At 36.0% G+C, this 72,089-nt stretch overlaps 3 protein-coding genes and 1 long non-coding RNA gene across 5 annotated transcripts; 2 read left to right on the forward strand and 2 right to left on the reverse strand.

The window, feature by feature from the left end:
* The first annotated feature begins 18,381 nt into the window (after positions 1-18,381).
* Positions 18,382-22,189, forward strand: LOC110937910 (protein NRT1/ PTR FAMILY 5.6). The gene is made up of 4 exons (XM_022180373.2): positions 18,382-18,616; positions 19,923-20,140; positions 20,468-21,012; positions 21,140-22,189. Exons 1-4 carry the CDS (start codon positions 18,481-18,483, stop codon positions 22,014-22,016), a joined length of 1,776 nt encoding a protein of 591 aa, XP_022036065.1. The 5' UTR covers positions 18,382-18,480; the 3' UTR covers positions 22,017-22,189.
* A 108-nt stretch (positions 22,190-22,297) lies between these two features.
* LOC110937912 (mitochondrial substrate carrier family protein B) lies at positions 22,298-27,349 on the reverse strand. Of its 2 annotated transcripts, XM_022180375.2 has the most exons (8): positions 27,051-27,349; positions 25,229-25,405; positions 24,982-25,131; positions 23,416-23,517; positions 23,200-23,270; positions 23,037-23,104; positions 22,640-22,924; positions 22,298-22,551 (listed from the first exon to the last, which is right to left on the reverse strand). In XM_022180375.2, exons 1-7 carry the CDS (start codon positions 27,264-27,266, stop codon positions 22,686-22,688), a joined length of 1,023 nt encoding a protein of 340 aa, XP_022036067.1. In that variant the 5' UTR covers positions 27,267-27,349; the 3' UTR covers positions 22,298-22,551; positions 22,640-22,685. The 2 variants fall into 2 exon arrangements, with proteins under 2 accessions (XP_022036067.1, XP_022036066.1); XM_022180374.2 differs by having other exon boundaries at positions 22,298-22,924.
* Positions 27,350-42,430: 15,081 nt separating this feature from the next.
* LOC110937914 lies at positions 42,431-44,515 on the reverse strand. Its single transcript, XR_002591116.2, has 3 exons — positions 43,176-44,515; positions 42,912-43,052; positions 42,431-42,821 (listed from the first exon to the last, which is right to left on the reverse strand). It is a non-coding gene; the product is annotated as an uncharacterized LOC110937914 (long non-coding RNA).
* An 8,700-nt stretch (positions 44,516-53,215) lies between these two features.
* On the forward strand, positions 53,216-54,217 carry LOC110935273 (protein MIZU-KUSSEI 1). Its single transcript, XM_022177732.2, has one exon. It carries the CDS (start codon positions 53,299-53,301, stop codon positions 54,052-54,054), a length of 756 nt encoding a protein of 251 aa, XP_022033424.2. The 5' UTR covers positions 53,216-53,298; the 3' UTR covers positions 54,055-54,217.
* The last annotated feature ends 17,872 nt before the right edge of the window (positions 54,218-72,089 follow it).

Below are 72,089 nucleotides of genomic sequence, written 5' to 3' on the forward strand. Positions count from 1 at the left end.
CGCACGGTGAGGATATCCTAATAAGATATTAAGCCGGGGTTTAAACAAAATATTATGCATATGGAAAAAAAGTTAAGGGTTATTGGATTTTTTCACCCCCTAACTATTGGCCATTGGTCGCGGCCACCCCCAACTATCACTTTGACGCTCGTCACCCTCAACTTAACACTTAGTATGTTCTGTCACAACGTCGTTAACTGATCACTAACTTTTGATCTTGGTACTATACTTTTGGGGGTGTCATAGGGATCTTAGGAAGGTTTTAGGAATCTTAGGACACCCCAAAAGTATAGTAACAAGATCAAAAGTTAGTGATTAGTTAACGACGTGGTGACAAAACACACTAAGTGTTAAGTTGGGGGTGACAGACGTCAAAGTGATAGTTGAGGGTGTCAGCGGTCAATAGCCAATAGTTGAGGGTGATAAAATCCAATAACCCAAAAGTTAAAGAACCAAAGCAAAAAATAAATAAATTCTAAAGGATTAAAACATATAAACTCTAGACCAAAACAAAGGAAAATTATACAAAACACATACTTAAAATTGAGACACTGCACCTTGTAGAATGCATAATTGCATATAGATAAGGAATTGAAGTTAGATGTGTCTAGGATTAAAGTTGTACTGTGATGTTTTACTTTATTAAGATCGTTTTCCCAATAAAAGGATAGATATAAGCCTTGTATGATTATAAACTTTTGGAAACATATCAGCTTTATCATTCTTTTTAAGTAATGATTAATCCAAATGAGATAAATTTTAGGGAAAATTACCAAAATAGCCGCTTGACCAGCCATTTTACCAAAATAGCCATTTGACCGGGCTTAATGGACCTTCCCATCGAAGTGAACTCCCATTTTTATGCACCTTCAATCCAGCCACAAACAAGCGGACACGTGTCCCTCTTACCTGACCAGGCTTTATGCACCTTCAATGTCAGCCGAGCCGCTACAAGTACAAGCCGAGCCGCTTCATGGCCAAGCCGAGCCGCTTTGCCCCATTCCAAGCCGCTACACCCTGGATCTAAGCCTCTTCAGCATGCCACCTACCCCCAAGCCTTTACATTTGAATTTATGAGCTTTCAACCCATGCCCAAGCCGCTACACCCTGGATCTAAGCCGCTTCAGCATGCCACCTACCCCCAAGCCGTTTCATTTGAATTTATGGGCTTTCAACACATGCCCAAGCCTTTACATGTGTTTTTTTATGTATAATTTCGTAAGTATATATAACATCTGGATTTTGCACACATGTGTTTTTTGTCTTCTCGTTATCTTTGTTTGAATACATACTTTGGTCACGTTTAGTTTAATTTTTTTTTCTTTTTTTTTTCGAACAATTACTTTAAAAAAAATATGCACACATCCATAAGACTATATATATTTCGAAACAAATAAAAAAATATTTATTTTCAAACCTATGAATATTAATTTTAACTTACGAACAAGACATTACATTTTTATAAAAAAATAATAGTTTTACATCTTGTGCAGGTTATATTATAAAAAAGTGAGTTTTTTTTATAATTTTAACCTATGAATAAAAAAATAATAGTTTTTTTATAATTTTAATAAAGTGTATATCAAGACATTCAGGAAAAAAAACTAAAAAATATCGTTTATATAATTTTTTAAATAACTAATCATGATATATATCGGTAATTTATATCGGAAATTTATATATATTTTTATCGGTAATTTATGTATATTTTTTAAAATATTATCTAACTTACATATAAATGTACAGGTTATATTAAAAGTCACCGAACTTATTTGTTGTCTACCATTTTTTGAACCTTTGCATATACACTAACATAACTTATACATATATAGCAATCAAATTGATCTGTTCACATATTTCTTTATTTTGATAAGAGATGAATTAGATACAATAAACATTATACTTATATCAATATTACACAAAATGGTCTTATAAATCCTAAAAATATTACAATATTAAATAATTTTGATACCTGCAAATTAATAAAAAGATAAGTAATTTTGAGTAATGTTTATTTGGCCTGAAAACAATAAAAAAATATGGCTAGAAAAAGAAACATTGTCCACATCAATATTTAAAAACGATATTTCTTAGTTAAAAGATATAAGCTAGTATGTGTATAAATTTTTTTATATTTTTCTTAGACGGCCTTCATAAAAAAAAATGGAGAAAAGAGTATTTTGATATTTTTTTGATGTATTTTGATATTTTTTTGATGTTTTTTGAAATTTAAAAAAAATACTACTGAAGCGGCTCGGCTTGTACTTGTAGCGGCTCGGCTTGTACTTGTGGGGCAGGGGGCGAAGCGGCTCGGCTTGTACTTGTAGCGGCTTGGCTGACATTGAAGGTGCATAAAGCCTGGTCAGGTAAGAGGGACACGTGTCCGCTTGTTTGTGGCTGGATTGAAGGTGCATAAAAATGGGAGTTCACTTCGATGGGAAGGTCCATTAAGCCCGGTCAAATGGCTATTTTCGTAAAATGGCTGGTCAAGCGGCTAGTCTGGTAATTTTCCCTAAATTTTATCTGCTTAGTTAATGTATTGATAGGTATTATCTTTTCAATTTATCAAATCTTTCTTTACCATTTTCGCACAATTATTGTATTTTAACCATCAATTTTAGAAATGATATACCACTTTTGATTTTATCAATTAGGGGTGTTCATGGTTTGGTTTAAAACCATGAAACCATCCAAATCAGCCATTAGATTAGTTTCACAATTGTTTTTTTATTACTTTTCGGTTGGTTTTCAAAATTTTCAAACTATAAAGAACAGTTTGGTTTACGATTTCAAAATTATCAAACCGTATAAAACCATAGCAGACTGTAAGATTAAAGCATATATTTTATTTCTTTAAATATTTTATTCTACATAAATTCGATTTAATATTTTTTATATGGTTTGGATGGTTTTACATAACAACCGTTAAAATCAAACTGTAAACACCCTGACAAAGAACAAAATTACAAAGACAATATTTGTTTCTAGTTTCCTATTTTATTTTATTATATTCAATTCACATGCAAATGAATTGTTGTACCATCAAGAAAGGGACAACATAAACATTTCAAACATGAGTGCAAACAATTTCATTTTATTCTAAGAATATTATAACATCATAGTAGTTGTCTTTTAACTATGGTACTTTACGCCTTAATAGTTGTAACATGGTCTTATGGTATTTTAAACTATTCGTTAGAGGACCAATAGTAATCACACCATTGGCGTTACAAAGTTTCCGAGTTTTCCCCTTTGTTCCTTTTAGGTTTTTGGACCATTCATTACGTCTTCTTCTATTTTCCCAAATGAAAAAAAAAAAAAAAAAACCCTTAATCATATGTAAAATATTAAATAACTTTAAGGATAATTATTGCAATTCGACGTGGTTTTCAAATACTAGGGAGTTATTTTTATTATTTTGAGTTATTTTGCATATTAATAAAGTTAAGTTAACGCATTCAAGTAAAAAGGTAGAGTAAACCTCAATTTACAATCATGTGGTATGGGCAAAAATCACTATAGATTCCCTTAAGCAACTTATTATCATCTACAACCTCAACGTTTGAAAAGTACTACAGTTTACAACCCTCTGGTAGTTGAGCGTCATGTTGACCGTTACCAAGTGGGTGAAATGATGTAGATTGCCCTTCTTCTTTTATAATCTACCCAATTAATACCCGCTGCACTAATTTCTTCCCCAAATCGATGTTCTGGTCTTCGAGCATCATCAACCTATTCTCTGATTTGATCGATTGAAGTGAAATAGACCCCGCATTGATACGTAATTTAGTCACAATGTCATAACATTCATCATCATCATCATCATCATCATCATCATCGTTATCATCATCCAGTCCACAGAGGTACGAAGCAACCAGTATAATTTGCAGCAAGTGTGGTGGAGTTACATGCTATCGAACATCAAAAACTGATGCTAATCCAAGTCGCCGATTCTTGTGCTATGTAAGTCTTGCATTTTGTTAAATTAGATACTTGTGATTAAATTTCTGAATTCATGTTATTGTTGACTATATGAATCTGTTTTAGTGAGTATGTTGTGATTAAATGAGACAAGTGTGACATAATTTATAGCAGGGGCATAATTTAAAGAATGGCGGTTATGGATTTCTACGGTGGGCTGATATTCCTACATGCTCCGGGTTTTACAATTTGACACCTACTTTGTTATGGAGTACCGACAACCATGAACAATTGGCCAAGAGGCAATCTAACGAAGAGTTGAAATGGAAGATTGTGTTAGGGATTAGTTGCTTTTTGTTGCTTGTTTATGTAATTTACCAAAAGTTATGTAATTTGTCTGTTTGTTTGTATATGATGACTTCTAATTGATCTGATGGTTATAATCTTAATGTGGAAAAACTGTAAGGCATCTAATGTTAACGTAATGATTGCCATAGTTGTTATTCGTTCCTGTTTATTTGGTAATGTAATTTTGTTGATAACGTATTGTTCCTGTAACTTATATATTCTTGTGTATTTGGTAGCAATGTTGTGAACATGCTGAAGAAGCTGTTCAGGAAGAGGTTGTGCATGAAGATGAGGTTCAGAAAGCAGATGTGCAGGTAAAGGCTGTTCAGAAAGAGGTTTGTGCATGAAGATAAGGTTCAGAGAGTAGTTGTGCATGTACAGGCTGTTTAGAAAGAGGTTGTTCAGGTAAATGAGGTTCAAGAACGCAATGGCGAATAATATTATGAAGATCCAGAGTTGGACTATGACCCGGAAGTATTGAAAACGACTTGGGATTGTACTATAGACGAGGAGGAAGACTAGTACCATAATCCATATGAAGGGGAGCATGATTTGGATTCAGAATGGTCGAATGATGATTGTCATTGGAAATGAGGGGCCTTTAGAATTAGAATGCAATTTGTAGTGTTTGCCTTTTGTGTTGGCTTATTATCTGTACAATGTATTTGCAATAGTTTATGCTATGCAAGTATTATCTTTTGACTTTTTTGTATATGCAAGTATTCTATGTTAAGTGATTGTACAGTTTGGTTTTCATTAATCAAACTGCAAATTGTATGTGTTAGCATAAAACATCACAAACAGGTTCATTTACCAACAAACATAAACATGTTCATTAGAAAAGTCAGGCCAAACTCAGTCATACATTGACTTTTACCATACATCACAAACATAAAAGATTACCATTGTCTTAACATGACCACATATAACACATAATTAGTCTTAACATAAAACATGAAAACATCATGAACACAGCAGAAAGCATTCTGACTTGGGTTTGGAGCACCACCTTGTGCCACATTCGGAGACTGTTGTGTTGCAGCAACATTTGAACCCCCTTCACCATCTTGCCCTTTGCAGTTCCTTTGATTGTGACCCTTATTGCCACATTTGTCACAGGTAGTAGTGTTACCTTTTGTTGTCATTTTTCCTCCTTTACCAAAGACCTTCTCCATATCATCCTCACCAAATGTCTTTCTTCTCTTCTTTTTTTGGCCTTCCAACCTACAAACACATTGAATTTCATGAGTCAACCACGTGCAACTAACACCAATGACCTTTATAAGTCAAACACATATGCAAATCTGACATGTTTATGATGTTTAGGTGGGGTAAGTGATGTAGGACACTGGAAGGGTCTCCACGTCTCTGGCCCTAGGATTGGTTCAATTATATCCATGTATACTTTTTTCCATGTACCTAACCAGTACACTTCAGAGACCCATTCCTCAGGTAGGCCGGTTGCTACATCATTGTTGGCCATGTTCCATATGGCTGCTACAACATGTTTACATGGCATGGCTGTTAATTCCCATTTCTTACAGAAACATGTTCTTTCCTTTACATTCACTACACTCCTGGACCTTTCACTACTTACCTATGCACATATAATCTAGTTTAAGCATATTGTAGCATCAACATATAACACCTTAACTATTAAAAAAGGAAGTTTTACCTCATATTTTTTAGCATCCACCATCATAACATTCAATTAAGATGCATGTTCTTATATGGTATTGAAGATCTCTGTAGCATGTGGTGTTAATGGACCTGTTCCCTTTGCTTGCGGCTTTTTTCACATTGACAATCACTTTTGTCATGTCTTCTCTTATGAACTCCAAAAATGTTATCACATCCTTATCCCTTGCTCTAATCAGGTGTCTGTTAAAGACCTCACAAATGTTGTTAAAAAACATGCCCGTCCTATTAAATGGGCTCTTGACCAGCTTTTGTACAAGATTAACTTTAGCCATTCATATAAACCGGTCTCTTTTTCCTTAATCTCATCATAGCTCTTTCAAAGTAAGGAATAGATGTTTTTTAAGTTGCTCCCCACAACATGCTCTTGTAGACATCTCCATGCCATTGCTTCTTCATGTTTTCATGAATGTGCCTTAAACAATATATGTGTTCAGCTTTAGGGAAAATCTTTGTCAAAGCTAGTATGAGCCCCCACATTAATGCACAAAATTATGGTAAGTATTTGAACAAAAACAACATGGTTGTATCACATAAAAATTCACAGATGAGTTGCTTTTTTCCTGTCATAAATAAAAGTGAAATCAACATTGATAAGTAAATTAAGATCATCTCTAATTAGTTCCATGAACCATTTCCAAGATTGATAGGTTTCAGCCTCCACAAGTGCATATGCCAATGGATATATATCATCATTACCATCTACACCCACTACACTCGGAATCTGTCAAGGAAATGGACATTTCCTAAAACAACCATCTAAACCTAGAAATTCTCAACCACATAACTAAAATCCTCTCTTCATAGCTATAAAACAAAAATAACCCCTTCTGAATTGCCTAGTAGGACTACTAGGGTTAGAACAAGGTTCCACGTCTATCTTAGTTGTGCTTCCAGGATTTGCTCTCTGCAGTGCTTTACAGTAAGATCTAAGCAAACGATATTGCTCGTTATAATCACCAATTATCTTTGAGTTGCCAATCTCTTAGTTCTAAAACATTTTTGAAGTGAAATATGGACCTGGTGCTTCTTTTAGATTGAATCTTGAATAGCCAGAACATGCATGTCTGGGTTGATTTCAATCAGTGGTTGGATCTCCTTTGCTATGGCGCTCATAGTGTAGAGAGTTATCTCTCGAGTTTGCAGACATTGAAATTCTTCTTTAACAGTCTTCACACACCACAATCTTAAATGGACGACCTTGAGATATGAACTGACCACGGGCATGTAGGTTTACATTGATTCTTCCTAAGTTTTCTTTCTTGCCCCTTCACTTTCCCCTTGAGAACCTTCACTAAATTCAAAAGTTGGATTTATTCCCTTGCCACTTTCTAATGTTTATTAGCACCCAAACAAACTACCCTATATCTTAAAAGCTCTCTGCGGTGATTGTGGTGGTTGATGGTGATGGTGGTAATTGTAGTGGTTGATGGAGATGGTAGTGAGATTATTATTGGCCAACAAACAACAGGTGAGATTATTAATCCTACGTCATTGCCCAATCAGCATCCACGTCATTAAAAAACTAACGACGTTAGATTTTTTTAACGGAGGTCCAGTGAGAAAAAAATAGTCTGAAAGGTGGGACTGTTGGCTGGGATATTATCAGGTGCGGTTATTATTGGCCAACAAACAAAATGTGGGATTACTAAAATCCAATTTCCCTTTTTTTAAAATGCTTGCGCAATTTTATAAAAAAAAATTGCAATATTTTAACAAGTTTCACAATTTCTAAAAACTTTTTCGCAACTTATTAGAGTTTTCTCAATTTTTTTTTTGAAAATTTTCGAAACCATTTTTAAATTTTTTCTCAACTATTATTTTAAACTTTTCCCAATTTTTAAAAAACATTTTACTTCTTTTTAATCCATCTTGGTATTATTAACCCATGCATCATATAATAAAAATAATAAAAACTAAAAAATGCCATGCATGCTTAGTGACCTGTTATTCAGGTAAAATATATTGGATTTAAAAATTTTATAGACTTCAATGACCTGTTTGAACAATTTTTTTTTATAAATGACTTGATTCCTAAAATTTGATTACTATTTCGTGAAATATTCCCTGCTTAAAAAATACACGTACCTCTATAACAAAAAAGATTAATATAAATAACAAATCCTATATCAAACTGATAACTTTTACTCACGCGATGTCACAGAGGAAATGTACACCACAAAATAAAACATAATATATATATATATGTCTTAGGATCCTGTAAAAAGGACATTTTTCGTGAGAAATATGAGAAGACATAAAAATTCATATTTAGACATCATGTTTTGGACTTGGACTTAATGTTTTGGGTTGTTTTGGCAAGAAAAACAACAAACGTATTTAAGACACAATGCAATGAATTCTAGGCTTAAAACCTAAAACACCATGCCAAGAACGTTAAGTAATGTGTTTTAAGTGTTAAGCAGCGTGTTTTAAATTCCACGCCTATAATATGTTGCTTTGTTTTTTAAATTGTTATGTTTGGTGTTTTTCTTGCAAAAACAATCCAAAACATCATGACTAAGTTCAAAACGTGATGTCTACATGTCAATTTCTATGCCTTCTCACACTTCTCACGAAAAAGATCTTTTTCACAAAAATCTCACCCTATATAGTCTTATATAGCAGTATATATTAGATTTTATTACACATATGACACCCCGTGTAACCAAACATAAAACTTAAAAATGAAGTCGTGATATATTCAAAAGGTTATCGATACGCGTTTTACATCGATTAAGAACATAAAAACAAATATCGATATGGGTCCTGATAATACTGGTACTAAACCTAATAATACCAATACCGGTGTCCCGATATTCGATTGGTATTGATTCAGTTTGTTATCGGTATAGTAAAAAAAGGATATTAACACACGTTTACATCGATCGGAAGTGCGAAACCATAAAAATTAATATCGATTTCGGTTCCATTAACGTCGTTTCTCATCCTTTCGCTGACGGACTGTGTGCGTCCATTCCAAGTTCCACACATTTTTAGCACACCTTCATTGCCTTTTAGCGTCGGTTATTTAAGACCTCATAAATTACAACAAAAAAAAGGAACATAAATGAAATAAAATAAAGACTAAATCATTATATAACCGCTAAATCAATACCAACCACTAACTTGATACAGTATTATACACAGGAGGTCTCTGAGAATTCATGTACTCTGTTCGAGTTTGAAAAAATGTGTCCTTCTGTAATGTTTTATTATTATTATTATTATTATATTTAATTTAAAATCAAATGAGTATTGGGCTCACTAAAACTAATGTCCATAGGCTAACTTCCAAACCATAAAAATTGTTTTTTAAATGAGCCTATCTTAGAGTTGGTATAGCTGTTGGTTCAGTTCTGTTTATTCATAATGGAAAACATGAAAACATACATGTTACAGCAGACAGTGCAGTGGAGAACCCAGTCAGAGAAGATGACATCGAGTTCGACATAGTTGTCAGTGTGATCTGGTTCCTCCTTAGGGTGCTAACTGATGATGGTGACTGATTAAACCGAAAAGGGTATCGGTTATAGGAGAGGAGGTCGATGATGATGATGTTATGACTAATAGGTTATGTCTAAGTGTGTAACCTTTTTAACCTCTACATAATTCTCCTTATATAAGCACCCAATAGGAAACCTAATTAGTTAATAAGGGTAATATGGTCCATCAGCAATTACCAACTAATTATTTAATAAGTTATTATATATTTTGATCTATATAATGTAAATTATTATAATGGCTACTAGATTAAATATTAAACATAATATATTTAATCTTACATTCTCCCACTTAGCCGAGTAATCATTTACTATGAGTATTAGATAAGCCTGATCAGGAGTTAATACTCATTTTAGCCTTAAACAAGTACTATAGTAGAGAAATACAGCCGTTGAATCATTATGCGACTCAGGACCCCCATTAGTCATACTATAGCCTTAATTTAAAATCTAATCGTTATGATCAAAATGCGCATAAGCCCTTTGTTTGATTTGTAACTTTATTTGTCTATATGCCATTATACCGGTTGAACATATTCTAAGAGACATACAAAACCAAACCGAGGAAATTTCATTAATCATAAAACATAAGCTAGTACAATATGCTTAAATAAGGTCTTTATTAAATCCCATATTCCGAACATGTTCTTCGTAAACCTTAGGAGGGAGACCTTTAGTCATCGGATCCGTAAGCATATCTTTAGTACTAATACACTCGATACAAAGATTATTTTCCTCAACTCGTTCACGTACGAACATATATTTTGTATCGAGATATAAACCAGCTCCAGTCGAACTGTTACTGTTCGAGAAACTAACGGCAGCTGAGTTATCACAATAAAGCTTCAATGGTCTAGAAATGGAATTTACGATTTTGAGTCCAGTGATCAAATTTCTAATCAACATTCCATGACAGGTTGTGTTATAAACAGCAATGTACTCTGCCATCATTGTGGAAGTTGTGGTCAACTGTTGTTTATGACTCTTCCATGAGATAGGGCCGCCTGCTAACATAAAAATATAGCCCGAAGTGGATTTCTTTTCATCTTTGCATTTGGCAAAGTCAGAATCAGAATAGCCCACCACTTCTAAATGATCACTTCTTCTATAAGTCAGTTTATAGTCTTTCGTCCCTTGCAGATATCGAAGTACCTTCTTAGCTGCTTTCCAGTGATCTAGGCCAGGATTAGTCTGATAACGGCCTAGCATTCCAGCAATATAAGCAATATCTGGGCGAGTACAGACTTGAGCATACATCAGGCTCCCGACTACTGACGCGTAAGGTATCTGGCTCATTTGCTCCTTCTCAACCTCTGTTGTCGGACACTGGAATGAACCGAAAACATCTCCTTTAACTACTGGAGCGACGGAGGGTTTGCACTGTTGCATGTTGTAACGTGTAAGGACACGATCTATGTAAGCCTTTTGGGATAATCCTAAGATCCCTTTGTGTCTATCTCGGTGAATTTCGATGCCAATGACGTAAGAAGCATCTCCGAGATCCTTCATGTTGAAGTTATGCGAGAGTAACCGCTTCGACTCATGCAACATGTCTAAACTATTACTTGCCAATAAAATATCATCTACGTAAAGGACAAGTATTGTAAAGTTGCTCCCACTCATCTTGAGGTAGGTGCATTGATCCACTTGATTCTTCATAAAACCTTGTTTCTTCATGACTTCATCAAACTTGAGGTACCATTGACGTGATGCTTGTTTTAACCCGTAAATGGATTTCTTCAACTTACAGACTAGATGCTCCTGACCTTCAGGTTTAAAGCCTTCAGGTTGTTTCATGTAAACATCTTCGTCTAAGTCTCCGTTAACGAAAGTGGTTTTAACGTCCATCTGATGTAACTCTAAATCAAAATGAGCTACTAGGGCCATGACGATCCTTAATGAATCTTTATGAGAGACAGGTGAAAACGTCTCTTGATAATCAATTCCCTCTTTCTGAGTGTAGCCCTTTGCAACCAATCTCGCTTTGAAGCGTTCAAGGTTCCCATTCGGATACAGTTTTGTTTTGAACACCCATGTACATCCTACGGGTTTGACACCGTTGGGTAATTCTACCAAATCCCAAACGTCATTTTTCTTCATGGATTCAAGCTCATCAATCATTGCTTTATTCCATTCAGAAGACTGATCACTGCTAATGGCTTCATTATAAGAGATAGGATCATTGAGCTTTCCGGGATCCATTTCAGTCAGGTAGGTAACATAATCATCCCAATGAGTAGGCCTTCTTTGCCTAGATGACCTCCTGAATGGATTATCGAGTTCGGCGTTGTCTTGGTTTTGAGCGTTTGATGTGCCTTTGTCATGAGGTATAATGGGTTCTGATTGTAGAGGTGAATTTGGAGTTGGTGCAGTAGCTTCAGGTACAGTAGTTGCATTGGGTACAAGAGGAGTAATCGGAGTAATGGTAAGCGACGAGTCTCCCCCCCCCCCCCGCGTATTGTACTTCTTGCAATTCTTCGTAAGGGGCTCCCACTGACCTTGAAATCCTCCAGGAACGCAGCACGCTTGGTTTCAACAATACGGGTGACATGAGAAGGACAATAGGTACGGTAACCCTTTGAGTTATCAGGATACCCGATAAAGAGACAGGTAACTGTTTTAGGGTCAAGTTTCCTTAGAAAAGGATTGTAAAGTTTTGCTTCAGCAATGCAGCCCCATGCTTTCATATATTTAAGACTCGGTTTCCTTCCTGTCCAAAGTTCATAAGGAGTTTTAGGGACAGACTTAGAAGGAACTCTATTGAGTATATGAACAGCTGCTTTTAATGCTTCAGTCCAGAGGAATAATGGTAAATTAGTGTTGGCTAACATACTGCGCACCATGTTCATAAGGGTACGGTTTCTTCTTTCAGCGACACCGTTCTGCTGAGGTGTACCAGGCATGGTGTATTGGTTCACAATCCCCTGGCCCTTACAAAACTCATAAAATGGACCAGGAGCTTGACCCACATCAGTATGTCTTCCATAATATTCACCGCCTCTATCTGATCTCACAACTTTAATCTGACGATCTAATTATTTTTCAACTTCAGCCTTATAATCTTTAAAAGTTGTAAGAGATTCAGACTTTTCCTTAATAAGATACAAGTACATGTAACGAGAATAATCATCAATTAAAGTGATAAATGAAGTATGTCCTGTTATGCCAGCGATTTGGTAGGGACCACTAATGTCAGTGTGAATGAGTTCTAATAAATTAGAGCTCCTAGTGGCACCTTTCTTATTCGCTAATGTCATTTTACCTTTAAGACATTTGACACCTGTTCCAAAATCATAGAAATCGAGAGTAGGTAAGACTTCATCCTTTACGAGACGATTTAATCGTTCTCTTGAGATGTGGCCTAAATGTTGATGCCACAACATGAACGAAGTCTCTAAGTCTCGTTTCTCTTTCATCGTTGTGAGTGATTTATTAATGTTATATGACAACAAAGATTTGGAAAAACCATTATCTAGTTCTAATCTATAGAGACCACCATCCAGAATACCAGTACCATAAAGAACAGAATCATAGAGGATAGAGAGTTTGCGATGACCATGGGAAACAATAAAACCGTCCATGTCTAACTTTGGTCCTGATACAAGGTTCCGAGTTACCTCAGTAACATATAAGGTATCATAAAGTTTAATACATAAACCAGTTTTCATAAATAATTGTAGTGTTCCAATGGCCTTCACTTCTAATTCTCGATCATCCCCAACCTTAAGCGTTCTTTGGTTTCTTTCTAGCTTTCGGATTGTAAGGAATCCCTGAGTTGAATTGGTAACATGAACCATAGAACCAGAATCAAACCACCAAGAATTAGCAAGAACACTTAAATTATAGGACTCAAGTATCATAAAATAATCGTTACCTTTCTTAGCCAGCCACTCCTTAAAGTCAGGGCATTCTTTCTGCATGTGTCCTGCCTTTTTGCAGAACTTGCAGTGGATTCTGCCTAAGGAGTTCTTAGAGCTGGAAGGTGCACTTGTATTAGGATTAGGCCTTTGGACTTTAGAAGCATCCTTCCTCTGATGATTGTTCTTCCTTTTATTAGTGTTGGAGGTGGTGAAGTTAGCAACATCGGTAGTGCGATCCATCCTCATACGCTCTTCCTCTTGTACGCACATAGCGACCAGCTCACTCATCGTCCATTTGTCCTTCTGAGTGTTGTAATTGATATTGAATGCTTCAAAGGACGAAGGAAGCGAAGTAATGATGAAATGAACGAGGAAACCATCACTGATTTCCATTTCCAGCCCCTTCAGCTTATTGGCCATGTCATTCATCATCATGATGTGCTCGCGAATGCCGCTCCTCCCATCATACTTAGTTGTCACCAACTTGAGGATAAGAGTACTAGCATGTGCTTTAGACGTTCCCTTGAACTGCGCCTCCACAGAAGCCAAGTAGGTTTTAGCATCTTCAGAATCAGGAATGGCTCCTCTGATTGCATTGCTTATGGACTGCTTCATGAACATGAGAGACATGCGGTTACACCTAGTCCACTTTTCATGAGTCAACTGCTCAGCAGCAGTACTTTGTGGAGTAAGGTCCGCTGGCTTATTCTCTCTTAGAGCATAGTCAAAGTCCAGCAATCCAAGCGTAAGCATGAGAGCATCCTTCCATGCAGCAAAGTTATCACCAGTCAAAGGTGGAATCCCGCAATTGGGCGCTGATAGTGGAAATAAGATGAGCAAGTTATGATACTGAAGAAGAAGTCCTAACGTGATCTAAGGGCACGTTATACTAAGGCAGGCATAAATAATGACCATTTTACATTATGAAGTTGTGATATTGTCTATTACTAACATCAAAATAATATACTTAGTTAAAAATTCTACTTAAACGAAGACAAAACAACTTTGGCCAGAAATGTAATCATTTAAGCATGTGTGCAAAGTGGTTGTAACAAATCAGCTTTGGCCAGAAATTGAGACAATCACTTTAGTTATGCACTTGTTAAGTATGCTATCTATGAAGGAATTAAATCAGTTTTGGCCAGATATTAAGACATTCATGTTTATGATGCACACTTAACATAGCTTTCGTAATACCTGAATGATAAGTAGATGTATCAAATCAGCTTTGGCCAGAAATGATACATCAAAAGCTCATTCAAGTTAAGCCATTTTGGTTTTGTAAAACATTATCTGATTCTGATTAATTAACTAAGTAATTACAAAACCAATTTTTTAATAGCAAACCACCTGTTAGCGCGGATCGAACTAAAATAATGTGGTTTCGAGTGAGATCTCGACTCAGTTATGAGGTCTCGAGTGAGATCTCGAGTCAAGTCTCGACTCATCATTATGAGGTCTCGACTCATTAAGGTCTCGAGTCGCAACCTCGGTGTCTCGAGTCGTAATCATGGTCTCGACTGTTGTGAATTATGAGATCTCGACTCCTTATGAGGTCTCGAGTCGCAACCATGGCCTTGAGTTGTGAAGATTGAAGCCCTTAGTCGAAACCTTAGTGGTCTCGAGTCGAGACCTTATGATCTCGAGTTGAAATCGTTGTCTCGAGTTGTAAACATTTGAGAACACTTATGATTTCGAGTCGAGACTTTGTGGTCTTGAGTCGAGATCTTGGTCTCGGATCGTTAGAAGGGATCTCGAAACTTCCTGTTAACAGCTGTGAATGTGAAAACATAACTGAAAATTCGAATTCTAAGGGATTATGAGATATGGTTTCCTGTTTTAAGATGATCCAATTTTATCAAAATATTTCGAAAATTATATCTGTATATATCTTTTAACAGTTTTCGAATAAACTTAACAGATTAAATTGGATCAAACAGGAAAAAACACTCATCAATCCTAATTACATTCCAAAACATAAAGGAATTTTCGAATTTTCCTAAGAACATGATGAACCTTAAAAAATAAAACATAAATTCTGGAACCCGAAATCTAAATTTTAAGGCTTTTCTAAAACAGAATTCGGTTATAAGATTACTCATATTGGTTTCGAGTGAACATATAATTAATCCTTTTCCGAAAACAGGGATTTCGAGTGGTCATATTCGACTCGAAACCGGCTGTTAATGTTCATTAAGTTATCAAAATTCCGTTTTCCAGATTTCAATCCCAGAATTGATGGATACGAAAACAGAACCGACTAATCAACATATGCTCTGATACCACATGTTGGTTCAGTTCTGTTTATTCATAATGGAAAACATGAAAACATACCTGTTACAGCAGACAGTGCAATGGAGAATCCAGTCAGAGAAGATGACATCGAGTTCGACATAGTTGTCAGTGTGATCTGGTTCCTCCTTAGGGTGCTAACTGATGATGGTGACTGGTTAAACCGAAAAGGGTATCGGTTACAGGAGAGGAGGTCGATGATGATGATGTTATGACTAATAGGTTATGTCTAAGTGTGTAACCTTTTTAACCTCTACATAATTCTCCTTATATAAGCACCCAAGAGGAAACCTAATTAGTTAATAAGGGTAATATGGTCCATCAACAATTATCAACTAATTATTTAATAGGTTATTATATATTTTGATCTATATAATGTAAATGATTATAATGGCTACTAGATTAAATATTGAACATAATATATTTAATCTTACAATAGCTATACTATTTAAAAAAAAAAAAATAACATGTGTATCGGATTCTTTTATAAAAAAACACGTCCCCCTCGAAATTACTGGCCCTGTGCGATGGTCCTCCCCGCACACCCTCATCAGCGCCCATGATTATACAAAACAATTTTTATGCCTTCTAATAAAAATCAAACTTTGTGTAAAAACTAAAAAGCATAGCTTGAACTCTAGCCACTATATATACATGCATGAATGTTCAGAGAAATTGTTGTAAAAGGCATAGCATGAACTAAACACGACTTTGTGTATATACACATGGTTGGATGATATAATGGATTAGACATTCTTGTAATTAATGTGGATCACACATATGTATGTATGTATATGTATGAATGCATGCGCATTAAAATATTCTGTTTTTATTTAAGACCTCATAAATTACAAGACCCAGAAACACGGTTGACTTTATATCAAATATGGATATATTTATTTTTCTCTGTTATAAATGAGTGTGGGTGGACCGAACAAGATGTGATTTATTATGTGAATTTATAAAAATATAAACGTTTAATCAATAAAACTTTATGTTACAGACGTTTAGAATACTTATAAATTTGATTCCTTTCTAAGTTCAAAAGGATAATAATATGCGACGGGAACTATATCATTATTTATATCAGTATTATTATAATTAAATATATTGTAGAAAACGTTTTTAAAGATTGTGCATGCATTTAAATACATTTTCAAACTATAGTGTTTCATAGAGTTGTGCTTCAAGCATGAGAAGATTTTCAATAAAAAAAAGTTAATTTTTCTTTTCTAACCCAATGACCCAAAGACTTTCATACTTACATTTAACTTCTTTGATTTTTTTTACTTTTAACTCAAAGTTTTTCATTTTTTTACAATTTAACTTCAGCACTTTTTATTTTCATTTTGATCCCTAATACTTTTCATCTTTTGTAAATTTTTCATTTTACGTTTCGTATAGATTTTGTAAGTTAACACGCCGCAACGTGCGTGTGTAGTTCAAAGTTTTTCGTCTATTTTTTCCCGTTTGACAGACCAGTCACAACGCGTCTATTTTTTCCTGTTTAACAAGTTTGTCGCAACGTGCGTGTCCTTTTTTTCTATGTTTTACGTTTCCGTCTAATTTCTTCGCATTAACATCTCACAACAGGCGTGCATCGTTCAACGATTTTACCTCTGCTTTTCGTTTGATGTTATTTTTACCTATTTATTTATTTTGTTTTTACGAGTTTTTCCGATATTGGTGATCGCTGACATTGGTGTAGCATTGTTGCTACTTGGCACCGTTTACGACCCTGCCGCAACCGGGGGGGGGGGGGGGGGGTTAATACTAGTTTTGTATTATTTATGACATGCCTAACCGTTTTTAGAGGGTGTTTGGGATTACGTTTTGAAGTGATTATTTGATTATTGCGTTTGTAAAACATAAATAATCTAAAAAAGTGTTTGGATGAAAAAGTGATTATCTGCCTCCAAAACGCATTGGAGAAGCATGTACCTACATGCTTTTTCAAAACGCAGTTTTGAAAACGCAAAATCTATTTCGAAAACGAATAATCTATTTTGAAAACGCAACACCAAACACCCCCTTAGTAGTATTTAATTACAATTCTTAAATATTTTTCACTTACCGCATTTATCCATTATAAATTAGCAACATGTTAATGCATAGAGTAGTTGTACTCTATGCTTAAGGAGATTTTCAAAAAAGTTTGATAAAATTACCCTTTTAACATAAAACTATTTTGGTTTTTTACTTTTAACCCCAAAGTTTTTTACCTTTGTCAATTTAACCTAAGAACTTTTTTACTTTCAAATTGGTACCCTATACTTTTCATATTTCGCAAAAATTCGTTTTACGTTTTGTTCTAAATTTTGCGAGTTAACGCGACGCAATGTTCATGTGTGGTTCAACCTTTATACGTTTTGTTTCACGCTTCGTTTTGCGAGTTAACATTACGCAACGTGCATGTGTGGTTCAACGTTTTTATGATCGTCTATTTTTTCCCATTTGATAGGTTCATCGTGACGCATGGGTCCTAAATCGACTTAGTTATTATTTTCTATGTTTTATGTTTCGGTCTAATTTCTTCGCATTAAGACGTCACAACTTCAGTGTTGGTGATCACTAGCAGTGTTGTGGCTTTGGTGCTATTTGTCACGGTTTTATGCCCCCACCACAACGCGGTTGCTTAATACTAGTTAAACTTAAAATACAACTCAAATAAAGTAAAGTATATAACTAAATCAATTAATGGCTCACCACAAGTGAAGACGACTTTGATTTACCACCTCCACTAAAGGGGGGGATAAGGCAGAATATATCACTATATAAACAAGCCAAAAGCCTCCCTTAAAAGGCACAAACTTCTTCTCAATATTCTAAACTAAGATCATACCTTGCAAGTGATACAAATGGAGCATCTTGAAAAAGGTCAAGAACTAGAAGTTGATGAACAAAAATGGGTTTATGATTCTTCCTTTGATCATAGAGGGCATACACCTCTTCGCGCTTCCACTGGTGCTTGGAAAGCGTCGTTGTTCATTATCGGTAATGATCTTGATTTTGTCCTTCTTTCTTGCTAATTAGTAAGCTGTTCTTGTGTAACTTAATGCTTGAATTCATGAATTTTGAAGACTTACATGCTCAAATGTCAATATTGTTACATGTAACTCAAAACTTACACATAAGTCAGTTTTTTTAACATGCACTTGTACTTTAACATTTTACTTGCCATTTTCGGTCATGAGACGCTACTCAAACTTAGTTGTAGACAAGGATGAGTCGTTTTTAACTGTAAATAGTTTAAAACACAATTATATAGCTTTATTAAATTATATATTATTTTTTATTTGGACAGACATTGAAGATTGTCTTCTAACTTTCTTTTATTAGTGAAAGTCTAAATCATTTCTAGAAACAAAATCAATGACCAAGGATCTAAAGCACAATGATACACATGTCAATGAAAAGATTAAATTTTTTATTATGGAAATATACTAACTACTTTTATTTTTCAATACTCAAATTTTTATATAACATAACAATTAGTTAACTGTAAAATAAGTTAGTTATAGTTTTTTTTTAATTATGTATTTAATCAACTTTTAATATTTGGGGTCATATTTCACTACAAACAGTGTAGTACATCAAAAGGAAGGCTATAATTGCACCCCAAAAGCAAAGTCAAAAGGGTAAAGCAGTGTAAAGTTGGGTTTATAATTGGCCACAGGATTGTCTGCCAAAAACCAAAATGTGTTGATTCTAGCCTGTCAATTCATATAAAAACAAAATTTTATATCCTTAAGAGAGTTTATTCGTTAAACACTAGAATAACTAGTAAAGATTTAAATACTTAGGTAGGATGCTCTTATTAAAATCATATTCGAATTTAAATCGATTATTATTATATATATAATAAGGTAGAGGATCTTGTACATTAATCCAGAAGTGTGATAAGTGTATTATAACACTATATGTAACACTATATAACACCATATAAACACTGTATAACACTATGTAATACCATATAACACTATGTAACACTATATAACACTATATAACAAATATGACACTATATTTTGTCTGATAGCATGTCTATGGTAGATGTATAGTGTTATATATTGTTATATGGTGTTACATAGTGTTATACGGTGTTTATATGGTGTTATATAGTGTTATAATACACTTCTCACACTTCTGGATTAATGTACAGGATCCTTACCCTATATAATAAGTCAACTTGTTGATGATAATGTCAAAAGGCGAGTGTTCCTGTGGATATGTTGCGTAGGGCTTTGGGGTTTACAAAATATAACGAATTATGATATCATTTCTAATGTTGTTGTGTTCGCAGTAATTGAGTTTGCGGAAAGGTTAAGTTACTTTGGAATTGCAACAAGTTTGATTATATATCTTACTAAAGTCATCCATCAAGATGTGAAGACATCCGCTAAGAGCGCTAATCAATGGATTGGTGTAACGACTCTAATGCCGCTTGTTGGAGGCTTTCTAGCCGATGCTTACTTGGGACGTTTCGGCACTGTTCTATTATCATCAATCATCTATCTAATGGTACCACTTTCTCCAAATTAATATACAATATAAGTTAGTTGGGCATTTCTAAAAGGAGGTGTGGACCCTCTTAGGGTTACTAATATCCAATAAAACATAATATGAATATAACTAAGATTTTAATAGAACTTTATATCAAAAACTGAATAAAAAAATTCAACACCACACTTCATTTGGATTAATATTCATCATCATCATACTCGGTAAAACAGACCAATAGCAAAGCTAAGGTAGGGTCTGGGGAGGGTAAGATGTAGACAGTCTTAATATTAAATATCTTAAATCAAACGAGATCAAACTTATTATATATACAACTATTGACTACAGGGTTTGATCCTGCTAACGATGTCTAGTATGATCCCGAGCTTGAAACCTTGTGCAAGTGATGAGCTTTGTCTAAAACCAAGGAAGATCCACGAAATTGTGTTCTTCGTCGCGATATACTTGATATCAGTGGGCACGGGTGGCCACAAACCATCTTTGGAAAGTTTTGGAGCGGATCAATTCGATGATAATCATCCCGAAGAACGCAAAAAGAAGATGTCCTTCTTCAATTGGTGGAATGCAGGCCTTTGTGCTGGATTAGTGCTCGGTGTAACAGTTATTGTGTACGTGCAAGATCACGTCGGGTGGGGTCAAGCAGATATCATTCTCACCATGACAATGGCTTGTTCCATTGTGATCTATGTCATCGGTAGGCCTTTTTATCGATATCGAAAGCCCGGAAGCCCGATAAAGCCGTTGTTCCAAGTATGTGTTGCCGCCTTTACCAAGAGGAATCTACCTTACCCGTCTAGCCCGAATGAGTTGCATGAAGACCCCAAACCCGAAAAGGCCCAACAAAGGCTACTTTGCCACACAGAAGCTTTCAAGTGAGCAAATTTTTTGTGTTATTTCATCCTCATCATTTATTTCATCGCTTTTTCGACTTATTCGGGTCTTTGATTCAAATAATGAACACCCCCAGTATTAAATAACCAAGTTATGTCCCCCTTGCAGGTTTCTTGATAAAGCCGCGATAATTGAGGAAAAATATTTTTCAGAAAAGAAACAATGTGATCCGTGGAGACTATCGACTGTAACAAAGGTAGAGGAACTGAAGCTGCTTTTGAACATGATCCCGATTTGGCTAACTTCACTACCATTCGGTATGTGCGTCGCACAATCCACGACATTCTTCATCAAACAAGGTGCATTGATGGACCGCAAGATCACCCATCGGTTCGCCCTCCCACCAGCCTCAATATATGGTCTAGCCGCGTTCGGAATGATCTTTTTGGTAACAGTTTATGATAGGATACTAATCCCTATACTAAGAAGGATAACCAGAACCGAAAGAGGAATCAATATCCTACAAAGAATAGGAATCGGGATGGTGTTTTCAGTCATAACAATGATCGTGTCCGCCATTGTTGAAAAGAAACGGCTAAATGTTGTACAAAACGATCCGTTACATGGCTCGGCCACCATGAGTGTGTTCTGGTTGGCACCACAATTCATATTTTTTGGAATAGCAGATGGGTTCACTTTAGTTGGACTTCAAGAGTACTTTTACGATCAAGTTCCTGACTCGATGAGAAGCTTAGGAATCGCGTTATACCTAAGTGTGATCGGAGCTGGAAATTTCTTGAGTAGTTTCTTGATCACAATCGTTGATCACGCGACTACCAAAGTGTCCGGGGAAAGTTGGTTTGGGAAAGATTTGAACAGCAGCCGCATTGATAATTTCTATTTGTTCCTAGCTGCAATCACTGCAGCCAATCTATGTGTGTATGTGTATGTAGCGAGTCGGTACTCATACAAGAATGTGCAGAAGAAGACTGAGGTGGGCGTGGCGGATTGCTACCACGGTGATGGCCATGGGACAAGAGATTGATGCATATGTACCCAAATAAATTTGCAGTCCTGTAGTTATATATAGGGATATATAGTTAAATATTTTATATATAGGTGTGTTTTATTTGATCCATTTTATTGGAAAGATTTTATTAAATTGAGTACTAAAGGATTGTATATTTGTATTTTGTATTGTGTATTGTTTTTAGTTGACTGGATCTTTTCTAGAGTAAAATAAAAGACTTTGGATCATAACTTTGAAAAAAATCACAAAAGAATGCTTAAATGAACCGAGCCACTCGTTAGCTACTTGAGATCGGCTTGCTAAAAGTTCAAATGAACCCGAGCTGAAAGAAGCTTATATTTAAGTTCATTTAAAAAATGAAATACAGAAAAATAACAGCTAAAACAAACATAGTATACTATCAAAATTTTCAGGTTTCAGCTCTACACCCAAGCCGAAACACGACGACGCTTCAACTGGGATTCGAGCATTTCCAAATATACGAGCTATACACAGAAAAATTCAACTCTGGTCAACAATGACGACATAGCCGACCTGTGCCATAAGTAACCTACAAAACCATAACATTCCCTGATCGTGTATCACTACGGAAAGCTAGTTCATCTTCATGTCATGATGGAAAAGAAATGAAGACTCACAGGTAGAGACAAAATTAGATATGACCTATTGCTCTGTTACTGTTACTTAAAAAGAAGGCGGTTCAGATAGAAGCTTCTTGAGTGTCTCGTATGTCATGAAAACAATTCCTACACCCGGGACAACTTTGTAATATTCCGGAAGAATCCCTCTGTAAAGACCACGTAACCCTTCGGTTCGAATGATTTGCCCAAGTGTCCCGAGTAAGCCACTGTTGTAAACACGGGCACGTCCACCCACTCCTTCTAACTGTTTTCTCCTTCTCACAAGATCCAAAGGAAACGTCGCTGCGTAAAAAAAGTTAATTATACCAAAATGTGGGTTAGTTAGGAACTTAAGATTTACCAAAATGCCCGCCCTGAGTATCCATCAGTTGTCATTACTACGGTAGAAGCTAACCTGTTGAAGATGCAATGCCGGAGAGACTGCCACATGCGAGACTGACCATGACAGTGGAATCATTTGGCCTATCAAAGAACATAAGGGTATTTATTAATAACGGGTACCAGAAAGTTGCCAAATTTAAATTCTTGGTTGACGAGAGCATGGAGGGAGTCTGTACCTGTGAGATTTCCAATACGTACGCAGGGTTTCATAAACAGAAAAGCTAATAGCAATACTTGGTCCAACGCCCTACATAAATCACATATGGGATTAAGTGCACACGATGAAGAGAAGACAAAATATAGTTAGTCGGGATGTAATCAAAATAAACATGCTAAACAGATTGGGATGTAAACAGATCAATATTGACTCCTTAATGAGGTACTACTATTACCAATAAAGTTGGTCCAAGTCCCTTGTACAAGCCAAGAACACCCTCATCTCTACAAATTGTCCGGAAGGCATGCGAGATTCCATTATAGTATATTGTACTTCTCTGCAATAAAATAAACAACTGTAAGAATGTAGTTTGTGCAGAAATACACAAGATTGCCGGCAACCATTCGTGAAAGCCAATTCAAACTAAAAAACTATAGCCCAACTAAGTACAAGGGATGCTAGATAAAAAAAATAGGCGAATTGGAAATAAATAATCCCACCTAACTCAATTTGGCCGATAATAATCCCAAGTCAGTTATTGGCCGATAATAATCCGAACTGGTCAATTTTTTTTTGTAAAATAGTCCGCCGTTAAAATAGCTTAACGGAGTTAAGTTTTTTTTCCGAATTACAAACCGATGTTTTAGGGCTTTTAATCAGAACGAGGATACGAGTCGATTGATGTAAAACTTACCTCGAAATACTGCCCCAACCCACGAAAACGGTGCTTCAATTCGGGTGTTTAAACTTCCAATTAACAAAAATCAAGCCATTTCGAGCACAATTTCGTGGTAAGTTTTACATCAATCGACTCGTATCCTTGTTCTGATCAAAAGCTCTAAAACATCGGTTTCTAATTCGGAAAAAACTTAACTCCGTTAAGCTATTTTAACGGCGGACTATTTTGCAAAAAAATTGACCAGATCGGATTATTATCGGCCAATAACTGACTTGGGATTATTATCGGCCAAATTGAGTTGGGTGGGATTATTTATTTCCAATTTGCCAAAAAAAATATAAAAACTAACACAACCAAAAAAAGTGTTCTAAAAATCGGATCAAGTGGTCACCTAAGCATAACACATAGCAAAGTGCCCCAATTATGATTAAATTAGAGATATTGAACGGGTTTAGCATACGTAGAGTCGTAGACCAAACTTACCTGCTACGACCAATTTCATCTTGCAAGTTCCAGGTGATGATCTCGTGTTCTGAAGTTCAAGCTCATCTTCATGGTTTCAATTTTGTCTTGCAAATTCCAAATTCAAGTGGAAGTTGGAGAATCAAGTGGCTATTGTGCAAATCAGTTATATGTGATAGAGAAAAGAGACAAACTATAAAGACCAGCTGTATTTTGTCAAGAGTTTCTCAAGAAGAAAACCAACATCATGCTAGCATACAATACGAGCATATGAAAACTTGTTAAACCATTTGTTTGTTGAGAACTCAAAACGAATTTCTGGATTTACCTCATAGTTCATACATATTATAATGATCCGGTGATAGATAGGCAATAATAACATGAAGCGATGAAGGGGTATTATACACATTGCTTAATTGTCCAAATGATTATGACCTCCACTTAACCAATTATGCCCCAAGGCACTTGACTGACCACCTAGATCCGTCTAATACTTTCTAGAACACTGATTAAAAAATTATTAACTGTGAATAAGAAAACAAATTTTACAAACTGTATGCATATTTCTACAAAAGAGAAAAACAAATAACTTTATCTTGACAGCAATTATGCATAAAAACAAACGAGTAAATTGACAATTTTGAAGTATGCGGTTAACACCTGTGCTGCAAGCCGTGTCCTGATGAGATCTAAAGGATATGTTGCGGTAGCAGCTGTTATTCCTGACAATCCACCGCCTACAAAGTGCAAACATGCATCTGCAGCTGCAGTTCCACTGTTGTTTCCTATACTCGGTATTGACTTTAGCAGCTAAAAATCATAATAGATTAACTTAATATAGTCATCAAAAACAGCAGAAACCAATATCAAACTAAAAAAATATATTAAACGAAAAGAAATAACCCACTTTTTTGTACTGCTCGTACGCGTAGAAGTTAACAGCAGTATAAGGAAGACGATGAGCAATAGTAACCATATTCCCTTTCCAAAAGGCTCTAACACCCTCTTCATTAACGATACGCAACGCCTCGTTCCATATACAAGGCCTGCTCAACAACGCCCCCTCAGCATGCATACCTTGCACCTGCATATTACAAAACCATCCATCATTCTAAAAACACAATAGTATGTATCAAAACATAACAACCTAAGGCGTACACCACTACCACTAATATCAAACTTTAATTCTGTAAGAAAGTATAGATTTGAAACGATAAAGCCACTTAATCACCAAAGTAAACAAACTCTCTCCAAACGAACACTAAGTGCTAAACGGCCTTTTCTTTTCTCCTAACCCATATCAACTTAATCTTTATTTTCTTAAAGATGTTATGTAATATGTAATTTTTAACTCATCCAAGATTAATAGCATGATTACTCATTAGCAAATAACAAATTCTAATATTCTATAACTAAATTAATTTATAACATAACTGAGAAACAGGACATTAACGGTGACGGCGTTTATACTTGACTTTTCTGCTCAAATTCCAATTTTGACTTTTTTTCTTATACTTCCTTTTACTTTCCCACGAGTCTTCACCACCCATAGCACCAATTTAGCTCCCCACATAAATACACGTTATTGAGGGCCACCGGTAATCACTGAACCACCATGGCTGCCACTTTGCGGAAAACTGTTGTTCAAACCGGCAGCCATAAACAAAACCCAGGCTTACCTTCGGTGGAGGAGCATGGTAGGCCATGGGATGGTGGCTGTTAGCGGGTAATATGAAATATGAGAAGCTCACCGGTGATTTGTTGTTTCATCTCCGTTTTTGTCATTTTAAAACCCTAAACGGCAGCCGCCGTTTGTCTTCATCCTCTTCGACGGCGATGTTGTTTAGAGAATTAGATCACGACAGCGGCGGATCCATATCAGCGTCTTGACTGCAAAAAGCGGCCGACGACTTAGCCTACCTCAGAAGAGCAAAAGCACCACCGGCAACAGAATGACAACAAAAGCTGACGGACGACTTCAATAGAATTGGTGTCTTCCCCATGTGTAGTGGCGGCTTTGTGGTTCTGTGGTGATGGCATCAGAGGTGTTGTATGGTGGCTGTAACAGTTTTGTGGTGGTGGTTGTGTTGGGTTGAAAGGTAAAGGTGATTTTGAGCTTTGGAAGACAGGGATTGCAGTCAGCAAGGCAAATATTTGGTCAAACTTTGAATATAGGAGTTTTGTTGTACATCGAATAGTCCCCCAACTATCCAAAACATTTGGTTTTAGTACTTCAAACATTTATTTTTTATTCTTATATGTATGTAGCTACCGTACGAAGTCATAACCTTTCGGTGTTGTTTGATGTTATATATTCTGTTTTCTCATCACTTTCTTTGTACACACATATGCAAGAAAAATCCCAGGCTTCCAAATCTTTTATTATTATTTGTGATTGTGATGTGTTTTTAAAAACGCTTTCAGTTAAATGTTAACTGTTGGTATCAGTGATGAACCAACATGAGACCATCTAAACTATATCATTATCAACTCGGTTAGGGGGGAGCATCGGTACGTGTATCGATACAAACACCCGAGCGTAGCGCGGGCTAATTCACTAGTCCAACTTCAAATTAAATGTCATGAACATAACATTCAAATTTCTATAACAGAATTTAATAACTCAAATAGCTTTACTACTCCTGATCAACTAACAACTAACAATTTCAAATTAAACAACACAGATCATACAATTACGAAAAACAATAACAATCAAGTGAAATAACTACCTGAAACAGAATAGTAAGGCGTGCAAGTGGAGCCGTACATGTTTTACTAAAAGCTCCAGCAATACCTCCGGCTAGAAGCTGATGCACCGTACCTATCTCCGCCGACTGTTTGTGATGATGATGACGTGGCGACGGCTGTTGCTTTTGCAAAAACTTCACCGCCGTACCGCCGTCCACAACTCCGCCGTGACTAGACATCCCGACTTGAGCTTCCATAAGTGAAGAAAGTAGAATTTGGAGGTTAATTTCGCATGAAATTTGGGGAGAAACAGAAACCCCTGAAAAACCCTAATTGTTTGCTGTTGAACAGTCCAGTTACTTATATGGCGGGCCCTAAGCCCAACTCAAGCCCGTTAAAAGTCTCTTATCTTATTTTGTTTTGTTATAGAGGACAATTTAGTCATTTTATATAGAGTTAACTGAGCAAATTAACAGTCATTCATTCACTTTGTGGATTATTCGAGTAACAAACGACTAAACTATAGGGAACATACATGTAATTTAAAAAAGTTGGGTACTAAATGTGAAAAAGTAGCAAACCATAAGGACCATCCGAGCAATTTACTCTTTTCAAAACATGAAAATATGTAAGAGGCAACTATAAAATATATTTTTTATATATTTTAAATGACTTTGTGTGTTTATTTTGTGTTATTCACAATGATATTATACTTTTGTTATACTATTAGTTTTTATTATGAATTAAAATGCAAAGTAGAGTCCTCTTACCAAACTTGTACTCTCATGCTTCCAACAATTTGTAACTATTGAATGAAAAATGAACGTGTGAAAGGCACGACTTTGCGTTTTATAGTATTAATTTAAATGACTTTGTATTTGTATTTTTATTTTGTGTTATTCATAATGACATTATACTTTTATTATAATATTAATTTTTATTATGAGTTAAAATGCAAAGTAGAGTAATCTTACCAAACTTGTACTTTCATGCTTCAACATTGTAATAATGTAAGTGTAAGAATTTTCGCACTTGAGAGTAGGGGTGTTCAAAAGTATCCGTATCCGAAAATCCGATCCGAAATATCCGATATCCGAATCCGAAATATCCGAAAAATCGGATATCCGAAATTTCGGATATCCGAAATTCGGATATCCGAATTTTTCGGATTCGGATTCGGATAGTGATTTTCAAAATTTTCGGATATTTCGGATATCCGAAATATCCGAAAATTTAATTTTCATTTTTTTTCGGATATCCGAAAATATCCGAAGTATCCGAAAATATCCGAAATATCCGAAAAATATCCGAAATATCCGAAAAATATCCGAAATATCCGAAAAAATATCCGAAAACTTATATTCGGATATCCGAAACTATCCAAAATATCCGTTTCCAAATATGAAAAAAATAATAAAAAAATAAAAATTAAATTAAAAGTTGGATTTTCGGATATCCGACTCACTATCCGAATCCGTATCCGAAATTTCGGATATCCGAATTTCGGATATCCGAAATTTCGGATACGGATTCGGATAGTGAAATCTGGTATCCGAAAATTTCGGATATCCGAAATTCGGATATCCGAATTTTCGGATATCCGGTTTTGAACACCCCTACTTGAGAGTCTAAATTTACTTACCGATATAAAGTGATAAACCGAAATTTATCAAGATAAAGAAGTTAGCTTCATTGCATGCCAAGCATAGTTTTGGGTCATGACACTTGATAATAAGAATCACGTTATTAATTAGATGAGTCAAATTATGCTGAAATAATATATGTTATGACGGAGAAAGATTTAGAGACAATACTTTGAAAACCATAAAGGTCATCTAATCGGGTCGTCTATTGTCCATTAATCAGTAGGTCAGGTCTCAATAGCTAGGAAACATAGTATATAAACTACTTTAATAATAATAATAATAATAATAATAATAATAATAATAATAATAATAATAATAATAATAATAATAATAATAATTGAATGAGTATGGTCTTAAATGTCACATATGCCATGCGCGCGCATAACCATACCCACACTTAAAATCCCTAAAACACTCAGCAAATTCTAAGGTTCTCGCGCGGGTTTCTTTTGCGGGCGCGCAACCATGTCAGCTCACAAAAGTACAACCAGTACAACTGGTAGTGGTCTGCGGCCAATCAGTGAGCGCTAGGCTCTGTCTCAGCCAATCCCCATAATGATCAAGCGTGCATGGGACAAACAGTACAAAAGGATGATGATGTGTAGCCAATCAGCATGCGTCACTCACTTCTCCACAATCTCTACTAAGGGCTGATGACAAACGCAACAAGTACATTTGGCAGGCGACGTGTAACCAATCACGATGCGCCATCATACTCCAACATCGGCAGAGACTACCTGTCGTGTCAGAGGGAACCAAATGGATATCCCTTGAAAGCAACGTCCAGCCCATGAGCCCATCAACCCATCTCCTTCTCTAACGATACACTTATAAATACTAACATGTACCAAAAGTTTAAGCAATCTAACGTCTACACTCTCGCTCTAAACACATACATTGTTTCTCTCTCTCTCTCTAAACAGTTATTTATTCTCACATCGGAGCATGGTTAAGAGAAGAACCCCCTTCCCCTCTTAACGACCTAACAGTGTTGGTTGTTTTGCAGATGTCCACAACTATACCGATCAAAGAAGAGATTTAAAAGACAACCCTTGGTCGAAATACCACCTTTAAGTTTTATCACCTGCGAATTTAAACTGATATTTCTTCAATATTGTTTAGAGATGTTGTGGTGTCTGGATGGATATTTGAGTAACATCCCCAAATTTAGCTATCTTGTGAGAGAAGGGGAATCACCTCCCAAATTTCATTTTTCAGTTGACTGATTAAACTATTGTTTAAAGTATTTAATTAATATATATTAGTTATCAGTAATATTAATAACAAATTAATAATACTAATTATTATACTATTATTATTAAGGTAAATTACACATTTCGTCCTTTATGTTTGCATGGGCTTGTAACGGATAGCCTTTAACTTCAATAATTACAGTTACAATCTTTTATTTGCAAAACCCGTTACATTCTACGTCCTTTAAAACTAACCAGATTAAAATTTCAGTTAAATTTATTCACTTAAGGGTATTTTGGTCAATTCATGCTTTTATTTAAATGTTTAAAAGATAAAACAAAAAAAAATTGCATCTAATCTCCATCTTCCCCAATTTCCTAACCTAAAACCCTAACCACCACCTCATCTTGCCACCATCTCATCCTACTGCTGCCACCACCACATCCAACTGCCGCCATCATCTTCCTCCTGCATCTTCTCACCCTCTCCGGGAGCCATCTCACAATCGCGGGAGCCATCTTCGGGTGCAACGCAGTGTCCGTAGGGTCAAACAAGGGGTACGCATATCTTGTTTCCTTGTTCCAATATCAACTGAAGTGGAAGAAACAATTGAAGTTTCTTCTCCATCATCATCATCATTAATTTCATGGGTAAATGAATCTCTTTACAAATGAAGACATCTTCGCTATTGTAACTTGCTAAAGAATGTAAATTACCGTGCACCAAGTGTACCAAGTATAGATTAACACCCACTACTGCTTTCTTAACATTTTTTCAGTTCCATTTTCGCAAAACAGTTGGCCACATTCCCAAAACTTCAAGATTTTGTGAAGAACGAAAGAAATATGTGAGTGTAATGTATATTGAGATGGGTGGGCTACAGGTTGTTAGAGGGTTTATAAACCTAGCTACTCATAACAGAATAAAGCCTCGAATTGGTGAACATCTCTCTATTTGTTCTTCTTCTCTCTATCTCTTCTTTCCCTTCTTGATTTGTTCTTATCAGGTTTATTGATTTGATCCATATTGGTGTTTATTGATCTGATCCATATTGGTTTCACATAGGTTTATTGGTTTGGAATTAGGTCTTTGAACTTTCTAAAACGAATCAATTCATAGTTCATGCATCTAGTCATACACAAAATTTTGGCGGCAGGATGTGGTGGTGATGGTGGCAGCGACACGAGGAGGTGGTGGTGGCAATGTGGTGGTAAGGGTTTTAGGGTTAGGAAATTGGGGAAGAGATATGTATATGTATTTTTTTTGGTTTTATTTATTAAATATTTAAATAAAAGCATGAATTGACCAGAATACCCTTAAGTAAACAAACTTAACTGAAAATTTTAATCTGGTTAGTGCTAAAGGACGTAAAGTGTAACAGGTTTTGCAAATAAAGGATTGTGGCTGTAATTATTAAAGTTAAAGGCTATCCGTTGCAATCCGGTGCAAACATAAAGGACGAAAAGTGTAATTTACCCTTATTATTATTATTAACTTTTTGAAATGAAAAGTGTTATATAATTCTATAATATTTATTAAATACTAACATATACCAAAAGTTTAAGCAATCTAACGTCTACACTCTCGCTCTAAACACATACACTATTTCTCTCTCTAAACAGTTATTTATTCTCACGTCGGAAATGGTTAAGAGAAGAACCCCCTTCCCCTCTTAACGACCTAACGGTGTTGGTTGTTTTGCAGACGTCCACAACTATACCGATCAAAGAAGAGATTTAAAAGACAACCCTTGGTCGAAATACCACCTTTAAGTTTTATCACCTGCGGATTTAAACTGATGTTTCTTCAATATTGTTTAGAGATGTTGTGGTGTCTGGATGGATATTTGAGTAACATCCCCAAATTTAGCCATCTTGTGAGAGAAGAGGAATCACCTCCCAAATTTCATTTTCCAGTTGACTGATTAAACTATCGTTTAAAGTATTTAATTAATATATATTAGTTATCAGTAATATTAATAACAAATTAATAATACTAATTATTATACTATTATTATTATTATTAACTTTTTGAAATGAAAAGTGTTGTATAATTCTATAATATTTATTAAAAGCTCTAAAATTAAAGTCATTAATTTAGAGAAAAACAAGCAAGGAAATAATGCAAAAATACTAGTTTTAAAGTTGAGACAAAAGTGTGTTCTTTTATATTTAACTAAGTTAAAACCCCGTGTTGAGTAAATTAAATAATAAAAAAAGTGTGTTCTTTTTATAAACCTCATTTATTACACGTGTTGAGTAAATATAATTTTATACATTAAATAATAAAAAATTTATATCTTCAAGAATCTCGTGTATTGTGCGGGTTGAAAATGTAATTTTATATACCAAACAATAAAAAAAATTATATTTAAAAAAAACATATGTATTCACGGGGGGAAGAAATGTAATTTTATATGCTAAATAATAAAAAAAGTTATATTTAAAAACAACTCCGTGTATTATACGGGTTGAAGAAATTTATTTTTATATAGCAAATAATAAAAAATGTTATATATTTAAAAACTTTATGTATTACACGGGTTTATCTATTGTTAAAAAAGATATTTCTAAATCAAAATAGATTTTTTATTATTTTGTAAATTAGGTTAATACTATTATAAATTTTTGGTTTGATTAATAAGTTTTTTAATATAATTTCTCATAGTTAACAATAATAACATTAACAATAAATTATATGCATGTTTATCTATGGGTTATTGGATTTTATCACCCCCAACTATCGGTCTTTGGCCGTTGCCACCTTCAACTAACACTTTGACGTCCGGCACTTCCAACTTGACTTTTAGTTTGTGTTGACACCACTCTGTTAACTCTTTACTAACTCTGTTAGTTTCTAATCCTACGTGGCACCATCTTGCTTACGTGGACATGACTATGTGGCGATTACGTGTCACTTTATGTCTATATCCTCCTTGCTTATGTGAACGTTGCAACATCTTCTCTTCATCCCAACACAAACACATAATAACATCCATGGGTATGGGTATTCAAGTTCTGCATCTAGCAATCAAAATCCCACAGTTCCTAACCGTCACCATCATCTCCAACATCGTATCTCACCTCGTATCACTCTTGTTCGCCGCCCTCTGACTTTTCAAATCACCACCGGACCCCGACGATACGTCATCCTCCGCCGCCAACTACATCCTCATCCTCGACGACGCCTCCCCCTCTCTCCTCCCTGTCCCCGTCCACGTCATCACCGTCGCCATAAAAAACAAAGTCCCAATTGTCCCGTACGATGATTTTGTCGGCCGGTATGGTGGACCCGATGAACCGGTTTGCATGGTTTATTTTGAGTGTATCGCCGGTTGTGATTTGATAAGGGAGATTGTTAATTGTAAACATGTGTTTCATCGAGAGTGTTTGGATAAGTGGGTCGATGTGGGCCAGGTTAATTGCCCTTTGTGTAGATCTGTGCTTCTTCCGTCGAAGAAATTGTTATCCGCTGTCGGTTCCGGTGTACTGGAGACCGCCGTAAGTGATGTTGCTCCGGTGATGAAGAGTACTTCTGCGAGCATACTAGCATATTATCTGGTGATATTCCGATTCTATTCAGACAAGTTGAAGCCATAAGAAGTTAAAAACCATGTTGATTCAGTGGGAAATGATGATATGGTGGAATATTGATTGTGGATAGCTAGGGTTTAGTGATGGCAAATGATATAAATGAGGAAGATGAAGTTGGGGCCGTTGGGGGATAACGTGGCACTAAGGGTCTGCATAATAGAACATGTAATCGCCACATAGTCATGTCCACGTAAGTAAGACGGTGCCACGTAGGATTAGAAACTAACAGAGTTAGTAAAGAGTTAACAGAGTGGTGCCAACACAAACTAAAAGTCAAGTTGGAGGTGTCAGGCGTCAAAGTATTAGTTGGGGGTGGCAACGGCCAAAGGCCGATAGTTGGGGTTGATAAAATCCAATAAACCTTTATCTATTGTTAAGTGAAACAATGATTTTTAGTCTAGATAAGACTTTATGATTTGAAGTTTTAGTTAGATAAGATTTTACTATTTTAAGTTAAGTTTCTGGCAATGATTTAGAGTTGATAAGCTTTATATTATTTTAATTAATATTTAATAATTTAAATTAAATAATAATTATCTACAATTAAGGATGGAGTTTATAAGATTTATATTAATTTAATTAATATTTACTAATTTAATTTAAAAAATAATTATCTACAATTAAGGATGATCTAGAATAATGACAAGTGTCCATTTATTGGTTTCTTTTATTATATGTATAGAAGATTTTGTTGTAAAAGGAATACTATAACATATTGACGTGTAGCCTGTTAATTACATATTCGAGTTGTTTGAGTTACACAGGAAAAGTGGAAAACCACTCGACCATTAAGGGGTTGTTTGGTGTTGCGTTTTCAAAATAGATTATGCATTTTCAAAATTGTGTTTTGAAAAAGCATGTAGGTACATGCTTCTCCAAAACTGCGTTTTGGAGGCAGATAATCACTTTTTTCATCCAAACACCTTTTTAGATTATTTATGTTTTACAAACGCAGTAATCAAATAATCACTTCAAAACATAATCCCAAACACCCTCCAAGTAATTGTAGCTACATCATGAGCAAATGAACTATAGAAAGTTTGAAACCCATATACATGAATTTTGAGTTTGAAAGCTTGACCTAGGAATGGGATTGAACACTGAACTAGAAAACTTTACGTTAAATTAAAGCATAAAACATGAACTTGATAATAAACTTGATCAATATGACATTGAGTGAGATTACACTCATAACAAAAAGTCTGACCGCACACGAAAGGAGACCAAAACAAGAACGTAAACGTATAAAAGGCAAATTATATCTAGCAATGTAAGTTTGATCAAATAGTTAATTGATATAGTTTTTATAAACTACAATAGTCACTTTGAAAACATGATTCAAACTCGCATGGACTTGTGTACAATTAACATGGTAAATAGATCATGTGTCAAACTATGGTTGTGTAGACCCAACCATGCAGGGGCGGATCTAGGCCACTTTTGTGGGTTCCCAAGAACCCATTCAGTTTAGAAAAATGAGAAAAATTAGTGAGAACCTCGTATGATTTGAAAAAAATAGCGAGAATTAGTAACAATCTACCAAAAGGAACCCAATAAAAAAAGTTCTTAGATCCCCCATTGCAACCACAACCATCCTTCTTTTTTGTCCAAACAAAATATATGAATTTTAAAAATAAACTAATTTAAATAAGTATGTCAAAGTCGCTTGTTTATCAATTCATTCGTATAAATTATATATATATATATATATATATATATTGTTGATGAACTATGATGAATAGTAACTTTATTTTTTCAATAATATATAGCTTTTCATTATTCTTTTATTTAATATATTATAATACTTTATTATTATATTTACTTTTAATAACATATTTTTATTTTTTTTCTTTTTTATAACATATATTAATTTATCGATTAATTTGATACTTCTTCAATAATTTACGTTTATATTTTTTTTCTAAAAACTTAAGTACATTGTTGTGCTTGATTTTTCCCCGACATTCTGTTATAACTTTTGTTAAAAACGAAGTTGTACTCAAAATAAAGTATTTATTCGGTATTATAAAACGGTACGGTGATAAACTAAGTCGTTCTAATGGTTTGGCTTTCTAAACATATGCTTTATTTTCAAGGGTAGGAGTTGGCTACAAAGTAACATTTTTCTAGAAAGTGTAGGAAATGATATGGTTATGACATGTGTCATCTAGAGAATTTTAATAAAACGATACAATGGTAATTCACTAAATAAGTTATTTTTGAAAAAGATAGATCTAAAACAACAAAATGAGACTTTTAAGAAAACCATATATCTTATTTATGGAAGTGAGTCAGTTACGCAGAATCAAACGTGCATCATTCTCTTATCCTTTAGATGATTTTTTTTTATTTTTTTGCATATTTTTTTTGGGTATTGCGGATCAAAAATGTTGATGTCTAATGCAATGATTGATTGTGATCATGGTAAATGCATAACTGATTTAGTTGTTCGACATGCCAGTATCTGATTAAGTTGTTTTTTTTTTTTTGCATGTGCATGTATTCTTGACATTGTGTTTTATTTGTTTTATGATTTCTTCACACGTAATACACCAGCTTATCGTTCTTGAACAATTTATTGACGTTGTGTTTTACCGGTTATAGGTTTACTCATTATGTGTCATAGAAGTTTATGTTTCATGAAGGACGCATTTTTGTATTTATTGACGTTGTGTTTTACAGGTTATTGGTTTCTTCACAATGTGTTTTATCAGTATGTTTTTATTGACTGTTTCTTCAGTGTGTTTTTCTTCTCAATGTGTTTTTCTTCACAGATTCGTCGCAGAGTGTTTTATCAGTGTGTTTTTATTCCTACTTTCTTCGCAGTGTGTTTTTCTTCACATGTTTCTTTTGAGTGTGTCTTATCAGTTTCTGGTCCTATTAGATTTTTTCGCAGTTTCTTCACAATATGTTTTATCACTAATATAAAACACAATACTTGATAAAAAAACAAAATTGAACTCCGATTATCGTCCTTAGATAAAAACAAATCAAACTCCAATTTACTAAATTTCATATTTTAAACACAATCAAATCTTTTTTATTCAACTTCATCCATGATTTTAGGAAAGTTTGTTTAATGAGGAGAGAGAATGTGGAGAGAGTTTGCAAGAAAAAATGAATGATGGTTGTTTCTTTTTTGGAAAAATTACACTTTTCGTCCTTTATGTTTGTATCAGATTGCAATGGATGACCTTTAACTTCAATAATTACACTCACAATCCTTTATTTGTAAAATTCATTACACTCTACGTCCTTTAACCCTAACCAGGTTAAAATTTTCAGTTAAATATGACATGTGCCTTTCACATGAGGGTAGATTGGTAATTTCAAAAATAAATTTAAACAATAAAACAAATCAAATTTAAAACATAAACCCATCTCTCTATCTCACCCCTTTCTCTCTCTAAACCTACCATCCAAGTCACCTCCACTCCCACTGCCACCACCACCACCACCGCACCATCCGACCACTTTTCAGCTGACCTTCACTGTAACCCATCTTCCATTATAGATGAATATAAAACAACAATAATAAATTTATATTCATCTTTCTTTTACAAAAGTCCATAGCATCTTTCTTTCTTTTCAGCTAACCGCCACTTGTTTCTATCTCTCTCTAATCTATCCATTCTTTACTCTCTTTGAATCTTTTCTTATCTCAAAACAAAAACAAGAAGTTAGTGGTGATGGAGATGGGCGGTGGGTGGCGATGGAGGTGGTGTGAACGTTTCAGCGGTGTCGGGTGGTACAGTGGTTGGGGTTGGAGGCTGTGACGGGATTGCGGTGGTCGGAGATATACGGCGGCAAAGGAAGAGGTGGTGAGGAGGTGGGTAATTGGGGTTGCATAGTTCAGACCGCTGCATATCTCGGTTTCGTTGATCTCGGATCCAAACGACATATTTAGGCAAGCAATTATCAATGTTGGTGGTGAGGAGGCTGGTAATTCAGCTGAGAAGGTTTTCAATAGAGCATTGAAAAAACTGCCTTCACATTCACTAGTACCGATGAAGTTCCAACAAGTATTTCTTTGGCGGTTGATCAGTTGATTTAGGGCTTCGTGAAGATTCACAAATTGGGGATCTTTTGAAAAAAGTTGGAGTTAGTGTATCCAGGGTGAAAAGTGAGGTGGAAAAGCTAGGTAAAGAAGGATGAGAGATAGAAATGTGTGTAACAGTGGAGGTGGTTAGTAGTGCTTATGGCGGTGATGATGGTGGTGGTTGGGACATATAGAGAGAAAGAGTAGTGTGGGGAGAGAGAGTCTTTGGATAAATAAATAAGTAAAATTACCAATCTACCCTCATGTGCAAGGCACATGCCATACTTAACTGAAAATTTTAACCTGGTTAAGGTTAAAGGACGTAGAGTGTAATGAGTTTTACAAATAAAGGATTGTGACTGTAATTACTGAAGTTAAAGGTCATCCATTGCAATCCGATACAAACATAAAGGACGAAAAGAGTAATTTTTCCTTCTTTTTTTAAAACATGCTCAATTACAAAAATGTCCTCAATCAATTAAATCAATCATTAAATAAAATGCATATAATATAAAAATGCTACTCATCTAATCTCAACCATTAAAACTACTCATTCAATGGCCCAAAACACTTCTTACACTTTGTAGGAAAAACACACTTTGTAGAGAAACCCCACCCTTATTTTCAAATCACGTTTGTTTTACACTATCATTTGTTCGATTTCGCCGCAACGTGCGACGTCAATATAAACTAGTTAATGATTGAAGGCCACGAGTTTTAACATGGACCTATTAAAAGTTGGGAATATGTGGAAGTAATAGGTGTTACTTATAAATTTATAATAACTTAAACTTTGACATAAATGCATGGCTATAAATAAGGTAACATTTATAAACCATCGAAGATCGGCTTGCTAAAAGCTCGAATCAAATCTAGCTAAATGCGCTCGTGCTCCACGTATCAAGTTTGAATAGTTCCGTAATCTTAAAGAAGTATATTTAGTTATGAAACTTTTACACGACTTGATACATACTTATAAACGAGAAAACTACATATAAACGAGAAAAACTAGAAAACTAATTAAAAAAACATAAAAAAGCTAAAATTAATACCAATTTTTTTTCAATTTTTTATAAAAAAAATCGTTAGTTTTTATATATAAAAAAATTTCAAAAAATTTTTTTTTGTTGTATTGCACATTTGCATTATATGTGTACTACACATGTGCGCTATATCCGTAATAGTGCACATGTGCAATACAACAAAAAAAATTATTTTTTTTTTTGAAAATTTTTTTCCATGCATAAAAACTAGCGATTTTTTTATAAAAATTTGTAAAAATAAAATTGATATGTTTTTAGGTTTTTTTAGTTAGTTTTTTTTGTTTTCTTATTTAAACTAGTTTTCTCATGATCAATCCCCTACTTTTATATATATACATGCGAAACTTCTTTTAGCCTTTCATATAAAGTTTTAGTTAATTAAGGTTTATAAATATGAGTTTTTACGCAACACTTTAACAACCATGATCTATAAATTAAATGTTTTATATTTATTACAGAAAAGTACTTAAAGCTTACACTTTTTTGTAACAAGTGTTCTATCTGTATAAGTCATTTGTCATAATATATATTTATAAAAGTTTGACTCTTTTGTTTTGCATCCCTTAAACTCAGATAATTAATTCTAGGAACCTCTGTTTACTTTAAACCCGTAATATACGTTTCTTTCTATAATATAGCTAGTTTATAGACCCGCGTACTACACGGATTTGAAAATAAAAATAATGCAATTTTATAATATGTAATCCAATTTACATAAATGAATTATTCTTATTAAATCAAACAATGTAAAATCAAGATACACGTTACATTTATAAATTTTTAAACACTTCTTTATACACGACATTTGTAGTTTTGCTTGTATTTAACTATCATCAGCAAGTATCAATAGCTTAAGGTCATCTCTACTTTTTACTTTGGACAATGCCACATATTATTGGTCATGCATAAAAACTATTTTTTTAGAAACAAACCAACCTTACATAGCAATTGTTCCATAAAAAATTATTAAACTTTTAAATTAATAAATATGAAATAGCTAAAGATATAATTATATTATGCACTATAATATTTATTTATATGAAATATAAATATATATATATTATTAGTGAATTGAATGAGAAAATGTCATGTGGTATTAATATGACTCTTTTATTAGAATTAGAATTCATATTAAATTTAAAAAGCTTAAAGATCGAATTAACTTGTATTTTAAAAGCTCAATTACATTAGGAATTGGTGTCTTCCATTGCAGCGCAGTGGTTGTACACATCTCGGTGAGGGCTTGGCCCGGGGTTTTACCCGGGCTCGAGTCCGGGGGGGGGGGGGGGGGGCGTGGTTTTACGTATTACACGGGGTTTCCGCGCATTTGGGGTGTGCTACGCTTTCTAGCGGTGGTCGAGTAGTCGGCCTTTGAACATAGCTCCGAAAGGGTGGGTTTACACGTGGAAAGCAGTTAGCCGTTAAAAAAAAGCATTATGAATTGCCAGGTGACATTTTATGGAATGTTCGTCGAAGCCGCTTAGTGCCCCGCCCTCCCTTTTATATATATATATATATATATATATATATATATATATTCTTAATTAATATTAATTAATTGGGTAAATTAATTCAATATTATATATATTCTTTAAAAATATAAAACTATTATTATTATTTTGATAGTTTTATTTATCCCTAGTGATTACTATACTTTATATCATTATAATTTATTATTTTTGTTTTTTTAATTATTAATTTTCAATTAAAACAACTCTATTGTCCTTAAAGAAATATTAAACTTTTAAATTACTAAATATTAAATAGCTAAACAAATCTTATGATATATGCAAAATAATTATTGTTATGTATTAAAATATTTATGCATATGAAATATTAATATCTATTATTAGTGAATTGAATAAGAAAATGTCATGTGGCTTTAATAGAACTTTTGAATGAGAAAATGCCATGTGGCATTAATATGACTCTTTTATTAGAATTAGATTTTTATTAAGGATAGAGGGTATGGTGATTTATTAAGGCTAGAGGGTATGATGATGGTCCTCTAAGGGAGTATGATCCGCCACGTAGGCGGCACGTCATAGTCCTCCCAAGGATGGTCCATCCCACAAAACTATAGGGTATGGGAGGATGATCCTACCCCACCATTATATACAAGTATTAATGCCTAATGTACAAATCACAAACAAAGGGAGCCCACCAGATTGGACCGTCTTGAACGTCCAAAGCTCGACGTGGAAGACGGTGACGCAGGGGGGGGATGCCATGCTACCGCCGTTCCTAGCCGGGTATGGGGACGGACCCCATACCCACCAACCTAATGGTAAATGTTACACACTACTAGATTATACTAAGCATTTCCTAATTTACATCTTGTTTGAAATTAAACCAATGCCATTTTTATGGCTTTATAGCCTAGTGTCATCTTAGGGGTGGGATAAGACTTTAGAACCAATAGGACCTGGGTTCGATTCCCACAGGGGGGTTTCCATATTTATTTGGTTTCCGTTTGTATCACGATGATACTCCAGTGATCCGTCAGCGATCTAAATTTTCCGTTCAAAAAAAAAATTAAAATAGCATCACGATATAATATATTTAAACTTCAAATAAACATAATCATATATATTTTTTTGAACGGCCAACAGGATCAATCTAAAGCACTCTCGGAGCATCCACTGGACCAAACGGAATACTCCGAGAGTAACACGAGTCCACCACCAATTCCGGGGAAACCCGGTGTCACACCCCAACCGATGGCGGAAACATCGGAGTGAGACGAAGAAAGATTGCTCATCACTCATAACGCTATTTGTGACAATAATTTAATAATCCAAATTTCATTTCCAAACTTCAAGTAGTCATCACTACAAGATCCCAAATAACAACAAGTTTAATCAAAATAACAAACCAACTTAACCAAAATTCGATACAACATATTAAACCTAACGTCTAAAGTGTGTATCTAGGCATCGTGCTACCTCTTTCATTTCATCATCATCAACCTGTAACATGTTTAAAATACAATTCAATGCAAAAGCAAAGGCGAGTATACAAGTTTGGTACATACATAGCATAAGATAAAAGTGTGAACAATCCCTCATAGCAAGCATGCGATTCAAGATAAACATTAAATATGGCATGTGTCTAACATATCAAACCAAGAAAACGCAACTTGCTCATGACATAACCAAAGTTTCAGTAGAGGCGGGTCGTTAATCCTATAGCGCTACATATGTCACGGTTTGGCTCGTACGAAGTTAATGATAAGTTCAACACATAAGAATCACCCAAATTTAAAGTATCAAGCCATCACATATACAAGCATGTTATAGGAATGTTCATGTGTTTAGACAAAAGTTCATGTGTAAGTTTCAATAGGTAAACATGTTACACCCCAAAAGTGGTAAAAGTAAAAAGGGGAAAAATGCGAGTATACTCACATAATTGCTAAGTCTTCTGATTATCCAAGTGTTGACGAGTGTGCGAGTTTGGGAGTACGGAACACCGAGGTCACCCTATAAGGGCAAACGATGGTGCATGAGTAAAAGAAGTTATGACGGAGGATAGGAAGTGTAATCTAAAGTATAACTTGTTGATTTCTATATATATATATATATATATATATATATATATATATATATATATATATTCGCATAGAGTATACATAGTTTATGTGTTCGCTTCCAAATTAACTCATTAAGATAGTTATAGAAGCATTATCAAAAGAATGAAAATAAATAAATGACTAAATAAATAAGTTCACGTTTATAATTATAATTATTGTTATAAAAATTTAATTGGATCCGATGGGCTTCGTCAAAAAAATAAACGTTTCGTTTTACGGGATTTTACGAAAAACGGGCAGAGTTTCCTCTGTTTTTGGACGATCCCGTCAACAGGAGTTGTCGACCTATTTTCAAAAGTCAATAAACAATTCGATGACGCAATTTACAAATATAAGATTTCTATGTAAAATATACAAATTATAACAAGTTTGGTGTCGCAATAAAAATATAGAAAAATAAATGATTATGAAAACACTAAGATTAGTATTCGAGTCGTTATTGTATACCAAAACTTGTGCCGACCCGACAATTGACTGACGGTTGACCAGAATTGACCGAGTTTGACTTGAGACACTAAACCAAACCATAACACCGTACCGAACATCAAACTGGACCGTAATGTGACTCGACGCAACTGTTGACCAGGTTTGACCGGTCAACCCGAGCCGTAACTGAACCGAGTTGCATCGAGACTCGCACTTGAGCCGTGACCTAGACTGAACCGAATCACCACTCGAGCCGGAGTCACCACCACTATACCGAGCCTGCAACGAATCGAACAAAAACCCACTGAATCGAAGCTGACCAGAAAACTGAACCGAATAAAATCGAAATAAAACCGGAACTAAACTAACCTAAACTGAAACAAAATAGAATCTGACCGGTGTGACTGGTGTTAACCCGAAAACCCGAACACAAATCTGAACCAGATCGGAACCCGAACATCGCCAGTGACATCTTTCAACAACCCGAACTTCGTTTAACCCAAGCTAAACCTGAATAATAAAAAAAAGACTTGAACCAACTTGAACACGAACCGGAATCAGAATCGAATCGTCTTTCATCCGATTTAAAGAAAGCAATGGAATCCAGAATGAAGAAAAGGAGTGAGGGATTACCGATTGAAGTTCGTCGGACCAAACCAGTGCCATCGCCGCCTCCATCGCCGGCGACGTTGCCATCGTCGGCCTCTTTATTTCTCCTATCTCTCTCCTTACTTCTCCTCTCTCTCTCTCTCCTTCATCTCCATCTCGTCCCGTCACCGGAGATACGGAAGAACGAAGATGTGGGGGGGCTGACGTCGGAGAAGGGGAAGAATCGGCGCATGTGAGGTGCGACTGGAGAAGAAAGGGGCGCCGACGGTCGCCGGTCACCACTGTTCGGCTGGCGGTCTTCATCGGGGAGCTGGTGAGGGTAACCGAGAGGGGGGTTTGGCTTGAATCTAGTATGAATGTATGAGTTGCATAAAGGGTTTTGGTGTGAGAGGGAAATGAAGGTAACATGCATTAGATGTAAGTGAAAAAGAAGGGATTTAGGGTTTCTAGATGTAGAAGATGAAAGGCCAGTGGTGTTTGTGCGTGTTATTTTGTGTCTGGTATATCAAAAATAAAGCTAAGGTGAGGATAAGGTACACTACAAATTTATATGTCTAGGGTTTGATTAGTGGGTTTTGGGCTTGGGCCCAAGACCCACAAGCCCAATCCCCGTGTTTGCGTGGCCCGATAAAATTCGGAGAGTTGTCGAAATTTTATTATTATTATTATTATTATTAAAAAAAACACGGAAAATACGTAAAAACGGGGCGTTACAGTCTCCTCTCCTTTAGGAAATTTCGTCCCGAAATTTATTCAGAAGGGAGACCTGAAAGGGTTTTGGCAACCAGAAGGGGTTTGTTTAAAATTGAGGCTTTGGAGTTTGAGACAACAGAGGATAATTGAGGTACAAGGGTGAACGATTGATCTAATAACGATTATGAGTATAAGAATAGCATAAGTATCAGATAGACAAAAGTAAGGATAAGGTCTCGTCGTGGATAATCGGGTATAATGCGTTGGTAAGTTGTTAAAGTTTGCGTATTAGGTCAAAGAGGTCTGCAAAACACCGAATTTCTCATGGCACGTTTTACGAAAGTTTGGTAGCATGGTGAAAACACTTATATATAGGAAGTACCAGCGGCGTATCCACCATGTTTTGACCACGTTACGTCCGTTTCGTATTCGGTGTCATGTTACGTTCTGTGTCTTACCATACACAATAGTACACTCTATGGTTTTCATACGCCCATCACTATAATCCCGTGTGCACCCGCGATTATTTTGATCGTCGCATGATCCGCATAGCTTGTACTAGTTGTGTATGAATTAGGGTATACATAATCTAAAAATAAGAACGTGTACGTATAAGAATATAGTATATAAGCAAGTCCATGCTTAAGTATGTATGAGACCCACGTGAGCGAATCCCTCGGATTCCACTCGCGTACGTGTACAAATGTATGAATCATGAGTATGAATGAAAGTATGAGCATAAATATAAGTTTAAGTATGAATATACACGTATGTATGAGTATAAACATAAAACATATGAGTATGAATACAAGTATAAGTGTGAACACAAGATGTATGAGCATATATATGAACATGAATATATGTGTAAAACATGAAGGTTTAAGTAGGAATAAAAGATAAGTGTATGAATATAAGTGTAAACAAGTTGTATAGCGTAAATGAAAACATAAAATGTATGATCATGAATATGAGTATAAACATGAATGTAAGTACAACGTAAGTGTATAATTGTGAGTGTATGTATAAACGTAAAACGTATGAATCTTGAATCATGAGTATAACATAAATGTGTAAGTGTGGACATATGTGAAGGCATAAGATGTAAAAGTATGGATGTAGGAAATAATGATTTTGTTTATAGTATAAATCGAAATACACGAGTTTATGCGCGTAAAAGGTCAAAAGTTTTTTTTTTTTTTTTTTTTTTTTTGAGTATGAAAGAAAAAGGGAACGAGTGACACGCGTGAGATTGTTGTGAGATATTGACCAAAACGTGTAAGATGGTATGCATTTATAGTTGTTTGCGCAAAAAAACGTGAAGTTAAATAGATTTAGTTGTCTCGAAATATAGACTCTAGTTTGTGAATGTAAAGAGAGTATAAAACGTTTATTGGTTATGTGGGAAGTACTTTGTAAAGGAATGGAAATGCTACTGCGGTTCTAAAAGAGTTTACATAAGTTGAAAATTTGTCGGTTCTTATGAAGTTTCCTTGCCCACGTGTTTTGAATTTAAATGACGTATCGAGTGAGATTTTGAAAAAGTTCTAGAGATTAATAAGTTTGCATCGTTTTAAGTAACTTTGTGTTAGAAAATTTTGAAACTTACAGCTTCATGTGAAAAAGTTGATCCTTAGGAAAAGGAATTTGGTACATGAACTTAGTGATTGTTGAAAAATGTTTCATTGGTTTTGAAAAGGGATTTAGTAAATGATTGAATAATATTGGTAATATTTTATAGGTGTGTGCGAAAAAGTTGATCTGATTCTCAATTGAGAATAATTATCTCTAATTTAATGGTGTGAGAGGAGCGTGTTTCAATGTTTACGTTGATTGGTGAATTTGTGGGCAACGGATTTATTAAACCGACTAGGCTGACAAGTAGTTTTTTTTTCGTGAAATTTTGAAAATCGAGGAACACGCGTTTATGGTAACATTAAGATTTTTGTGTATGCGAGTGATGTGAAAATAGGTTATAGAATAAGAGTACATTTAAATAAATGAAGCATTTTGAAATACATGATAAATGATTTAGGTATAAACATGATCGTGTTTACATAATATAGCCTATTAAAAGAAAGCGTTGGTAACGATCGCTTAGGTAAGGGAATCACCCCTAATCCGTTGGTGAGGTCGTTGTAAGATGGGAAAAGAAGCGGAGTTAATCGTCAAGGTAAGGAAATCACTCCTATCTCGATGATATGTCTCTGCTCGTTACAAAAGTGTAATTAAAATTACGTGAAATCATGCATGCTAATAATGTATAATCGTATGAAAAGTAAGAGTATGATGTGTGCGCAAAATGAAATCTCGAAAAGTTGTTCAAATTTGCCAAAAGATCGAAAATAATAAAGCGTAAGCTCGAATAAAATTTGGATGGTTCCAAAACGGAACGTTGACTAACCAAAGTGGCCGAAAGATCTTTTGAAATTGAGAAACATGCTTTGGCCTAATAGGTGGAATACTCTTGCCGATATCTCGGCTACCGGTACTCACCCTTCCAGTTACTACATGTTCCCAATCCATCAAAATTCGAGACTTGGCGGGATTTTTGAAAATCAAGGAGTGGAACTAGTCGACAAGGTGCGGGTTTCACCCCTAACTTGACGATTTCGTACCCTAAATGTGGTTGGTACTCGTCGGGTCAAAATTTAATTTCGACTTGTTGACGAGGGTCCACGAGAATTTGAAATTTTGAAATTCTCCATCAAGGTGAGGATTTCACTCTTAACTTGGTGGTAAATTTCGTGTAAGAAAAGAAAAGTAGAAGGATTGAGAATCATGCACCAAATTGTGGGTTTCACGCCTATTTTGGTGAAGTCGTCTCGTTTGTGTATTATAAGTGTTTTCGGATTTAGAAATATCGAGTAAAATGCATAAAGGGAGTGTATGTCAAAGGAATACGCAAACAAGTATAAACACGTAAGAGGGCATATCAAGAATGGTACATAAATAATGAAATGATAAATCAAGTATTAACACATAGAGAAATAGGTCAAGAATAATACGTAAAGGATCGACCAACGAAACAAGTATTAACACATAATAAGACAAGCATTAATGCATAAGAAGAACATGTCGAATATTACCCACGAGTGATATACATGTTTAAAAGAGCATAAATAAAGAACAAATAAAGTATCATGTAGTAGTTCAAGCAAAACATACGTATAAGGCTCTAAAACTATAGACTAGGTAAAAACATTCCTACTTTTCCTAATTCCCTATAGTTATGGCTCTGATACCAATCTGTCACACCCCAACCGATGGCGGAAACATCGGAGTGAGACGAAGAAAGATTGCTCATCACTCATAACGCTATTTGTGACAATAATTTAATAATCCAAATTTCATTTCCAAACTTCAAGTAGTCATCACTACAAGATCCCAAATAACAACAAGTTTAATCAAAATAACAAACCAACTTAACCAAAATTCGATACAACATATTAAACCTAACGTCTAAAGTGTGTATCTAGGCATCGTGCTACCTCTTTCATTTCATCATCATCAACCTGTAACATGTTTAAAATACAATTCAATGCAAAAGCAAAGGCGAGTATACAAGTTTGGTACATACATAGCATAAGATAAAAGTGTGAACAATCCCTCATAGCAAGCATGCGATTCAAGATAAACATTAAATATGGCATGTGTCTAACATATCAAACCAAGAAAACGCAACTTGCTCATGACATAACCAAAGTTTCAGTAGAGGCGGGTCGTTAATCCTATAGCGCTACATATGTCACGGTTTGGCTCGTACGAAGTTAATGATAAGTTCAACACATAAGAATCACCCAAATTTAAAGTATCAAGCCATCACATATACAAGCATGTTATAGGAATGTTCATGTGTTTAGACAAAAGTTCATGTGTAAGTTTCAATAGGTAAACATGTTACACCCCAAAAGTGGTAAAAGTAAAAAGGGGAAAAATGCGAGTATACTCACATAATTGCTAAGTCTTCTGATTATCCAAGTGTTGACGAGTGTGCGAGTTTGGGAGTACGGAACACCGAGGTCACCCTATAAGGGCAAACGATGGTGCATGAGTAAAAGAAGTTATGACGGAGGATAGGAAGTGTAATCTAAAGTATAACTTGTTGATTTCTATATATATATATATATATATATATATATATATATTCGCATAGAGTATACATAGTTTATGTGTTCGCTTCCAAATTAACTCATTAAGATAGTTATAGAAGCATTATCAAAAGAATGAAAATAAATAAATGACTAAATAAATAAGTTCACGTTTATAATTATAATTATTGTTATAAAAATTTAATTGGATCCGATGGGCTTCGTCAAAAAAATAAACGTTTCGTTTTACGGGATTTTACGAAAAACGGGCAGAGTTTCCTCTGTTTTTGGACGATCCCGTCAACAGGAGTTGTCGACCTATTTTCAAAAGTCAATAAACAATTCGATGACGCAATTTACAAATATAAGATTTCTATGTAAAATATACAAATTATAACAAGTTTGGTGTCGCAATAAAAATATAGAAAAATAAATGATTATGAAAACACTAAGATTAGTATTCGAGTCGTTATTGTATACCAAAACTTGTGCCGACCCGACAATTGACTGACGGTTGACCAGAATTGACCGAGTTTGACAGTTTGACTTGAGACACTAAACCAAACCATAACACCGTACCGAACATCAAACTGGACCGTAATGTGACTCGACGCAACTGTTGACCAGGTTTGACCGGTCAACCCGAGCCGTAACTGAACCGAGTTGCATCGAGACTCGCACTTGAGCCGTGACCTAGACTGAACCGAATCACCACTCGAGCCGGAGTCACCACCACTATACCGAGCCTGCAACGAATCGAACAAAAACCCACTGAATCGAAGCTGACCAGAAAACTGAACCGAATAAAATCGAAATAAAACCGGAACTAAACTAACCTAAACTGAAACAAAATAGAATCTGACCGGTGTGACTGGTGTTAACCCGAAAACCCGAACACAAATCTGAACCAGATCGGAACCCGAACATCGCCAGTGACATCTTTCAACAACCCGAACTTCGTTTAACCCAAGCTAAACCTGAATAATAAAAAAAAGACTTGAACCAACTTGAACACGAACCGGAATCAGAATCGAATCGTCTTTCATCCGATTTAAAGAAAGCAATGGAATCCAGAATGAAGAAAAGGAGTGAGGGATTACCGATTGAAGTTCGTCGGACCAAACCAGTGCCATCGCCGCCTCCATCGCCGGCGACGTTGCCGTCGTCGGCCTCTTTATTTCTCCTATCTCTCTCCTTACTTCTCCTCTCTCTCTCTCTCCTTCATCTCCATCTCGTCCCGTCACCGGAGATACGGAAGAACAAAGATGTGGGGGGGCTGACGTCGGAGAAGGGGAAGAATCGGCGCAGGTGAGGTGCGACTGGAGAAGAAAGGGGCGCCGACGGTCGCCGGTCACCACTGTTCGGCTGGCGGTCTTCATCGGGGAGCTGGTGAGGGTAACCGAGAGGGGGGTTTGGCTTGAATCTAGTATGAATGTATGAGTTGCATAAAGGGTTTTGGTGTGAGAGGGAAATGAAGGTAACATGCATTAGATGTAAGTGAAAAAGAAGGGATTTAGGGTTTCTAGATGTAGAAGATGAAAGGCCAGTGGTGTTTGTGCGTGTTATTTTGTGTCTGGTATATCAAAAATAAAGCTAAGGTGAGGATAAGGTACACTACAAATTTATATGTCTAGGGTTTGATTAGTGGGTTTTGGGCTTGGGCCCAAGACCCACAAGCCCAATCCTCGTGTTTGCGTGGCCCGATAAAATTCGGAGAGTTGTCGAAATTTTATTATTATTATTATTATTATTATTATTATTATTATTATTATTATTATTATTATTATTATTATTATTTAAAAAAACACGGAAAATACGTAAAAACGGGGCGTTACACCCGGTAACTCACCCGCTCATAGGTACGACACTGAAATTACTGGTAACACCTGTTTGGCTCAAGAATCGAACCCAAATTTCTTTAGATCTCTTATTATTGCCCATTAGTGCTTTACTCTACACCAAATAGGTATTCAACTTGTATCTTTGAAGAGAAATTCAACGCTTCTAGCACTTGCACTTGATGTAAAGATTATTAGGATAATCATATTCAAAATTCACTCTAGCATAGAGGGACATGAATGAATAGGAGTCACCGAGTCATTAATCTCAAAAGCCTTCATGATGTTGATGCTTCTTCAAAGTAACCTTTGCTTTTTTACACCCAACATATTTCTGACTCACAAAACTCCTTTTTCAGATGTTTCATCAGTTCAAGATATGTTTTTCTATTATATTATTTTTATTTGTTAGCAAATTGTGACTATGTTTTTCAATTCTACAGTATTTTTTATAATTAAAACTTTTTATTCAAATAAATATAACTCAAAATATAATCTATTTTATTTATTTATCTTTTGTGAATGAATTGTTTGTTTTAAGTTAAGTGTCTCTCTTAAAGTAGTCTCGCTATTCAAAAAGGGGTAGCGACGCAGTTTGTTGCCTGTTTACCAACAATCTCGATGTAAATTATTAGAACTAAAAAGTAATAGAATGGACGAGTGAATAAAATGATTCTATGGGTTATATAAAAGCAAAATAAATCTATAAATAAATTTTTTTAATAGCAAAAAAAAAAAAAGAAAAAAAAAGATAGTGGTATGGTACGTTAGTCTACATGTCACCATTCCCTTATCCTACAAATACTTTTGCTATTTGTGTGATTTGCTGAATATGATTGTTGTTTTATCTTTTGTGAACGAATCAAATCAAACAGTAGAAGACTATACACACACCTCCTAGTTTACTACTCAACTACTCTGTGATTTGATGGTATACACTCGTATACAAGCAATGACGAATCCATGATTTTTTTTTGAGGGAGCTCCTTTTGGTAAGTTTTCACTAATTTTCACTATTTTTTTTTTCAAATCGTATTAGGTTTCCGCTATTTTTTTTCATATCCCAACCGAGGGAATTCCTAGGAACCCTCAAAAACCTCTTGGATCCTTCCTTGTATACAAAGGGTTTATATGTTCCGATATATACTATGATTATACACCCGTATACAAAATCTCTACATATTTACAACATACGAAATACTAATACGAAGTGGTGTTTATTTGAACAAAAAAACCTATTTGTAAGTGTACTTGTATCAAAAACATGGCTAATAGGGATAGGGACAAACAATGTAGGTGTTGAAGAGGGTAAGAAATCTGAAAAGGGAAAACATATAGGCTTGACTTAAAAAGTAATGCAGAGGGAGAGTTAGAATCTTTGACCAAATGTGCCCTTACACACATATATTTCCCAAACCTCAAGAATATTATATCTGTCATTTTAAAAGCATCCCAACATCATTCCAAAATTTTGATTTCTTTATCAAAGTAGACATCAAGTACCTTTCCACCATGATTTCACTTAACACTTTCCTATCTATGGGAGGAGTTGGATTGCACAAATCAAAATGTCGCATAAGACAAAAACTATTTGTAAAACTTTTATCATATCATATATTCTCTCATTTTCTAGTGTAACATATATTTATTTGTCATTGATACTATACGTACTTTGATATATTAGGGAATGTTGGAAAAGTTAAAGAAGATTGAAATAAGTCAATTATTACAACTTTATATATACAAGGATAGGTTAGTGATAATATGATCATGAGTTCACTGTTTACTATTTTGTGTGACAAATAAATAAATTGGTTTAAAATATATAACTTACATTATGTTTGCCTTTAAAACTAGGTTGTTAGTAAAAAAAATATTTACAAATAAAAGCATGTCTATAAGAACAAGCGAACACGAACAAACACACAAATATATTCGTATATTTCTCACATTTATAGGGCTGCAAAGAGACAAGAATAAGGACTTATTCGTGTTCGTTTGTTAAAGGGCAAATACCATAAAAAACCAATATACTTTCTCATTTTTCTCATAAAAGTCTCTCAACAACTTTTTGCACGTAAAAAACCAACATACTTTATGTTTTGTCTCACAAAAGTCCCTCAACATTTTTTTGAACATTAAAGTCCCTTCACATGTTAAATTTGAACAAAATTATGACAAAAACTTTTTTAAAACTTGCTACATGAAGTTATGTAGCCCAATAAACCGAGTAATCAAAATAAACAATACTTTATATTTAGTCGAATGAATAAACCCAATTATATGAATTCGTTGTATTCGGTTGAAACCGAAAACCAAACCAAATTTTTTGAAATACTTAAATTCTGTTTACTTTGGTTTGATTTTTTGTTTAACCCAAAAAATTTCAAACCAAATAAAAAGAACCAAATAATCGAAAATGAACCGATGGACACCTCTAATAATTCAAAGTTGTTTAAATTATTTTTTCATAATTTTGTTCAAATTTAACATGTGAATGGACTTTAATGTTCAAAAATTGTTAAGGGACTTTTGTGATACAAAATAGAAAGTATGTTGGTCTTTCATATGCAAAAAATTGTTAAGGGACTTTTGTGAGAAAAATAAGAAAGTATGTTGGTTTTTTTATGATATTTTCCCTTTGTTAAAAAATAAACATGTTCATGAACACTTACCTAACAAGATTTTTGTTCGCGTTCGTTCATTAAGGAATGAACGTATTCATGTTCGTTTGTTCGTTAACTTTAGGTCACAGATACAAACAGAAACAAACAAACGTTCGTGAACATAAACGAACATTCACAAACACAAATGAGCATAAGCGAACACAAACAAGCATTCATGAACATAAACGAACACATACGAACATATATTAAGAGATATATAGTATACAATACGCTAATATTCATGAAATATTTTATCTGTAGTAAGCTGTAAGCATGAAGTATTTAAATAAAATATAAAAATAAAAAACCCTAACCAACAAACACAAAGAAAAAAAAAACACATAAACAAACACAAACAATGAACAAACATAAACGAATGTTTTACCAAACATTCACATAAACATAAATAAACAAACGTGTCATCTGTTCATGTCGTTCATTTAACTAAACGAACGAAAATTCGTGTCCTTGTTCGTTCTTTTATCAAATAAACGAACACAAACAAACTTCTCATTAAAATATTCATGAATTATTCCTTGAACATCCGGTTCGTTTATAGCTCTACTCACATGATCTTTTTCTCTCTCTATACACACACCATTGATTAAACGATTATAAACAAACAACATAACTTTAAACACAAATTACACAATACAACATATACTTTTGAGTTAATATCTTAATGTCCACATTTAACATTTTCATTTTGCACCATATCCCATCGTTCATATTTCACGTCTAAAAAAATTGCATGCAAGATATATTCCCACCTATATATACACCTATATATAATATATATACACACACCATTTAGATCCAGAAGCATATCCATATTCCACACCATCATTCTTCATCAATCAAGATGACCAAAATCCACTCTCTCCGTCGAGTACTCCTCCCATGTTTCACCTCCACCACCACCACCCACCACAACCACAACCACCACCACCACCAACCCACCACCAAGAAACGCCTCAGCACCTCCCTCCGGGACGACATCTCCCAAGATCAAACCCTCGACGACCACCCAGATCAAGACTCCGACCACTCCTCCCAACCCCACCACCCAAACCCACCAAGATTCTCCAAAACCATGGTAATCGGCACCATCTTCGGCCACCGCCGCGGCCACGTCTGGTTTTCCGTCCAACACGACCGCTTAAAACCCCGACCCCTTCTCTTACTCGAACTCTCCATCCCCACCCAAACCCTAGTCCAAGAAATGCGCTTCGGGCTTGTCCGGATAGCCCTCGAATGCCACGGGTCACCTGGTTCGGATCTCGGGTCGTGCCCGCTCCGGTCTGTGCCGGTTTGGACTATGTATTGTAACGGAAGGAAATTAGGGTTTGCTGTTAGAAAAAAAACCACTGAACCGGTCCGGTTAATGTTGAAGTCAATTCAGTCAACGACTGTGGGAGCCGGTGTTATACCCGGTTTTAGATTTGACTCCGGTGGTGTTGACTCGGGTGTTGACTCGGGTGATGAGTTGATTTACATGAGGGCTAACTATGAGTGCATGGTCGGTGGACCGGATTCTGAGTCGTTTCATTTGATTAACCCGGATGGGTGTTTGGGTCAGGGTCAAGAGTTGAGCATCTTCTTGATGAGATCTAGATGATGATGATGATGATGATGATTTTTTAAGGTGGAAAACAAACAAGTTTTCTTGATTAATTATTGTTTAGGAGGGTTGTTGCGTATTTTTTTGGTGGTAGATGAGTGATTTTGTTGTTAATTACTCTTTTAACATAGATGTTAATGAGAACAAATTCTTGTTGTTATTTTTTGGGTTTACTAGTGTCCAAAAAAGTAATTATATGATATATATAATTATACATAATTCAAAAAGTTAAAAAAAGTGTATTAAAGTAATTGAGTCACCGATAACGTCATTATATAGATGGTTCTTAACATACTAAATGTGAGAAGTGAAGAAATAATTCCTTTTTAAAATTTTTCCCTGTATAGTAAAGTATGTATTTTAGTCCTAAAATCTAAAAATAATTATAACTTTTTTTTATAGAATTACTCTATTAGAGTAATTGCATATAATTACTTTACTAAAGTAACTATACGAAAACATTTTATTTTTTTAAATAAAAATCATGCTTTTAGATGGAATTTAAAAAAAAAAAATCTTCTTTTAAGTTAAGACTCATTTGTATTTTATATTTACCGCTGAATTAATTAACTTTAGTTTTAATATGCAAATTGGTCACATTTTCATACTGTGGTACCTGAGGAAAACGCACAGTCATCTTAACTTATCTTTTCACTCCTCTGTGACTGCTTATCAAATTTCGGGATGAAATTTCTTTCAAGTTGGGGATGATGTGACAACCCGCAATTTCAGGCAATGTTTTAAAAACTGGTAAATATCCGCAGGTTATACCGATATTACCATTTCCAGATGTAAATCCGGTACGAAACACCCCAGTAAATAAGTGAAACGGCATAAGGTTTGTACCGGCGGTAAAATCCGGTATACCGGTTTAAAACGTAATACCGGTACCGGCCCAGGGTTATTTTAGTTTGGGTTGTTACTTATTTTTATTATATATGTTACTTATCTTACGTAATTTTTATATATTATGATTATTCATAACTAAAAGTTCTTATTTAATATTGTATGAAACAAAAATAGTTATCCTCTAGTTGATGAGGATGACGATAATAGTGAATTTCATCTTTTATGCTATCGTGAATTTGATGTATTCAATACTCAAATGCCTTAAACATATCGTACACTTTCATTTAAAAGAGCTTATTGGAAAAATGAATGATTTTTTATTATCTTTCGGATTATTTTTTATTATGGATTTACTTTTTGATAATCTTTTAATATGTAATCATGCATTTTTGGATTAACTTTTGAGTTGATGTTGTAATTTATAAAATTATAGAGTTAGCTAGTCAACCCGGTTGAACCGCTCGGTACAACCTGGTTCAACAGGTTGAACCATTTTTGAGCTTAATCCGGTTTGATTTAAAAACCGGTTTTTAAAAACATTGATTTCAGGTTAATATTTTAACCTAACCACAATTAACTTAGACATAATGAATGCCAGATACAACCTCCTCCTCCCTCGTGTTGGAAGGGACCGGTTTATCGTACGAGACAGAAATAACGGTTCCCTCGTGAGAATCGGGAACAACGGACTACTCAGAGTATTCACCGAAAAGATAGTTGTTAAACCACAACAACGTATTTTGAAGAAACGCTACTAAAACAATAAAACACCCGAAAGAATGAAACACGGTTTACAATTTCGAATATTGATTACATAAACAGAATGCATGGCCTGCCTCTTAAATGCACCAGAAATTGGGGTTGAAGTGTCGCACTTTGGTCAAAACGCGGCCTTTAGGGTTACGCGTGACCACTTTCTGCAACCTCGTATCACTGTCACATCACCTTTTGTCTGCAGAAAGAACCTTAAACGTCGTGCTTTGGCTAAAGCGCGACTCTTTGAGGTACATGATCTCACCTTGTACCATTGTCACATCACATTTTGTCCGAAAAAACAACCCTAAATGTCCCACTTTGATTAAAACGGAATGCTTTGAGGGGTATAAAAATAAGGAATGAATGTGTAAATTTCATGATCCATGGCAAAACCTCAACCAAAAATGTCTTTACTTTCATGTTTTGCAAGGTGTGGCACTACAAGATAAAACTAGGACACGTGCTCAAATACAGGTCTAGGAGATACCCTGTCTATGTAAAGGGAAACATGTTTTGCCAGCTGGCTCTATAGTTATATATGCTAAACTTTATACTCCAAATTCATTTTTACTGATTTATTAAATTTGTAAGATAGTGTTTTTGATAGATCTAACTTAATTATCTAATGGAGGGTCAGATTATATGAGCACTCTCTACTCTTTTACAACATGTTTGATACACACCCTTCCGTATACCTCTATACGAATGTGCATCATCTTGTTACCTGCCGTATACGGGAGTATATAATTTCACACAAAGCCCATACAAATATACACCAATAAATCATACACATGTATACAACCTCATAACATCAAATCAATAAAGGGTTAATTAGTAATGCTAGGGGTGTTCATACTCCCTATCCGTTTAGTAAAATTAATGATTTTTCTATAAAAAGATACTCGATTTTTTTCATCACATTAAGTAGCCGAAATCGAACAATTGGGAAAGTTAGTTATTATATATTGATTATTCTTTTTTGGACCTAAAGTTACAAGTTAGTTATTATATATTGATTATCCTTTTTGGGACCTAAAGTTGCAAGTCAATGTGAAAAAAAGAAAGTTACTAAATAATAACAAAGTTATATGAGTGTTTTATTTAGGTCGAGTTAATCTATTTATGAAATATTTCACAATCATAAAATAACATTGAAACTTGAATCATATTTATAATTAAAAAATTTTAAGTGATAATGATTTTGTAGTTTTAACCCTTAATAAAATCATTACTAAATATAAAAAAACAAAAAAATATTATTATTATATCCAATAATAAACTCATTCATAATACCTCAAAACAGGTTCCTATAATGGCTTCTTTACCTATAAAGACAGACACTAGACATAGTATATTGAGTAGTCACATTAAGATCACATGACTATTGTGTTGCCTAACAAGACAAGACAAGCCATTTCTTATTTTATTATTATCTCCCATCATCATAGAACACTATAGTTTTGCAAATTTGGCTTGTGGATGACAAAAGAAAGGGGTATTTTGGATTGAATTATAAAAGTGTTTGAATATGAACCATCCACATAGACAATACACATTGGCATGTTATAACACCTCCAAAGTTGCCCAAGGTTGGCCTTAAAAAGTAACGAGTCATTTCCTATGCCATAGGTTGGTCGTGAAGAACGGGTTCATCTACGAGTCGGGTCGTATCTTGGAGTTTTTGTCGGAAGAAACGTCCATGCTCCTCAAATGAAATGTGTAAGTCCTTAGTAGGGGTGGAGGACATACACTACCTGCAATCGTACACGTGAGAGCTTCCAAAAACTAAAAATAAAACAAGAAATATTTTGATTAGAAGAGGCACGACCCATGCTTGGCAAAAAATTTACAAGAAATTACAAAGAAAAACAGACACTGATATCTAAGAAATCATGAAGCACACCCTGTGTTTGTTGATGCACAGGGGCATGCTTGGTGTCTTAGGTCAAAAATAGAAATAAATAAACCACAAAAGATAAAAAGATTAGGACATCAACATCAAAACTTTCCTAAAATCTTCGTATACTAACAAAGACGACAAAAACTTGGTGTATTTCGTGTGGTATAAAAATATTAGTCAATTTTAACACAATTTCAAGCTTTAAACCTTGACGTGTTTTGTGTAGCATCCCGAATACGATCACTCACTATGATACACGAGGGCAAGTGTACCTAGCGTTGACGTAGTATAACGAGGATAGGATACCAAGATCGTCTAAGTATACAATAGCTTTTAGTACTTGTAATAGGTCAACGTCTAGTCAAATCCACATATGAAGGTTGTTTTTAGTATTTTTTTTAATATAGTTAAAAGCATAAATAAATAAAAGCAAAAGATAGGTGTTTGATAAGAATCACAAGAAGAAATCATTTGGGCTTGATTCCTTAATGACCCAGTTGATTCCTTGATTATGGACTTCCAAAAGATCATTATCCAAAGGTAGAAATGGCTCCGATGAAAGCTACCAAATCATACGCCTCTTGGAAATGTTGTCACGACCACTCATCTTATGACAACCACCTAAAGTCGTTCTATGAAGCAAGCGAATATGTGTGTATTAATACCAAAGGTGAGTGTAACACCCCGTATTTTCGAATATCATAGTCAAAGTCAAAGTCCAAGTCAACTTTGGCTCCTTTGACTGTTAACGTTTCTTTTTGCTTCTTGTATTATGTGGAGTAAGTGTTGTCTAAATAAAATGATCGAATGTTTAATCAATGCGACCGATTTACGGCTGTGAATAATAGGAAGTAACAATGCGATAAAGTTAATCAAATCAATCAATCGAACTCGAGGCTCGAACTATGCGAAACTGGTGTGGTAATACTTACATGTGTGTGTGCCTTATGTGTTACTTGTGCATGTTTACTTTATGTTTTGTGTGGTATTCAATCGAATCAATCGAAACTCGAATCGAAACTCGAAAAGCAATAGAACTCAATCGAAATCGACATCGAAACGTGACTTATAGATGATTGTATGTTGGATATAGTAGTTGGGACTGAAAGTAATTTGACTAGGAACTCTATCGTATTCGTATCATCGTCTATCGAAACCGAAATATCGAAAACCGTCGCGAAACATTCGAAAAGGGTTGCTGATCGAACAGGAAGCATCCTGATCGAACAGGCCAGCCGATCGGCTAGCACTTCCTGGCCGATCGAGCAGGCCATTCGATCGGAGATCCTGGCCGATCGGTTGACACTTTCCTCTTTGGGAGGCCTATAAATAGCCCTGTCACTATCACCCTTTCCATTTTTGGAAAGCTCTGACCGAACCAGCCTTGTTCTTCACCTTTTCTCAGATTTCTCTCAACTCCGGTAAGTTTTCACTCTAATTCTTGTACGTTTTTTATCATTACATGATTCTACACCTTTCTATCTTTCAAAACCTGATTTCTAACCGTGAAATCACCAAGATCTAAGTGTTCTTGGGTGATGTCATCATGGTGTTCTTGAAGAACATCATACTTTGGCCTCATTCAACCATGAATAGCTTAGATCTGACCGATTTCCACATAAACAAACTAGGATTCGTGAGAATCTTAACATTTTCATGGAAGGATTTCCAACTTTTCTTCAACATTTTACACTCAAAACCTTAAAACCGATAGAAACGGAGCTCGAACCAACTAACTAATCATTCTAACGGTTAAAAGGTTCAAGATTCGGATACTATCTACAAGGTTCACCGATTTCGGGTTAAACATCAAACTACCGTTCCGAACAGTTCACCGGCCGGACTTGGGTGATTCCTGTCCGAACCGGTGAAGCAAGTAAGGACCCACGTTCTATGGTTTAACTCGCTGTCAGAATACCTTAAAATCATCAAACAGCCAAGGTCAGAACTGCTGGCCGAACGGCTAGGCTGTTCGAACGAACAGCCCAGTCGATCGAACATACCAGCCGATCGGCCGGGCCAGCCGATCGGCTAGCGCATGGTTCCACACTTTTCAAATTTCATGAAGTATGCTATTGACGAGGTGATGTTCGATCGAATACGCCACTCGATTGGTAAACATTACTCTTCGGATCAGGAGATACTATGCTTCAACACTTAATCGATTTTGCAACTCGTTCGTAGTATGTAATGCCAGCCGATCGAACAGACTGTTCGATCGAGCGACATTCTGCTGAGAATCACTTCTGAAGTTCCTAACCGATCGGTTAAGCCGGCCGATCGAACAGACCGTTCGATCGATCGACCTGAAAGGTAAGAACACCTCAGTGTTCTCAAATACTACAACGAAAACTTCAAAAGTTCAAACCATCATACACAAACACATCAGAGGAAGAAACAATCCACTCGAATGGCCCAGCCGATCGAGCCTACCGGCCGATCGAACAGGACTGTTCAAACGGACTTTCAAGCCGATCGAATAGCCCGTTCGATCGAACCTGTTGTTCGATCGACCAGACTATTCGATCCATCTACACATGTTTGCATTTCCGCGTTACTCATTGTTGTGCTATCGAACTATTCAGGCTAACCCTACTCTCAGCGCTCCCTTCAATCCATAACCAACCACTGTGAGAATACTCGAACCCTTTTTGCCTTAGCACTTTTGGGTGTTACATACGTTACTTATCAAAATCACAATCGAACACACTATTCAAACTATTTGAACGCTAACCGATTGCATGTATTACGTGACTAAATGTGTGCTTGTTATTATGTTTACACGTGGAATGTTGTCTACCTGCCTTAGCAACGTAGTACTATAGTTTAAACTCAGCACCCGTTCACACGGGGGTTGTTAAGGACAATTACTTGCATGGATTACGGTGGTAACCATGTATTGCGAACTGTCTCGGACAGTCAACCCGCAGTCGCTGGTATCGATAGGTCCATGTCGATAATTAACATGCATCATTTCCCTCTGTGTACGTGCTGGTTATGCGTAAACTATTCGAACTCTATTTGCTATTATCAAACTTGTATGCTCACCTTTACATTTCATGTATTGACTTTATTTTAACGTATGTGACAGGTGTTTAAGGTATTTGCTTGCTAGGGAAGTGAAGCTAGAATAAGTCTCTAGAGGCCCCCAACGAATAGTTGTCTGTCAAGAACAAGCTGCTAGTGCATAGTTCTTTGTAGATCTTGTCAGTCTGGGTCTTTAGGGGCATTGAACAACATTTATGTTTAATTTAAATCTGAGTTGTCGGAACAGGATTAATTGTTTGGATGTTATCTGTAATAACTTGTTATTTATTCGGGATACGGTATGGGACGTATCATTTTAAACTGAATTTGTATTAATAGTTGTTGTGGAAACATCTGGACAATCTGTTTCGCTCAGTGCCGCGCCCCGATGATTCCGCCATCGGTTGGGGTGTGACAGATTGGTATCAGAGCCATAACTATAGGGAATTAGGTAAGACACGACCTAGTCCGGGTCGCTGTCGTAGAGACCTAGACTATAGTTAGGAACCATCAGACCAAGTTTATGTGCTTTATTATGCAATTCTTCGCTATCACTGCACTCGAATTTTCAATAAAAGTTAAGCAATTTGGTTAGGAATAGGTGTGAAAACCGCAAACTCTCGACTAAATTGCCTGACTAATGATGATTCTATCCATTTACTCATGCTTATCCTGATATTTTCAATAACATACGAGGAGAATTATACCAAATCAGGAGTGAAATCCCCATTTTGATGAAAATTCTCCTTAGATTTTCTAAAAACAAGGAAGAAATTGCTAAGCCACGGGTGAAACCCTAACCTCGGCAATTTATTCCGTACATGTTTTCATATCACCAAAGCTTCAACAGACTCCAACGACCTGAACTCACCAGTATGACCTAGGGGACGCGTGTGGAATGCCCGAGAATCGAGGCAGAAACACGACCCTTAAAGTCGAAAGTGACGACAAGTCTAATGTGAATAGTCGAATCGCTTTGGGTAGGCGATGTCTAGTAGCCGCAGACGATCCAATTTCCGACTTTTGGTATTTTGACTCGTTGATTTTATGTGTTTATATGTGCCTTATCTGTTTATGCGTTTATACCTTGAATATCATTCGATTGTGCTGTCATTTCAATCAACACACACGACTCGCATTGCCACTTTGTCTCAATTCGATCTCCAGTTGTTGCAATTCTAGACAATACTATGCTATGATATACGCCACACTGTACTCGATAAGCTATACGATTATGTGGTACTATTCGATATACTATACGCGATCACTATATCCGAACGACACGCGAGCTTTGAATAATAGGTTTCTGTATTCTGACTGCATCTGTGATTAAATGCCTATGTGCTTATGTGCTTCTGTGTTTGTGTGTTTCTATACTCTGATTGCTTATGTGCTTCTGTGTTTACGTGTATCTGTGGTTATGTGCCTATGTGTTTATGTGATACGTGTTTCGACGTGTTCCTGAGCTTTAGTAAGTAGTAGACGTGTGAGGTGAGATTCGATTTTGATGTGTCTGAGACCTACGACGATGTCTGTTGCAGACCATGTCGTCATCTAGACACCGAACCCCACTTACTCGCCAAGAAAAGAGAGACAGACGTCTTGCTGCTATCATCGCCAAACAAGTAGCAAAAGCTGTGAGCGATGTTTACGAAAACGTCAGCAAATCATCTGAGGAGTCGAGAACTGAAGCTCCCAAAGATGCTGCCAAGACTGTTTTCAGCTTCAAACAGTTCAAGGCATGCGGACCAAAGGAATTTACCGGAGAAGATGGCCCCACCGCTATGTTTCAATGGTTTGTGTCACACCCCTAATTTTCCACGTGTCACCGGTGGACCCGGTGGGGAGTATCGTGACGTAATTGATATCATCATAGTCAAACAACACAACATATAAATGCACAGCGGAAGCAAAAGATATAGATTCATTTCAACTGAATAAATTGTAATGTTTAAGTATCACAAAACAGTCGAAACAGATCCACAGGCGGATCCAATAAAAAGGAAACTGTTCAACAGACTTTGACATCTAAAGCTTGCGAGACTTGAATAATGATGCCTGGAGTAGCCAACCTATTTCATCTAGTACCTGCACTTAGCCTTTTTGGAAAATACGTCAGTTTGCACTGGTAAATACAACTTAACTGACTCATTTTGAAAAGAGTTTGAAAATTGATTTAAATGCACTTCGGCAAAAATATTTTATAACTTGGGACAATTATTCAAAATAATCTTGTATACAGTTTTACTCATTTGTCGTCCATTAGGGCCGGTTTGTAGGGCCGGACTTAAGTTAACTGACACGCCACAGGTATAATGCCCACAAGGTCGATTCCTTATAGTGGGATACCAGTTTTTACATAATGCAGCTGTCAGGTGTACGCCTACACCCCGTGCTTAGGTCGTGGCCATTTCATGAATGATGCCAAGGATATCCGGGACATGGTCATTTAACCCCCAATGGCCATACACCAAATAATACATATCAAACAGGTTATGTAAATACATCAATCACAATACGGTTTAAATGACTACATACACCCGACCAAGCGGTACTTTTATAGTACCGTATCCCAAGCCCGTATAGGGAAAATAAGTTAAGGGTATTTACCTGAGCTGAATATAAATTCAATCCCAGCCGTATATCAAATCAGAAAGTACAGATAGCTTTTACTGGGCTCCTAATCTGGAATGAAGGTTTTTAATAACCTATTAGAATCCTAACGGGTCTTTAATTAAGTTTAGACTTAGACCGGTTAGTTTTCAAAAGGAATACACGGTTCAAACACATGATGAAGCGAAGACCGGTTTAGAATGTGGTTTTGATCCAACAAGCTTGAATACTTGTTTAATATGGGTAACTTAATCACATCTTGAATATTGAGACAAAAACGATTTGGTTTGACCCGTTTCGGCTTATATATGCAAACTAGTCGCATAGGCCGATCCGAACGCGAAACATGCGTAACGGGTAACCATAAGAGTCATGAACATTTCCATAAGTTAATATGCCTTTGATATGTTGTGATATCAGTAGGATATCTTCCATTATGCCCAAAACGAGTTTAAACCAATTTATGCCCCGTAGGGGTATTTTGGTCATTTTAAAGGTTATAAAAGAGGTTAAATAGTAATCTGAGTTTCTGGTTTGATTATATCAGTAAAAATACTTAATTTACTAAGTTACATCAGTAGGGTATAACCTATACGTGAAATTTATCACTTATAACCAAACTATGCATCTTAAGGGCATTTTGGTAATTTCACATAGGCTTAAAAGGTCAACTAGAATTCTGAGTTTAAGACCTTTGCTTACTGTTAAAGTATGAAAGTTTACTTAAAACATCAGCAGGTATCAAGTCTTATACACCTAAAATGGTTTTAATATATACTATGCGTTAAAAACGCTAAAAAGGCGATTTTGGGCTAATTCCGGGTTCTTAAAGGAAAGCTGATATTTTTACTATTCCAAAAGGCTTAACATATTCTATTTATCATATTATATCAGTAGAAGAAGATTTGGTATCAAAAGGTTCGGTAAAACTCATTTTATGGCTTAAAGGGTAAAACCGACAACTACCGAATCAAGCTTAGAACTCTAGGTTACGATCAGCCTAAAAATAGATAAAAATCTTCAATAGTCCCAAAATATTATATTACATCAGTGGGTAATAAGTTTGGTATCAATAATTGGGTTTAGATAGGCTATATGCTAATCATACGGTTAATTTACCGAAAAGTTTCTTAATTACGCTAATGAGCATAACTCCTAATCTAGACCTCAAACTGATGTGAAATTTTATGGACATGCTTATAGGTCAGTAATAAAGGTTTTAGTCCTTTCACATCTTCAAAAATATTGTTTTAACATTAAAGGGCATTATGGTCACATTTAGGCATTATGGAAACATGCGATGGTCTTTAATTCTAAAGAACCAAGTAGTATAACTTTGGGAGGTTATACTATCATATAACATGATCACAAAGGATCCTAAGGCATAAATAAACTCAAGCTAATTCGGGTCAGAACTGAAAGTCAAAGCAAAGGTCAAACTTTGCGACTTTCGGTTGTGAACCGAGCCTATACTTAGAATTGTCGGGTTGAACATGCTTAGACATGTTCAACTAATATTTACCAAGTTTTAAAGTGGCAAAACTGATTTTATAACTTCTTCATTATTAATTATTAATTTTATTTAAAACAAACCCGTTTGACTTTAATTTGACCCGACAATTAAACTAAGTAAACGTGGTAATTAGGAGATGCCCTTTAGAGGGTTAAACACCTACCTAATTACGATCACGTAGCCATGTTCAACGCGAACCATGGCTCAACCGATTAAAAGTCAAAGTGTTTATCGATAACGCTTGACTTTTCGGTTTAAACGCTAAACAAATAACTAAGCATGAAAGAATCACTTACAAAAGTCCAAAGGACTTGAAGATCACTCAAAAGGAGGTTCCCTTGATCAGGCTCCTCAGATTTGAGTGTTAGAGAGCAAAATTGGAAGGAAATGAGCAATGAGAACAATGATCAAGGGGGGTATTTATAGGTGTTTGAGAGCCGTTAGGATCGTTCATCGATAATCGTGCTTCAATCTCAGCCCTACACTTCATACCCATAGTTTACAAAACAATGGGCAGCCCCTAGATTCAAGGATTGAGAGACAAGAGCAAAACCAAGGCTGGTTTTTAAAATTCTGGAACTGGGCATGCTATACGGACCGTATGGTCCTGTATACGGTCCGTAAGGGACCTGTACAGCACATGCAATCTTTCAACTATTGACAGTTTTGGCCCCTGCACTCCCAATTGTCATTTCCGACACATTTGAGGCCCGTTAAACCATTTTTAAGGCTCTACAATGATGCCTAAGCATATGGAACATGAAACATGCTCAAAAATATGCCGGATGTCGGTTCGTTTGGTCGTACGGTCCCGTTGTTCGGCTAATTACGGCGAAACACGGACGGACGCTAAAAACGATCCAAATTACGCGACGAATGGAATTTTATCAAGCCAAACACTAAAATATAATATTTTAGTGCTTACATAAATTTTTGGGTGTCCGGGGATATTCAGAATGCAAGATATGCGCAAAAGTGCAAACTTGCGCACTTTTTGACACTTTTAGTCCCTGCATGACATAAAAGTTTATTTTTGCGCACCAAACACCTCTAAGCCTATATCTAAGCTATCTAAAGGTTAATTAGAGTATACTAAACTCATGGTCATATTCCGGAAGGTCCGAAACCTTACGAATTGACATACTTTTGCAGTTTGACGCTTTTAACCCCTCGCATACGAATATTGTCATAACTTTCTCATACTTTATCGAAACCTTGTGAAATTTTTATCACACATTCTTGTGAGTATAATTAACCATTACAAAGCTTTGGGTCTGCTAAAAGATCACTCAGAGGTATACTTTAAACATGTTGACACATTTAGCCCCTGTAGTTTGTAATTCCTCACTTTCTTTCACAATATGATCCATGATTTATTCCTTTAAGGGTATAAACATCATGTAGGGTTATTGAAAGATATATTTACTCATTGTTGACATTTTGAATCCTTTTACGCACATAGATTTCTTGTTTGTCAACTTTAGTCCTTCTAATTCAATCCTTAGCACGTTTTAAGTCCATGACAGGTGTCAATACATTATTGGACATGAATTTTCGAGGTGTTACGGTTTGATTCCATCGAAGTCACCCTGCGCCAAAGCGGCTGTCCTGAGAATCTCCGCACACTCAATGCTACTGGCGTCTTCCAGTCCCGTGCTCTAGACTGGTGGACGGCCGAACGAAACAAGCGCGGAAATGATGCAGCTTACGAGCTGACATGGAAAGAGCTGAAAGCCATTATGATGGACGAATTCTGCCCTCCCCATGAACGCCAAAAGCTGGAGGACGAGTTTTGGAACATTAAACAGAAGGATGGAGACAACGCTGCCCTGACTGCTCGCTTTAAACAGCTTAGCATCATCTGTCCCGATCAAGTCAAGACCCCAGATCAAACCATCAAGAAGTACATTCGAGCTCTACCCGACTGTGTAGCAGACTTTGTTCATGCCGCCAAACCAGCAACGATTGAAGAGACTTACCTACTCGCCGCTGAGATCAATGACAAGCGAGTGAAGTCTGGTTTTTGGGATAAGCAAACCAAGTCTCTGCACCAAGCCACCGCAGCAACTACCGAATCACCTGCTCAACCTTCCAAGTCATCAAGAAGAAAGAAGAAGCACAACAACAACAGCTCCAACAACAAGAGTTGTGCTGCCGCAACAAGTGCTGCTCCTCTACAAGCTGTACCAGCTCAGCAGCAACAGCACCACCGCTCAGCTCCAGTGATCAAGGCACCGCCAGCGAAGCGTGCATACACAGGCCCTCACCCACTCTGCCCGACATGCTCGTATCATCATCCAGTGGGTCTAGCCTGCCGTTTTTGCGCTCACTGCAACCTTTACGGTCATTTCACTGCGAACTATCGCTATGGTCCCCGTCAAGCCCCAGTTCAAGCCACTGTCAACCAAGCTCTACTCCTCGCCCCTCAAGGCCAACAAGCAGCTCAAGCACCTGCACTCAATGCTCGAGTCTGCTTTGCATGTGGTGATCCTAACCACTTTGCAAACAGGTGCCCGAACAAGGTGGTTAAGCAAGAACCCCAGCAGCCCCAGCAGCAACAACAGCAGCCTCAGCAACAGCAGCAAGCAGCCCACGCCCGAACCTTCAACATCAATGCCCGTCAGGCTCAGGCAGATAACAACGTGGTTAATGGTACGTTCCTTGTGAATGGTATTTATGCATCATGTTTGTTTGATACTGGAGCCGAAAACTGCTTTGTGTCGTTTGAATTCGAGAAGCTCCTTAGTCGTAAGCGCTCTTATCTGTCCTCGTCATTCGAAGTCGAAATCGCTACAGGAAGAACTGTCGCAGTTAACTCTGTTCTTCGTGATTGTACTCTCGAGCTCAACAATCACATCTTTCCAATCGATCTTATTCCGATGCAACTCGGAAGTTTTGATATCATAGTAGGCATGGACTTTCTTCGCGAAAACCATGCTGAAGTTATGTGCTTCGAAAAGATGATTCGATTCTCGCTCGCAAATGGTGATCTTCTATGTGTATACGGTGAAACAGCGTCGAAAGGTCTCAAGCTTATGTCGTGTATTCAAGCCAGCAAGTATCTCCGCAAGGAATACCAAGCCTTCTTGGCCAACATTGTAGTAGCGGAGAAGGGAAAGAAAAAGAAAGTTGAAGTCAAAGATGTTCCAGTGGTCCGTGAGTTTCCTCAGGTGTTCCCTGACGATCTCCCCGGACTACCGCCAAGTCGTGATATCGACTTTCGTATTGACCTCATTCCTGGAGCTAACCCCGTTGCCAAAGCTCCTTATCGACTCGCTCCATCCGAAATGCGGGAACTCTCGAACCAACTCCAGGAATTGCTCGAAAAAGGCTTTATTCGCCCAAGCACCTCTCCCTGGGGCGCGCCAGTCCTTTTCGTCAAAAAGAAGGACGGGTCGTTCCGGATGTGCATCGATTATAGGGAATTGAATAAGCTAACCATTAATAACCGATACCCCTTGCCTCGAATCGACGACTTATTTGATCAGCTGCAAGGTGCCAAGTGTTTCTCGAAGATCGATTTACGTTCAGGTTATCATCAATTACGGATTCAAGAGGAAGACATCCCCAAAACTGCTTTTCGAACCCGTTATGGCCACTATGAGTTCGTTGTTATGCCTTTTGGTTTAACTAACGCACCCGGGTTTTTATGGATCTGATGAATCGCGTGTGTAAGCCTTTCTTAGACCGTTTCGTCATCGTGTTCATTGACGATGTCTTGATCTATTCCATATCGAAAGCCGAACACGCGCAACATCTACGTTTGGTTCTCGAGTTACTTCAGGGGAACCAACTCTACGCCAAGTTCTCCAAGTGTGAATTCTGGTTAGAGGAAGTTCAGTTTCTGGGTCACATCGTGAATAGTCAGGGAATACACGTCGATCCCGCGAAGATTGAAGCCGTCAAAAGTTGGATTACGCCTAAGAACCCGTCTGAAGTTCGTTCTTTTCTCGGACTAGCGGGCTATTATCGATGATTTATTGAAAGATTCTCCAAAATCGCTGTGCCGCTTACCACTCTTACTCATAAAGACAAGCCTTTTGTGTGGGGAACCGCACAAGAATCTGCCTTTCAAACCCTCAAGCACATGCTGTGCAATGCTCCGATTCTTACGCTGCCCGACGGAAGCAACGATTTCATTGTCTACTGTGATGCTTCCAACCTTGGTCTTGGTTGTGTCCTCATGCAGCGAGACAAGGTTAAAGCTTACGCATCTCGATAGCTCAAGATCCACGAGAAGAACTATACAACCCATGACCTCGAGCTAGGCGCGGTTGTCTTTGCATTAAAGATTTGGCGACACTACCTGTATGGCACTAAGTGTACAATCTACACTGATCACAAGAGTTTACAACATATTTTCAATCAAAGGGAACTTAATATGCGTCAACGCCGATGGGTAGAACTCCTCAACGATTACGACTGTGAGATTCGTTATCACCCAGGCAAGGCGAATGTTGTTGCCGACGCGCTCAGCAGAAAGAGTTGCGTGCTCAGTATCCGAAACGTTCAAGCCCAGCATAACCTCGAAGCCCTTATTCGCGAAGCTCAACATGCTTGCTTTAATGAGCGTATGTAACACCTCGGAAATTTACGTCCAATAAAGCAATGACACGTGGCATAGGCTTTGGATATGTGAAAACATACTTTAGAGGGACTAAAGTTGACAAACAGTGAAACTATGTGAATACAAGGGCCCAAAGTGTCAACAACGGATAAATAGGCTCTAAAATAACCCTACTTGATGTTTATAATCTCAAACGGATAAATCATGGATCATACGAAGCGGAAAATGTAAGAAAGTGAGGAATTACAAACTACAGGGGCTAAACGTGTCAACATGTTGAATTTATACCTCTGAGTGATCTTTTGGCAAACCCGAAGCTTTGTAATGATAAAATATACTCACTAGAATATGTGGTAAAAATTTCATGAAGTTTCGTTATCGTATGAGAAAGTTATGATCAAAACCGTGCACGAAGGGTTAAATGCGTCAACGTGAATTTCATGACTTTTCGGGTAAGCGCAAAGTGAACCGAGGACTTTGCCATGTTTATAAAAGTCCCAAGGTTCCTAAAAACCAGATTTGAGGGTCTAGACTGCTAAATAATCGATCAAAACAACGTTACAAAGATCAGGGGCTGAATGGTAATTGCTGAAACCTGTTAAACAGGTCATCAGCTGGGACGCGGCCCGCGTGAATGGCCTCGCGGCCCGCCTACGGGTCACCAGCGCAGAATGCAGCGACCAGCTGCCAGTTTGGTCTGTTTTCCGAGTTGTTTCCAGCTGTTTTCGCCTCCTGAGCTCACCAATCAACTTACATGCATGCAAGGACACTTGGACTGATCTTACAACCCCTACCAACACCTGTTTCATCATCAAATCAGATCAAAAATCTGTTTAAAAGGGTCTTGAAGTAGTGACCAAGAACACTTGCATTCTCTAAAAATTCACAAGATCAATTCTGGAGCTTTCTGGACGACAAGGCACCCTCCTAGTGATCTCTAAGCTTGTTTAGGACTCTTGTAAGTGTTCATACCCTTCTCTAATTCGTTCTAGCTTAGATTATTAGCCGAAAGTCAATCCGTCGCAACTTTAGTTTGACTTTATGATTAAACGAAAATGGCTCAGTCATTCCTCAAATTAAAAGTACCTACAAGTTGGTATTTATGTGGGAAACAAACCCTCAAAAGGGTATTTTCAGATTCCCACTCTAAGCATGATGATTGTCGAGTCAAAGCTTTTCTTAAAAAGTCAACAGAATGCGTTTTTGCAAAATCTAGCATAAATAGCAATGTAGGTCACATGCAACCTGTTTGATCATCAAAATAACTTTATAATTAATGTAAGAACATGTTTCATCATGATCAACTCGACAATTTTCAGTTAAACCCGGATCGGAACCGAAAGTCTCATAAAATGACTTTTTCTTTGACTCTCGATTCGGATCCATGCATGCATGATTGAGATCTGCCTTAGAGCTTATTTTGGACCATTTTTATATTTGTACAACTCTCTGGGATTTTACAACTTAGTTCAACACTTGTCCGATTCATATGCATGTTACCGGTTTATGCTTAAATATGACTATTTTGCCCTTTTTGCTATAAAACGCGATTTTTGAAAAAGTGAGAGAGTAGAAATGTTTGTTGCTGATTTATAAACTTGCACCAAAAATTTGATATCAGTTTGAGGTCCAGATTTAGAGTTATGCTCAATATCGTAATTTGAAAGCTTTATGTTAAGTAAACGGCGTAATTAGCGTATAGCCTATTTAAACCCACATTTTGATACCAAACTTTTTACCAACTAATGTTATATAATATTTTGGGATTTTTAAAGATTTTTATTTAATTTTTGGCTGATCGTATCATAGGTCTCTAAGTTTAATTCGGTTAATACCGAATTTACCCTTTTAAGCCATAAAATGAGTTTTATAAATCTTTTTGACCCCAAACCTTTTTCCACTGATTTCATTTGTTAAATAAATTATTTTGAGCATTCTGGAAATATAAAGATATCAGCTTTCTTTTGAAAACCCGAAAACGGCTCTAAATCGCCTTTTTAAGCGTTTTTAACGCCTAGTATGCACTATAACCATATTAAACAAATAAGGTTGATACCTACTGGTAATCTTAGTATATTTTTATAAAATAACAGTAAGTATAAGATTTTGAACTCAGGTTTCCAGTTTTGACACTTTTAGCTCTTGTGAAATTACCGAAATACCCCTAAGGTGCATAGTTTGATTTTAAATGATAAGTTTCATATATGGGTCATACCCTACTGTTATAATATGTTAAATTAAGTATTTTCACTGTATGAATCAGACCTACAACTCAGATTACAAATTTAACTCTTTTATAATCTTTTAAATGACCAAAATGCCCTTATAAGGCATAAGTTGAGTTTAAATTCATTCGGGGCATAATAGAACATAACTTACTGATATTATGACATATTTAGAGCATATTATCTCAGGGAACTTGCATATGACTCTTATGGTTACCCGTAACGCTCTTTTAGCGTTCGGTTCGGTTTATGTAACTAGTTTGCATAAATTGACCGAAACGGGTCAAACATTATCATTTTTGTCTCAAAATCCAGAATGTATTTAGCATACCCATATTATACAAGTATTCAAACTTGTCGGGTCTAAATCACATTCTACCCGGTCTTCGCTTAATCGTGCGGTTGAACCGTATCGTCCTTAAAACTAACCGGTCTAAGCTTAGGCTTAAATAAAGATCCGCTAGGAATCTAATAGGTTATATAAACCTTTGTTCCAGAATAGAAGAACCAGTAAAAGCTACCTTCACTTGCTAGTTGTGATTTATACTTACCAAGGTATTTATACTTTTAACTTATTTTCCC

The sequence above is a fragment of the Helianthus annuus genome, chromosome 4, assembly GCF_002127325.2.
Source record: "Helianthus annuus cultivar XRQ/B chromosome 4, HanXRQr2.0-SUNRISE, whole genome shotgun sequence".
Classification (NCBI taxonomy): Eukaryota; Viridiplantae; Streptophyta; class Magnoliopsida; order Asterales; family Asteraceae; genus Helianthus; species Helianthus annuus.

What these genes read in the sequence shown, in the direction of transcription:
- LOC110937912 (XM_022180375.2), bottom strand. Translation starts at nt 27,266, where the DNA reads ATGGAAGCTCAAGTCGGGATGTCTAGTCACGGCGGAGTTGTGGACGGC. An exon ending in GGACACGGCTTGCAGCACAG is followed by an intron (nt 23,518 to 24,981) that starts GTGTTAACCGCA and finishes ATTTTATTGCAG; the next exon opens with AGAAGTACAATATACTATAA. An exon ending in CGGCATTGCATCTTCAACAG is followed by an intron (nt 22,925 to 23,036) that starts GTTAGCTTCTAC and finishes TTTTTTACGCAG; the next exon opens with CGACGTTTCCTTTGGATCTT.
- LOC110937910 (XM_022180373.2), top strand. Translation starts at nt 18,481, where the DNA reads ATGGAGCATCTTGAAAAAGGTCAAGAACTAGAAGTTGATGAACAAAAA. An exon ending in AGCGTCGTTGTTCATTATCG is followed by an intron (nt 18,617 to 19,922) that starts GTAATGATCTTG and finishes TTGTGTTCGCAG; the next exon opens with TAATTGAGTTTGCGGAAAGG. An exon ending in TGCCACACAGAAGCTTTCAA is followed by an intron (nt 21,013 to 21,139) that starts GTGAGCAAATTT and finishes TCCCCCTTGCAG; the next exon opens with GTTTCTTGATAAAGCCGCGA.
- LOC110935273 (XM_022177732.2), top strand. Translation starts at nt 53,299, where the DNA reads ATGACCAAAATCCACTCTCTCCGTCGAGTACTCCTCCCATGTTTCACC.